Raw genomic sequence first — 62202 nt, 5'->3', positions numbered from 1 at the left:
GACGATACGGTATTTATTTGACATAATAAAACATTAAGTACAGCATATTATTGTATTGTAGCAAAAGTATGTCAAGAAAACAGAAATCGGGCAAAAAGAGTGCGTAATAACATTTAACGCGCAGTGCGCGCGCAAAAATATGCGCACTCATGGCAATTTTGTAAACGCTTAAAATTGCCTGAAACGTACTCTTATTTCATCGAAAATAAATTTAGAAAAGTTTAAGCGCTACGCACGTAATTGTATTGCCATATGGTGATTTATGCCCTGAAATTTATGAGTACCAAATTTTATTTAATTGTGATTCATGGTTGTGAAGATATGATTACAAACGTGAATTCGTTAAATCGTGCATAGACCGCGTAATTTTTTATTGCGCACCGTCAAAACATAACCACATCGATTCCTGGCCATAAGGAATATACTGTGAAAAATTGACTTAGCTAGATTAAACTGATATCAAGATAAGGTCATATACAAGTTAGTGTTTACCGACCGACCAACCGACCGACATAGTGAGCTGTAGAGTGGCGATTTAATTGTTCTTTTTGGTGTTTCTTTTTTGGTAACTTTTTTAACAGTTGTCTTTTTTGCAGGGCTCTTTGCTTTTTTCAATGAATTTGTGTCAGTTAAAGTTAATTTGTCAACCGATTTTTTTCTTGTACTTGATTTTCGTTTTTAGTCGCGTGGAAGCGACTCTATAGTTCACTATGTCGATCGGTCGGTCGGTCTGTCGGTCTGTCTGTCGGTCCGGTATCACTATGCGTTTTATCGCTTTCTGACCTTATCTTGATATCAGTTTAATCTAGCTAAGTCAATTTTTTCACAGTATATTCCTTATGGCCAGGAATCGATGTGGTTATGTTTTCACGGTGCGCAATAAAAAATTACGCGGTCTACGCACGATTTAACGAAATCACGTTTGTAATCATATCTTCACAACCATGAATCACAATTAAATACAATTTGGTACTCATAAATTTCAGGGCATAAATCATCATATGACAATACAATTACGTGCGTAGCGCATGTAACGCATGCGTACGCGCGTTTAACATTTTCAAAATTTATTTTCGATGAAATAAGAGTACGTTTCAGGCAATTTTAGGCGTTTACAAAATTGCCATGAGTGCCCAGATTTTTGCGCGCGCACTGCGCGTTAAGTGTTATTGCGCGCTCTTTTTGCCCGATTTCTGTTTTCTTGACTTACTTTTCAACTCGAAGTTACGTTATACGAGCACGTCAAAAGTGACAGGCTACGTACGCACGTGTAAATTAAAAAAATACAACTGTTTTTAAACATTTCAACATTTTTAAACATGTTCAGTAATTTCGGTCAGTTGGTAGGTTGGTCGGTCGGTCGGTAAACACTAAGCACGTGACTGCAGCCATCTATATGGCCTTGTTTCTTACCTTTTGACAAATCTGTATCAATTGCTTGCTCAGTATTTTGCTTAGTTTCTTTGACTTTAGCTTAATTTTTACTAATTTTTTACGTAGTTTTAGTTTTCTTATCCTTTTCTACCTTCCTAGAATTTCCTTTAATTTGTTTACTAGAAGAATTTTCAATATTTGTTGAAAATTTTTCTTTGATTTTTTAGATTTTTTATTTGATTTTACAGACTTCGCAGTCAACTTTGTATAACTACCTGAATCAGTTTGAAAGTTGGTGACGTTTCTGTCGACAATTTCTGACTTGATTTTTTTGGTTTTTTTATACGCCTATAATAAATGGGTAAGATCAACGAATTGGAAAATAATTTATTTAAAAGGATAAAACCGTCAACACTTAAATGGGGCATGAACCAATAATCTAGCTCCTGCTTTTTGATGGTTGCATTACAAAGTGTATAATAGTCGAGTCCACCGGTATGAATATTAAACACAATATTCTGTATTTCTGTACTCAGAATATTGACTCGAGTTTTACACTCCCGCTTTTGAGAATCCTCGATTACGTAAGGGATAACATGTTGATTACCATCATGGTAGAGTAGCAGGTTGTAGCTAGATATAACGAGTGAACATGCAGACAACAATCTAATACCTGACTGCATACCGCAAGAAAGTGTATCCGGTACATAAACAAATATTACATTCGCACATAATCAATGTCGTTATTTGTTTAATTTATAACAGAGTAAGTATTTATAATTATATAATGTGGATTGAACATGATGTTTGTAAAATTCACAAAAACGCCTCATGTTTATAACAAGGACTTGTTAAATAAAATGTTATTATAAATATTCATATTTTAGTAGGCCTACAAGATAACAGATACGATCTTTGATATTATAGCATGCATTTAATCATAATCTAAATATTTCAAATAGGCTGATTAAGATAACCTTACAAATGATTGTGCCACGAATTCGGTAGCAAAACGAATTTACAAAGGTTAACTGTTGCAAAGAAAAAAAGAAGGTTATAGGACAAATGTTCCATGTGAAAACAGGCCTTGTCCACAAACTCATTTCACACTGTGTTTTCAATAATCGCCGAAACGTCACGTAGATCTTTCGAGGGATCCGGAGAATACGGCCCAAATTTGTTGGTAACATAATGCGATGTATAGATGGCTATAAAGATCTTTTTAAACACGTATTTGTTTGAAATATTAAAACAATGAGTAAAGCATCTTATTTGTATCATTTTAGAACCGCCGGTCTTTGGTGACAAACGGCCCTCTATTAGAAATTGGCACGGTATAGTGTATGTATAGAGGGCACTATACTGATTTTGTAAATTATTTTGCATTTCAAACATCATTCACTGTAAATATCAAGGACATTATACATGGCTGCAGTCGGTGCTCAAATTTGAGTTAGTGTTTACCGACCGACAAACCGACCGACCAATCATCCGACCAACCGACCGACAGTGAGCTGTATAGAGTAGAGTAAAATACTACAGTAGATGCTGCAATTTGCATGCTTTAGAGGAGAAGGTGTTAGATGAAAAAGGAACTCTTACAGATTATCAGAAGAGGTGGCAAGAGGAGAAAACAAAGGGCTGAAAAGAGAAACCCTACATGGAGGAGATTCTTGCCGATATTATTAAAGAAAGGTTGTAAAACAGAAATCGGACAAAAAAGAGTGCATATTATTTTAAACGCTTAAAATTGCCTGAATCGTATACTCTAATTTCATCGAAAATAAATGTTGACAATTTTAAGCGCGCGTACGCATGTGTTATATGCGCTACGCACGTAATTGTATTGCCATTTGATGAAATATGACCTGACATTTATGAGTACCAAATTTATTTAATTGTGATTCCAGCTTGTGAAGATATTAAAAACGTGATTTGTTAAATCGTGCGTAGACCGCGTAATATTTGATTGCGCACCGTTAAAACATAACCACATCGATTCCTGGCCATGAGGAATATACTGTCAAAATCGACTAAGCTAGTTGAAACTGATATCAAGACAAGGCATATTATACAAGTGTTTACTGACCGACATAGTGAGCTGTGTTGCACGCGACTAAAAACCACTTTTTTTTATCATCAATCATCTGAATTCACCTTTAACAGTAAGCCTACCGTTTTAAATTAAAAAATTAAAGCTATTAGGCCTATCCGTTAATGTTTAAAAATGTATTGTCCCTTGAAAAACAAAAAATGAAGTTCAAAATATTCGAAATTGAAATTGGCCATATCAAAGTAATATTAAAGTTATTCATTTTAAGTCGAAAATTCGAGCCAAAAACAAGTTTACGTAATTAACAGGTAAATTAATTTGATTACATTTCGTCTGAAAAATCGTCGCGAGCGAAAGTAAACAAAGATTTCAAACCACGAGTATGCATTTTATATATTAATATCTGCAATTGTCAACAAATATGAAACATCTGCACCAGGGACCCCCCCCCCCCCCGATTACACTGGGTGATTTTAACAAATGCCTGCTCAACTGTGTTACCAAATTATGACCAAAAGTTATCGATGTTAAAACCAGCTCTCTTAAATTGGTCGACTGAATATTCAATCGATACGGTTGATTTTTCAACTTTTGGCCGACTGTGAGTAGGGACAAATCGGATTGATTGAAATAACGATTGAAGATTTTCAATCGATTCAAAGATTGAAAAATTTCAAACTAAGAAGATTGGAAAAATTATTTTTTCAACCAAAATCGATTGACTTTTTTGTTTAAATACGATGCTTAAAAAAGATACGTTTCTTATATATATTCCATTTTGATTTTATTGAAAACATAACAACAGTATATTACAATAGTCAAGACACTGCTGTAGTCTTTGTCTTTCAGTAGTATAATTATAAATTCAAAAACTATCTTATATGCCTTGGTGATATACCCTAATTCTTGGGAGGGCATCTACAAAGTCCACAAATATCATTCAGGAAAATATAGTGCAGCCTAAATAAAAGCCCAACCATGGCTTCTACAATGTGTCTGAATGAAAGTACATGTTGAGTTATGATGACCGTCCAATTGACAATCAATATGGCTGTGCAAATTTTTGTCCTGCATACTCTTTTCTAACATCTGTTGCATCCTGTAAGAATAACAAAAAGCATAACAAACTGTTATTTATCATAAAATATTTGATAAATGTACGCATCTTTAGTAGTAGTACTGTACTATCTTTATCATTGATAATTTTTTATTTTCAATATGGTCTTAAAAAGCAACGGTGAATAGTTTTGCTATTCAATATTATCAGAAAAGAGTATCATATAAAACTCTTTTCTCTAATTTAAGTAAATTTTGACATTCGTAATTTTTAAAATGAAAATAAAAACTGTACTATTAATTAATATGCTTACATGGATATGTTGAATGAACAAATTCACAGCTTCTGATTTGGTTCATGCTCTGTATAAGATTGAGACATATAGTATGCTTCATATAAATCAACATAACAAGACCATTAGGCCTAGTGCACAAAATAAATTATAAAACATTAATAACAGTAACACAAATAGTAAAAATAATAGGCTAGTTCAGATTCAGTCAAGCCACCAATAATTAGGCAATCTTTTTCTAGCATCAGGTCGGTATGTCGAGTAGTTTCTTCTAGGTTGGAAATATTTTTTAATCCAGTCCCTGTTTTAAAGCTTAAAAAACACGAATTTATACACAATTGACATGTATAAATACAGTGATTTAAATACAGATATACAACATATTATTATTACTTACTATCAAAAAATAAATATAAATCGTTCAAGATGATGTCCATGTTGTTATTGTGAATGATTGCAGCCCGAAACATCATTGACATTGTGTAGTCAAGCATTTTTCCTGTGCAATAGATAGAAATAATATGTTTCTACTAAATGTTATAGTTTAGTACTGTACAGTATACACAGTATAGCCTATCGTCATTATTTATTAATATTATAATTATTAATTATATCATAATTTATTCGTAGGACGCCTAGGCTAGGCCCTACTAGAGGCTCTAGCTATAGGCCTAGGCCCCTAGGGCCTAGTCTAGGAAATAGTATTAAAGTAGGGCCTAGCCTAGGCTTAGTAACTAGGCCTAGCCTAGCCTATTTATTAGACCTAGCTCTTCTCCAGCTAGACCTACTAGTTAGGCCTAGCCTACTAGGCTAGTACTAGCCTATGCTAGCTAGTAGTAGTAGGGTAGGCCTAGCTAGAGAACGTCATCAAGAATTACAAAGTAACGTTTTTTTAGTATTCATTAAAATTGTTTATACAATGGAAATGCCTATTCAACTAGGCTAGGCCTAGCCTAGATAGAATAATATTCAAGGCATAACACATTTGATTTAGTAAATTTAACCTAGGCTACTCACTAACTAGGTCTATAGCCTAACTCGGTAACCGGCAAAAATAAACTCGAGCCGTACCGTACACCACACTCGCTGCTGTCACGTCAACTAGCCTACTAACTAGATCTGTGCTGTGGCCAGAAAATGTGCGCGGTGGTGGTGGTGTGAATGTAGGCCTCAATGTAGCGTATGCCTTAGATTCAATTTAAAATAAATGATTACCAACCTTCTAAAATAGATATTGATTCAATTGGTATATGTTACGAATACGGTAGCTCGTAAATTGTCGGCAAAGAATCTAAAATGCGATCGAAGAGCATGAAGACACTGACTCTGAAGATCAGGCGGGCGGGAAGCGAGGAGAGGGAAGACAAACTTTTGTTGTCCGCGCGCTTTCACGTCACAATATATTAGGCGCTGATTGGATGTTGTAATCAAACTTTCTATCAGTTGAAACTTTATTTTCAACTGTAGCGTATTTCACGTTCATGAATACCATATTCAGTCTAAAAAGTTTGGTTTTAATCATCAAACGTAAATACGATCGAAATTTCCAATCGATGAATTTAAGAGAGAGGGAAGACGTAACACTAAATTCCCAAATACCGTCAACGAATCAAGCAATCCAAGCCAGTTATACAACAACATAAGCGATGGACAAGGGATGTGTCAAACTGCAAGATTGTTTTGATTCTACAGATTGGGACACTTTTAAATCAAATGATCTTGACATGGAAACACGGGTCACCTCTGATTATATTTCTTTTTGTGTGGACAGCATTGTACCAACAGTGACAAAATTCAGTATCCAAATGACAAACCTTATCAATCAAGTAATTTTCAAGACAATTATCAATTTGCTTATCAGTCTAATAGAAGTGTGGAGGATGCTATTTTAACACACCTAAATAACATCTGTAATCACTTAGATAAGTCAAGATCATATGTTAGATCTCTGTATGTAGACTTTTCAAGTGCCTTTAACACCATTATCGTCGGCAAGACATGGAGATAAACCACGATATCATCAGGTGGCTGTCCGATTTCCTGAAATGTAGACCTCAGTTTGTAATAGCTAATGGGCACATAACATAACATGTCTGACGGCAGGATAACAAATGTAGGAGTACCTCAAGGCTGTGTAATATCACCTGTGTTGTATTCCTTTTCACTTCTGACTTTAGGTCACCAAATGAGTCATGTTCTGTGATTAAATATGCAGACGATACTGTTATCACAGGATACATTTTAGGTGATAAGCATGATAATGAATATGACTACCGTAAATTGATATCAGATTTTGTAAATTGGAGCAAATTGAATAATTTAAAGTTAAATGTTGGTAAAACTAAGGAGATGGTCGTAGACTTTAGAGTAAAGAAATATCCTATTATTCCAGTTCTGATTGATGGTAACGAAGTAGATAGAGTAGAAGAATATAAATACTTAGGTTTTGTCATGGACCACAAACTGTCGTGGGAAACCAATACGAATAGAATAGTTAAAATAGCCAATCAAAGAATGTTTATACTTCGCAAAATGAAATCCCTTAGTATTGATAGCTCACTGTTAAAATTGTTTTATACCACCATGATCCAAAGTATTATGTCTTTCTGTTTGATATGCAATTATGAAAATATTAATAAAAAAGATAAAAAGAAATTGAATCGCATTACAAAGAAAGCTGAATATATTGTTAAACTTAAAGATCCGTTAGTGTAGTTAGATGAAATATACATAGATTGGATAGTGAAGGCAGCTCATAAAATAATTAAGGATGTTGATCATCCCCTTAGCAAATACTTTATTATCAAACGCAATGGTAGAATACATGTTCCAACAACTAAGACAAACAGATCGAGATATGCCTTTGTTGCAAATGCTATTCATATAATTAATTCACGTCACCATCGATAAAATGTTATGTAATACAAGACTATGTAAACAATTTTAAACCGTTTAAAACGTAAATTTGAAATTTTAGCAATTTATAAATTGTAAAGGTTTTAGGAACATTCTAATGGTTTGAATCCTTTTAAAGCTGTTTTTAATCCTTTTAAAGCTGTTTAAACTATTTTAATCTCCTGAATCCTATTCAATTTTAATACCTAGTCTTTTTACACCGTGTTTCATAACTTATTTTTTTTTTTGCAATTATGTGTGTGTACATAATATATTATATTGTATATTTATTTATTATTGTACTAATAATTGTCAATCTTCAAGAAGAATTTCTGTTGTTATTTTATGATGATGATGATGATGGAGTGGAGCTGTGGCTTGGTGGTAATGATGCTTGGCTACCAATTTAAGGGTCCTGGGTTCAAGTCCTTCTCATGACAATTTTCAACTCCACTCCCAAAGACTTAATAATAAGTCTTTGTTTATGTAGAGCATCTTGTGTATAATATGTTTGTCTTATATGTTCTAGTGCAGTATATGGAGAGCCATCTCGATAGTGCTTTTGCACTCATGGCAATCCTCAGGGTGCTGCACCGCTGTGTTGTCATGTATTGTTGTGCCTGGAAATTGAATAAAATAAAATTTAAAAAAATAAAGACAAATAAAGCATTTCAGTATTCAGTGTTCAGTATTATGCACGATGCTAATTAGGATTGCTTAGGCCTACAACTCGTCACGGTTGAGAAGGTGTTTTCACACAGATCGCGAGGAAGTTTTATGATTATGCATACAGAGTGCCAAACAAGCGCGTTGCATAATGAGATATGTTTTGATCGAAAACTTTGACTGGACGTCAAATTAATTTTTTGAACAAAAAAACGTCTGTATTTCAGTTAAATGATTTTTTTTTCGACAAATTTTTGGTGAAAGTTAATAACTATTATGATACTTCAAAATGACCCACTTTTTGTCAAAAATCTTTTTTTTTTTAAATTAGTCAAAGGAACAATACATCTTTAAATATTAACGGTCTAGACCTACGTGTTTACGGTAGTATCCTACCTTAATATTAAACTTAAATAATATTCACCTAAACTATTAGATGCAGCATCATCACTAGTGAAAACAAAATACATTTAGATAAAAATACAAAAACAAAACCTTCCGCACTTCAGCGGGATACCAGCGTGCAAACCATTGAGGCCTATTAACTCCGGGCATATTTTATTCAATCGTAAATAGACTACACAATAACAATGGCCGGTGAAGCATTTATGTACGTACTAGCTTTATGATTCGGAGAGCCTTAATAGTATGTAATATTCTCGTATACAGGGATAATATTATTACATATAACATCATCAGAGATATAATTATAAGTATTATTTTAAATTTGCTAACGATGCCCATGGCCTTCGCATCGAATCTTTAGACAGCTTTGCCAAACTGATTAGGTTTTCATTGTAACCTAGCTAAACAGTGTAGCATTCTGCTGAAACAGTTATCACACTGGTATCGCAACGAAAGTGTTTCCGGCATTTAATAGACAGCTTTGTAAGCTTTTTTATCCACAGTATATATTTCATTCTCACATCAACAGTGTCATAATTAATTTCATACATGTAGGCCTACAAGTTAATTAATTTTAATTGCACACGTAATAATGTCTCTAAAATCAACAACATTTTAAAGGATATAATTATAGTATACGTGGTAAAATGAACAGATTTTTAAATTTTGAAAAATGGATAGATATATATATAAATATTCATGTCTTATTTTGTACCTCTATTGCCTGCAGATCAATAGAGATATTGATTCACCATTTAAATCATCATGTGTTTGTTGTCACGTGACAGGTTTCTTTGTTACAACAATAATTATTGTATAATCGGACTTTCCCAAAACCGGACTTTCCCAACACCAGTGAGGTCCAAAGGTTCCAAGTTTAATTTTACCATTAAAAATACATTCCGAATCACATTTTCCAGAAAACCTGACATAGGCCACACCAAAAGTGTCCTATTATATCATGCCATAAATTAGTATTCTTTTTATTAAAGATGTTTTGTCCCTTGAAACACAAAGAAATGAAGGTCAAAATATACTAAATTTTAATTGTCTATATCAAAGTAATATTAAAGTTATTCACTTCAAGTCGAAAATAAAAATTTTACGTAATTAACAGCTAAATTAATTTAATTACATTTCATCTGGAAAATAGTCGCGAGCGCGGCGAAAGTAAACAAAGATTTCAAACCATGAGTATACATTATGCATGATGCTAATTAGGATTGTTTACGTCAGGGTTGAGAAGGTGTTTTCACACAGATCGCGAGGAATGTTTATGATTATGCATACAGAGTAGCCAAATAAGCGCATTGCATTATGAGATATGTTTTGATCGAAAACTTTGACTGGAAGCCAAAGTTATTTTTTGCACCAAAAACGTCTGTATTTCAGTAAAATTATTTTTTTTTCGAATAATTTTTGGTGAAAGTTAATAACTATTCGGATACTTCAAAATGACCCACTTTTCAAAGGGACAATAGGCCTACATCTTTAAAATAAATGTTATAAAGGAAAACATGATCTTTCATTGGCTAGTTCTTTAAGTTGTTTGACGTCTTTCTTGGTTTTCAATTGTCCGGGATACTTGATGTTTGTGTTCTGCTTATGGGTGAGTAGGTCGTTTCTGAGAGTTATTGGTAGGGTGGTTCTCGGTCTTCCTCGAAATTTTATATTGATAGTGTTGCTGAAATAATAGCTTATTGCTGTGTTGGCTGGTGTACATGGGTCTTGTCTAAGTATGTGACCCAGTAGTCTCCATCTTGCGTCGACTATTTCTAATGAAATTGGTTTTGTTCCTGTCCTTCTGTATAAATTTATGTTCGATATTCTGTCTGGGAACCTGATACCTATAATTTTGCGAAGTTGCTGTCTTTGAAATGTGTCAAGTTTATGTGCTTCTTCTTTTGTGAGTCCCCATGTTTCAGAGTTGTAGAGATATACTTTTAACTAGCGAGTTGTACAGCTTGATACGTATTTTTAATTTGATTTTATCTTTTCGAAGCCACATCGAGTTTAGTTTGGTCATTGCTACACGCGCTAGTTGTTTTCTTCTAATTATGTCTTCTCTGTCCCCAAGGAGGAGATAGGAAAATATGATGCATCCTCGTATTATTGTGTGCAGGTAATTTTTAAGAGGACATCCATTAGACAGTGTATACCCCGATCGGACAACACCCCTATTTGGGGCAAATCGTTGAACCTAAATTCGTTTTAATTCTCAATAACTAATTATCTAACTCAATTTAATTAGTAAACAGGGTTACATCTGGTGGTTAAAATCAGTACCGAGATTCTAACCAACTTTATATACCATCGAGTAAACATTCTAGAAATAACGCGCGATTTATCGAATTTTGCCCTTACGTAAATTTATATATAAGATTCCTCGTAGCGCAGACGCAAGGTAAACAGTGCACATAAGACCGAGCTTAATCTATATATCTCCTTGAGGGGTGCCGATGTTGGTTAGGAATATTGGCTGTTCTTTTGCCCCTTTTATTTTTAGATTTAATCCGGTTTCACTCAGCAGAAATCTAACGATCCTAAGTTCATCTTCGTCTATAATATGTTTGAGTATGTCGAGGATTTTGTTTCTATCCACGGTGTCGAACACGCTTGACATATCTATACCGGTTATGTAAATATTTATTGTTTCTTGTTGCGCTTTAGCTATAAGCCATCGATGTGTAAAAACAATATCACTTGTGCTTCTGCCTTTGCGAAACCCACTTTGGCTTTGTGGTAAGAATTCTGATAACGTGGGTACTTTTTCACATTAGTGTAAGAAAGGGCACTAAACCGATTTGTCAACTTCATTTTTTGGCCTAGAATTCACTAAAAAAACCATTATCATCAATTGATGCATTTATCTTAATTCACGTTTAATAGTAAAATTGCCAAAAAAGCTATTCACAATTTTTATTCAGTCATATTATTTATGTATGTACAAGGCTTATTCACAGTAAGACATAAAAAAAACATTCTCCTTTTAAAAGAGAATGTTGTTAAACTATTAAAATAGTTTAGTTATTATACAAAGCATTTAATTCAACAAATATACAGTCCAATTGATTTTACTTGAATCAGGAAAATAATGAATTTACCATCCTGACTTTTAATTGTATCAGTACTGAATAATACCTTCAATAAAATATTACAATTTTTCTTTTTTCTCTTTCAAATTATCCTTCTTTTTCTTCTTCTTCTTCCTTTTTTTGTCCTTTTTCTTAATTGGTATCAATCCTAGATCTGTCTCCATAGTTCCATCAGACAATAAATGCTGTACGTTGTCCATCTTGTCTTCCCAAGCTTCAAAGTCAAACAAATCAAAAAAACTCTCCTCATCCTCAACAATTTCATTTGCTGATTTAATCATTGTTTTTGGTGTTTCTTTTTTGGTAACTTTTTTAACAGTTGTCTTTTTTGCAGGGCTCTTTGCTTTTTTCAATGAATTTGTGTCAGTTAAAGTTAATTTGTCAACCGACTTTTTACTTGTACTTGATTTTCGTTTTTTCTTACCTTTTGACAAATCTGTATCAATTGCTTGCTCAGTATTTTGCTTAGTTTCTTTGAGTTTAGCTTCATTTTTACTTTTAGTAGTTTTAGTTTTCTTATCCTTTTCTACCTTCCCAGAATTTCCTACAATTTGTTTACTAGAAGAATTTCCGATACTCGTTGAAATTTTTTCTTTTGATTTTTTATTTGATTTTACAGACTTCGCTGTCAATTTTGTATCACTACCTGAATCAGTTAAACTCAATTTGAAAGTTGCCGACGTTTCTGTCGACAATTTCTGACTTGATGTTTTTTTACTACTTTTCTTTTTCTTTTTCTTGTGAGATTTCTTTTGTGATACCTCTTCCTCAGGTTGATGCAACATTAATGATTCAGAATGGTTTTTAGCATTGTTATCATTACCTGTAATTGCCTCTTCTTCATGCTTTTTGGATTTCTTTTTCTTTTTACTTTGTTGTACAGCCACACTTTCTTCATTGGGGGATACAGCATGTTTTTTAGGGCTTTTACTTACTGCATTATTAATGTTAACTTGTGGCACCTCAGCATTGGATAACTTTTCTTTTTTCTTTGGAGATACCTAAAGGGCAATTCAGACAAAAAAAGTTGATAATGGAGGTTTGTGATCTCCGCTTTAAGTTAATTGAAATAAAAATGTAACAAATTGATACTTTACCTTTTCTTCTGAAACTCTTTTCTGACCACCTTTCTTTTCTTCAACTGTTTTATCACCCTGTTTATTACTAAAGGTATTACTATCATTTTTTGGTGAATTTAACGCAAGTTTTTTACTAGGAGAGTCTGTAGAGGTGCTTTCACATTGGGTAACTGTGTCCTTGTTGGCCTTTTCTTTTTTCTTCTTTTTCTTATGAGATTTTACTTCTGGTGTTGTTTTATCACCCTGTTCATTTATAAAGGTATTTCTATTACTATCCTTTTTCGGTGAGGTTATTGTAAGTTTTTTACTAGGAGAGTCTGTAGACGTGCTTTCACATTGGGTAACTGTGTCCTTGTTGGCCTTTTCTTTTTTCTTCTTTTTCTTATGAGATTTTACTTCTGGTGTTGTTTTATCACCTTCTTCATTTATAAAGGTATTACTATCCTTTTTCGGTGAGGTTACTAAAAGTATTTTACTAGGAGAATCTGTAGATGTGCTTTCACATTGGGTATCAGAAAGCTGATTTGCGGTAACAGTGTTCTTGTTGGCCTTTTCTTTTGTCTTCTTTTTCTTATGAGATCTTACTTCTGGTGTTGTTTTATCACCCTGTTCATTTATAAAGATATTACTAACCTTTTTCGGTGAGGTTATTATAAGTTTTTTACTAGGAGAATCTGTAGATGTGCTTTCACATTGGTTATCAGAAGGCTGATTTGCGGTAACAGTGTTCTTGTTGGCCTTTTCTTTTGTCTTCTTTTTCTTATGAGATTTTACTTCTGGTGTTGTTTTATCACCCTGTCCATTTATAAAGATATTACTATCCTTTTTCGGTGAGGTTATTATAAGTTTTTTACTAGGAGAATCTGTAGATGTGCTTTCACATTGGGTATCAGAAGGCTGATTTGCGGTAACAGTGTTCTTGTTGGGCTTTTCTTTTGTCTTCTTTTTCTTATGAGATTTTACTTCTGGTGTTGTTTTATCACCCTGTCCATTTATAAAGGTATTAGGCCTACTATCTTTTTTCGGTAAAGTTATTGTAAGCATCTTACTAGGAGAAGCTGTAGACATGCTTTGGGTATCATTAGGCTGATTAATGTTGACAGTGTTCTTGGTTGATGTTTCCGTTACCTTCTGTTTCTTGGGAGATTTTACTTTTGCTGTTACATCTTTGTTTTTACCAACAAAATATTTTTCTAATAAATTTAATTTTGTGGCATCAACAGCAGCCAGTTCCTTTCTTGTCCAATCACAACTGGTTGAAGCTTTTCCTTGCGACGATGTCTTCTTTTGTCCAGATTTATTTATATTTAACTGACTTTGAGAAGATGTTTGTTTGCTTGCATCCTTTTTAGGCGACTTTATTTTTTTGTCTTTATGTTTCTTGCCGAGATTATTATTAGTAGTTAATGGTGACAATTTTGCCAAAGAGAAGTCCAGGTCAGAGGATGAGCTTTGAGAATTGAATAAAAATGAAACATTGGCTACTTTTCTTGTCGAAGTAGGAGTAGAATCTAAAAGAAGCAAAAAGCAATGTTAAAAAAAATGGGTACTGTATAAGCAAATTTATTTTGCTTATATAATATTAAATAAGCAAATTATTATTTTAGTATAAAACAGGCTTAAAGTTGTACTTGAAGTTGTTTTGTTTAGGACTTCTTAAACATACTGTACTGTAATAATTACTTACGTAAAGTGTTAAATTTTGGAATCGAAGACTCAGCATTAGATCTCACAGGTGACCCAATTTCCTCTGGTTTTCTGTGCTGGTCATTATGTTTATGTTTTTTTGAGTGGGGCCCACTGGATTCAGTTTCTGCATTGGAGCTGACAGATAACTTGCGTTTTCTTGACTCCTTAATGATATCAGTAATAGGAGATGAAACCATATTATTTGGAGTTAGTGTTTTTGGTACAACATCAAAGCCTAGTATGTTTAGAGCCTGTTTTAATTCTGCTAGACTGGTATTAAATACATCTCCTCCTTCTGAGGCTGCAACCTGTGCCTTATCTTTCTTCTTCTTTTTGCTTTTGCCCATTGTACAATTTATAAACTAGTCAATTTCTGAAAATAATTAGGGATTATTTAAGTTTTTCTTTTGTAATTTAATACTGACAATAATCTATTGTTTTGATTGTGAAAAAAATGAGAATGAGCACACATGTAAAAATAGAGTGCTAAATGAAATGAGAAAAAAAAATATTATTAATATTATTTTATGATACAGTATAAATAATGAGCCTCATGATTGTGGATTCTGGTTCAGTGGAAATAATATGTTATACTACTTACTAAGGCCTAACTAATATTATGGATTCCCCTAATAATCAGGCCTAATAATACTAATTTATTATTATAATATTTTATTTAGGCCCTCCCCTACTACGGAGTAGGGCCGGGTCTAGTAGTAGGCCTATTTAAAGTATGGCAGATATATATACAGTTAGTAGAAGTAGCCTACTACTGTACTACTACTCTAGCTAGGGCCTCCTTAGTAGGTCGATTATCTGTATTATCTCTGTATTCTGTAGTAGGTCCAGGCTAGTACTACTACTCTAGAATGTGGCATAGCGCCTACTAGCCTCTAGGCTTCTAGAGTCTTTCTGGCCTAGCTAATAAGCCTAGCTATCTAGGCCTAAGTAGTACATGGGAAGCCCTCAACTATATAGGCCTAGCCTAGGCTAGGCCTCTATCTATCTATCTATATAGATAGGCATAGCTATCTAAACAGGGTCACTACTACCTAGCCTAGCACTACAATTAGTAGTATAGGCCTAGAATAGCTTTGCACTACAATTAGTAGTATAGGCTTCCATTATACATAATAAAATGATTGAGTAACTTACTGTAATTTCTAAATTCTTAGCACATGATGCTCGCGCGCGTGTCAACCCGGCCCCCTGATGCCTCCTCGATCCTAGCCTTTCGACGAGCTATTTTCAGTTTTCGTGAGGGCGCTAGACCAAAACAAACAGGATTAGTTGACACAATATGAGGAGTAATCCATGGTTGAACAGCTTCTTTCTTAATTTAATAATAAGAAATAATTTTACAAATGAATGATCCACGGAATAACAATACAAATATACGCGAGACGAAAATATAAGAACCTTTATAAGTTAGACTTGTCTCGAGATGCATGTAATTATAAATTTGTTCCAATATATTTTGTGTACATATGATCGACATTTGTTATCCCATTTAAGGGATACATTATAACTTCAACAAATAATAAAACAAAAATAATAACACATTTTTTTTCCTGAATTATGTTTATTACTATGCTTGCAAAATAATGTAATTATTGATTGAAAATATTTGCGAAACAGGCATCTAATTCATACTTAATGTTTGTGCACTCAAACATAGTAATAAAGTCCACCATAAAGAAAACAAAAAATCCTATTAACATCTAGCATGCAAGGGAAATATCCAAATATCAAAGAATAAATATAAAAAAGGGATACATATATGCTACAGGCCAGAGCCATTTATAGACAAATCTGGACAACTCATTTTACATGGTGCATACTTGATTTTTAGCAGTGAATGTGACGGTAAACAGAAATACAATGAAACGTAGCTGAGAATGCAACATTTAAGAAATAAATAAAAACATTCATTCATTAATAAAGCTGTCTTGGAAAATTATTGTTAATATGTTATAAAATAACAACAACAATAACAGTTTTAACAAGCGAGCGCCGTGCAAAAAAGCTGACCCAACATTGTCTATATGGCTCTGCTACAAACTAACCTATGTGTTGGTGGTACCGGGGGGAAAATATACTTTATTAAGACTGACGAGCAGGCTCGTTAATTAATTAACACTCATATAACGATAACTTATATTACACTTTGCACAAACAGAAGCACTGTTGTACAAACATATTTTTTTTGCATGTTAAAATCACAAAACTGTACAAAACTTATAATTAAGTAATCTATATAGTAGAAGACAGAAATTAATCTAATCGGTTTCCGTAAATATATTTCTATTGTATTGCCATGCACAATAAAAAAAACTTTCAATTCAGTTTGAGAGTGGCACAGTTGGCCTATATAATTTCACAGGTCAAATACAGCATTGTTTACAACATCCATATTCTACAACATTGGGTTTTTTTGCTATTTATAACCAAGTTCATATTATGAAATTTTAGACGCATATACACAGGCAATAATGACAATTTAACCATGGACATTTTTATAAACTTGTACTGTTTTCATAAGGCTATATTTAATGTGATGGCTGAACTGACAATATTTGAATATTACATATGAAACAAATGAAAGTACAGTTTTCAAAGCAATAATTTACTAATTAATTAATTAATTAAAAAACGTATCAACTTTTAAAAGGAAGAACAGCACTTCAGTATTTTACAATATATGATAGGCCCAATAAAAACAAAATCATGGGATGGAAATAGTGACAAAGAACTAGGGAATAAAAGCATTTAATTGGAGGTAAGGTATTGCATTGGTTTTTACTGAAGGAGATAAAGCCTAAAACACTTAATGCAATAACGCACACATTATCCGTGACAAATTTATTACCAACGTTGATGTGAGGAAAGAAAGTATTTTTAAAAGACCCAATAAAAGAATGATTTTGAAGACACTTAAATTGTTATACCGCCACCTATTGGCAAGGCTTTTGACAAATACAACAAAATTATCATTAAGTTAACCAGGAGACGCACCAGCATACACGATGTGATTGGTTGTTATGATGCTAATTCCGTACAGTTTTTCTTAAACATTTACAAGACATCTGAGATGCGCTGACAGGTAACGTTGCTAATTTATGCAGGTAAAGAAAGTTTGTTGCCCTTCAGAACTGAAATGAAATAGTTATACACATTAATATTTTAAAAAACGTTTCCAAAGAGAAGAAGACTAGAGGGCATATCAGATATAGCTCTGTCTACACTATCAAACTTTATGTGACAAAAATATGTGATGTGCACATTATGGACACGAAAATCTATATTTTCAATTTTTGTTAATGGCGGATCTAAGATTTTAAAAGAGGGAGGGTAAAAGGGGCCTAACAGTGTAAACTTAAGTGCTGAACGTAACCTAATGTCCTATCTTTTGCATTGTAATTTTTATGTAAGGGTGCCTAGGACTTAATCACTGTACAACTAATAATGTATGGATCATAACAATCATTGAATAAGTACAATAGGCAAAGGTAGGTCCCATTGTTAGTGAGTGATGCTTTTGTGTTGGTCACGATTGAGGTACTCCAGCACAATCAAATCCACCTTGTGGTTTAGTACCATTGCTAAGTCCACGTGCACTTAATTTAATACCATATAAAGGCCTAGGCCAGAAATATCCTAGCAAGGATGTGCAACAGATTAAGTCATAGTTCATTTGTAACATATAATACACCAATTTATTTTTTACTACACAGGTTACTAACTATGTACTACTATCCAGTTACTAATACACTCATATTTTAATGCTTTTTATCATTGCAAACGTGCCTGAAAGTTCTGAACCAAAGATAGTATTCTTTAATAAATCATTTCCACAACATTATTTTTATAGATTCACACTGGTAAAGGTATGTATGGTTTGTCAACATAATGTAAATTGTAACTTGCTTGTCTATCAAACTTGTAACTAATTGATTACAAGATGTCTTTTGAGCAAGTATTATTATTGCACTACAGCCGGACTCGCAACAACATGAGAGGTGATGCTGCAAGCTCTTTACTAGTGCATTCAATATTGTACAATATCTCAAATTACTCCAAAATGTAGAGTAATTTACAATGGATTCTAAGAACATATGGTGTGATTAAAATATTTATTCAAATGAAAAGAAAACATTGCTTATTTGCCATAGTACAATTATTCTTATTTGTTTTATTATTATACATTATATAATGTGTATATGTGTTTATTTTGGGTAAATAAAAGAGTCACATCCACATTCATAAACCAATCTCTACCCTAGAGGTGGGTGAAACACTGGTTACGTATGCTAAGATTAAACACTTGTGTGATTTACAGAACTCTGTAGGAAATAATGCCCTGTATCTTGAATTAACAAAGATCATTTATAGCAGTGATTTCACATTTTGATTCCAACAGCTGGCCGCATTAGCGACTGGTGGTAGGTTGTTAATTATTAAACAATTAGGATTATTAACCCTCATATCACTAACTTATATTATTATTACATTTTGCAAGCTTTTATTGAAAGAAAGAATTAGCTCTAATAACAAATCAAAAGAATTTGTCTGAAACCACTCGTAGTCTGCATTCACACTGGTGAATGCGAAAACATCTGAGAATATGGTTTTTTTCTTTTCATTTTTTTCCCAAAGGGTAAAAAAAAAGTGTAACTACCCAAGCCTTCATTTACGATACTGTAATAAGTCATTATTAGGTCTGGATGTGTTCTACAAAAATTAATACCCACAGCTTACCTTTAGTAATGTACAAATAGAAGAAATCACAGTAGAGTATTGTTTGTACGCATCCAGCAACAATGGCGATAAGATCAAAGAATCCCTCAAAATAGTATCTGTAAACCCAGTTGACGATGTAGAACGCACGGTAAGCACCAAGAGCAAACAGGTAATGACTGGTGATGGTTTCAGCTTCTCCTGTCTTGCTGATCATAAACAGCTGCGGTAAAATGGCTACAGACTCCAAGTAGATCGAGAAAGTCCACAGAATCTAACAAAAAAATAAATACAAATGCCAGGTTCTGCAAATATTGTACAATGAATGCAGGAATGTAATTAAAGAAGAAAATTAAACAAAGCAATGATCATTATTCGATGGGTATTTAACTGAATTTCTTCTGTTAGTAAATGTCTTCTCTCCTTAGAGAGATAGGGCTATTGTTGGTTTATCCAGGTAAATGTTGGCACACAATAGACTATCCTCATTTAATAAAAATTCGTCGGAAATAATTATGTATGGTTTATTTTTATTCTGTATTTCTGTTACTGTATATTGTTTTTTAACAATTAAACATAGTAAATTTCTAACCTCAAGTGGCGAAAAATCATGGTTGACAAGTACAGCCAAACCTCCTACAGGAACAACCAAGAACTCCATCCTAAAAGAGTCGTGGTTGCCGTCGTACGTTGCCTTAAATTTAACGTACACAAGGTAAACTGTTGCATATGCAGCTGCAATGTAGAACACTTTCATTGTTGTATTGTACACAGAGATGAAATTTGTAACCAAATCTAAGTATCTAGTTGTGAATACAAGTGCAAACAGGATCTGACTTTTTCCAGATATACCTGAGAAAAGCAAAACATTAATAATGAATGGTTAATCAACAAATGTCTTTAATGAGGAATAGTTACTGCTAAAACAAATCTTCTACGGCCGGCCCTATACAATTATACTGGATATTTCTCTGAAGGTTTTTTAAATGCCAGAATTGAAATTTAATAAACGCTGTCGGTTAAGATACGGTACCGTATTCTAACTTCTGTTTACTAAAGGTACGGTAAAATTGCATTACGTCATAACCAGCCAATGGGGTGCTGGTACATGTGACGTCATCGTATAAGGACTTTGTGGATTTTGTTCATATCGCGAAAACAGTGATCAACCGCATTTTCTTTATGCTTTATTTATCGCTATTATCGCCGTTGTGTGTGACAAAAACTAAATGTAGCCTACATCTGTTATTATTATTGAAAAGCCAAAACATGTTGATTTTAATTCTAGAATACAGAAAACCGTTTCAAAAGAGGCCCAGGCCTACTTACTACGTACTATAACGTCATTATATGAGTTTGTTTGTGTAGGGAAAGCGATGCCAGGCTGGGGCCAGCTGCATGTGTGCGCTGATTTCTGTGACTCGTCAGCCCTGTGGCTACTGTCTAAATCATAGTATTTGAGGGCCCCTTTATTGTCTGCATTTGCTTGTTGTTTATGGTCACCATTGTGACCATAAGTTTAATAAAAAATATAGGCCTAAATAGGCCATTTGGAATAAAAATAAAACCCTCATCTGCAGCGCACACACATCCACGCAGCCTGGCGCCGCCGATAGGAATTCTCTACATATACAACAGACGCGATATGAAAAAAAATCCCAAGTCCTTATACGATGACATCACAAACGTACCAGCACCCCATTGGCTGATTATGACGTAATGCAATTTTACTGTACCTTTAGTAAACAGAAGTTAGAATACGGTACCGTATCTTTAGCCACGGCGTTTAATAAACTGGCATCTGAAAAACAATTTGATCTTTATAACAATGAGAATATTTTACCATTTCCTTCTTAGCAATTAGGGAAATTAGGATCAGCTGAAGGTCATTACAGTATACGTTTTACAGACAATTTAACAATACAATCATCCATTAAAAATCTTTGTTTCTAAATAATTCTTTTGCTAAAAAGACACACGACTTAATGAATATTTATTCAATTTACTCCGGACCATGATATATCATTATTATTTATAATATGATTGATGATCGAATTGTTGATCAAAATGTATCCATATTTAATAACACATTAGAAGAAAAGTATTCTCTCAGTCTAGGCCCTAAGCTTGTTTTAGAAATATTACAATAAGTAAATATAAACAGTGTCCAAATACGTCGCACGTAACAGTTAGGCTAGCCTATAATAATTTTGCATTAGGCCAAAAATCAGGGCCACGTTGGTGGCACTTCAACCCTTTATCGTGCGGTCCCTGCACAACAACAATCCACTGACTTTGTCACAACTCGCCGGTACACATAAAGTAGACGCTAAATTACTTGAATATTAAATATATTATACTTACCAGAACATGATCTCGTTTTCCATATTTTAATTAAAAGAATAATAATGGCCAAAAGATGGGACAAATCGCCTATTAATCGAAAAACATTCATTTTGTCTGCCTGGTCGTCTGTTTCTCTAGGCCACTCTAATCACACTTTCAGCATGGATACATATTGACGTGGCGGGCATGCGCGTTGGGTTGATGGGAAACAATGAATATTTATAAGGTTGAATAAGTAAGACGTGGCAATACTTTTTAAGACACTACTTTTGACAGACTAAACCAATGGACTGAATTAATCTAACTACTGGAATTTTTTAGTATCGGTATTATGATTTTCATTCATGTTTAACCGCAAAAGCATTTCCATGCAGTAGCGGATATAAGAACATTTTAACACTGGGACGTTTGAACATGGCGTTTCCGAATAGGCATCTTTTGAGAGGGGGGTTATTGCAAATTGTTAAATATTAAATATACATATTTTAATAGAGTCGGCAAACATAAAGTTAATAGTTAAATGCCTATTCTTTTTGTGCAGAAAATTTAAAATGTACTAGTATACACGGATCACGTGTAGCAGGCCTACGCCGCAAGAACAGTATTACGTGACGCACACTACATTTCTCTTTCTATGCATTCATATTTCGTTTTTTCCTTTTTATTTGTTTGTTGTAGCGCATAATTGGGTTTAAGCGCGCCCTAGAGACGAATAATCAGTGTACCTATACCACATTCCGTTATCGCAGTTGCTGGCTCCAGCTTCTGAAGCAAAGTGAGTTTATTATTAATATTATATAAGTAACGGATTAAGTTTAACGCCAACGATGGTGGTACAGAGTTATTAACTAATATTACTGTACTGGTGGTAAAGGTAAGACAAGAACGAGTGTCGTGTACACCCGAGGGAAGAGTGAACCAATAGATAGAAAAGGTTCTCACAAAAAGAATCAAGATATCTAAAACAAGAATATTACATTAAATATATATTAAATATTAAATGTTAATTAATTGTTAATTATTTGTCTTTCTTCAATAAATTATGCTTTAAAAAAAAATAATATACTATTGATAATTTAAGAAACAGCCAGCGGCGAGAACATTCTTTATTGAATAGGTCTACTGTCTGCATACATCTCATATCTTCTTCCAGACGTGCTTTGCGCATGCCCAGTCCGAGTTTACGAATTCCCATTGTTCTGCTTTTAGTAAACTATACAGTTTCTTAATGCTTCCGTCCTCTTGAATACAACTGCCTATAAAACGGCGCGAAAAAAAACTACAGTATAGCATATTACGATTAGCTGAGATTATTAGTAGTAATATTCAATAAGTCAGTTACTGAATTTTTAGACAGCTTTTATTGTTTTGTGTTCTACAAAAGTTTATTAACTCATGATCGGAATATAACTTCATATTGAAAAAGTAATTTAGAGTATTAAATCAAGAGAGAGGAACCACGGGGTGAATATACAATCAATGTAATGTAATCCCTCACGAAAAGAGATGTTTTGTTACGTTTTTTACAGAAAATCTAACGAACTGTTTAATGACATAATTTAATATTTTGAAACACTGAATTAATTATCGCCTATAAATTAAGCTACTAAATATTATAACTGAAAAAAGACCAATAAAAACAATATGTATTATACAACATGCGTTTTGGGTTTATTTGATTAAAGTGTTAACCTTTATAAAATAGTTTTCTAATATGATAAAATAAAAATTCGAACAATCTGTACATCATATTTCAGAAAGATTGTGAATATCAGGAACATTTCAGAACATAAACACACTTTTGAAACGTTTTTGACATTTTGAGTTGATTTGATTATATCAGGTACTCTCTGGTAAAACCTAAAAGACGGGACGAATGCGGTATTCATATTCAGTGAAGATTACCATTTGTAAGTCATGTTTATATAACTTGGTGAGCCTACATACTATGCTTGTAGCATCACCCGCATTAATTACCTCAATAAAACAAATTTCTTTCACAACCCGTCCCATTTTTTACGAGTAGACATGTGTATAGGGCCTACGATAAAAAAAAATACCTAGTAACATGCGATATTGGCAAACTACTATCAAGAATTAATTTCAATTTGAGTTTAATTTGCAATTTGAATAATTCTTAGTCAAATGACGTCACAACAGTGGAAAAACGTCATAGGATAAATTTGCATAAATCACGCGTAGTTTAAGCAGTGTTTGGTATGGAGTGTCGTTTCGTATATTTTGCAACCTCTAGCAATTTTGACAAAAATATATTACTTTCATTGGTACAAAATGACCTATGTTTTTTGCACTCTACATTTGTATAGTTGTTAGCGTTACCAAGAATCGAGTAAATCATGCTTGTTTTTTCTTTGCTGGATGGTTAAAAAAAAAGATTGAATCTTATTCTCTGATGCGAGTAAAAGTGAATCTTCCCTGGTAAAAAAAAACCAGAAGATTGAATTTTCTCTGAATTTCTATTACCAGGTTAAAAAAACAGAAGAGTGAATCTTACTCTTTCATACAAGAGTGAATCGCTCTTTCATGACTCTCATACATGCAAGAGTGAATCTTCTGTAAAAACAGAAGAATGAATTTTACACTCCCATACACATAAGAGTGATTCTCACTCTTCAATAGGCCCACAACTAAGAGTGAATCTTTCTTCTTTCTGTAAAAATAGAAGATTGAATTTTACTCCCCCATACAAGAGTGAATTTCACTCTTTCATACAACTAAGAGTGAATCTTTTATCACTAGTAAACACAGAAGAGTGAATTTTACTCCCCCCCCCCCCCCCCCATACAAGAGTGAATTTTACTCTTCCATACAACTAGGAGTGAATCTTTCTTCACTGGTAAACACAGAAGAGTAAATTTTACTCTTCCATACAACTAAGGGTGAATCTTTCTTCCCTGGTAAAAACCTGGAGACTAAACATGATTGAAACAATTGCCCCATTATGTTTCCATGGAAACTATAAACATGTTTACCAACTACAGTAGCATAATATACTGCCCTTTGCTATTCATCAAACAATTTTGATTTCCAAAACATTCTTTTAACTACAAAACTTACTATTTCTATGTAGTTTAATATACAGATAGCTGGTTTAAAAGACAATTTAGCATTTTCATGTGTACAAAAAGGCAACATTCAGAAGTGGGATGGGGTTAGGGTAGATGAGAGTGAAAACAAGAGATACAAAATACCACACCAACTATTATATACAGAGATTTGCTGTCATTCTGAACTTTACAAGTTCAAAGTAACACACAAAGCAAATGATTAGGTCATGAAAGGAGTTGTATAGTGATACTATAGCAGAGGTAGTTAATAATTGACACTAGGCTGATACTACACACAGAGACTTTAAGGGCCTACAATACATATTAATGTGTTAAATACACACTTCCCAACACCAAGAATGTACCATTTTCATACATTGTTTTTGTACAGCTCAACACACCTGTACGCTGTCAGCGTGTGATCATAATTCGTCACTGACATTTAAATTTGATTGTCTGGCAATTTCCAAAAAACGAATAATTTGTTTATAAAAGGTAATGTTTGAATCCTTTTTTCACTAAATTCATTCACAATCCATTAAGATTCCATCACAAGATAAAAAATACACTTTCTTGTCCAAGACAAAATGTGCTGTTTGCAGAGCTTAAGGTGCGAATGTTTTGGCCTGTTGTCTCACTCTCTTATCGTACTCATTCCTGTCTTGACTAAAATTAAAAAAAACAAATAAATATCTGTTATTCTTCTTTTCATTTATAAACACACAATAATAACATTTTCTCATTATGCAATGTGACAAATCTATGCATTTACCTAATGTAAGAAATATTAAGTAAATATACTTTGCTCAACGCAACAGAAAATTCACATTTAAAAAAAGCAAAAAAAAATTGGTATGCATTGTGGGGACACCTCATAAGAATACGAGGAGAAATATATATTTCAACACTCCCCCAAATCATGGGATGCCTCTGTTAAAGAGACACTTTGTTAAGTTCCTAAGGTGTCCCCTTAATAGAGGTTCTATTGTATACATATTACACCTAGAGTAGTTGAACTGAGTGGGCTAAACACAATGAACTCTTTACCTGTAAATTGTGTATGCTTCAGCCTGTGCAGGATCCTTAATGTTAGGATCATTTAAAAGATCTTGTATTCCTAACAATATCTTGAAAAGGGAATAGAAAAAAAGATTGGTAAACTTTCTGACTGACTATTTAAATGTTTATACATTTTCAGTCCTGTTCAATTTATTTCTTGTATTCTTTATACTGGAAAGCCTGTTCAGTAGTAAACTACTGTTCTCCCACAGTGCCTAGGTGTGAGTGGCAGTGGTTGTGTGTGTACTCTAGTAAACCGGGGTATCCCCTACTCATCTCGAAGGATGTGTGTTCTTTAAAGTGCACATGAGCTATATATGTACATTGGACCTATAGTCTTTATCCGAGAAGTAAGTTTACCTGCTTAATTGTTACAGCTGGTCTCCAATCTTTATCTTCATCAAGCAGAGACAGACATACTGTCCCTGATGGATAGACATTAGGGTGAAACAGAGGTGGATCGAACTTACCTAAATGAAATATTGACATGTTAAAAATACAGCATTAATTCTAAACTGTGGGTATATAAAAACCTGAGGCTATTTAGACCTTACAATTACATTTACAATATTTAACAAGGGTGGTTCATCCAGCCAAAGCTGATCATTAGATACCCTGTCAGGCTTACGCAATAAATTTAGCCTTTATATGTAACATTATACACTTTATTACAGTCTATATTGAAAAAAAAATAGTATTTTTGTTGCAGTGGAAAAAAAAGCAGTAATTTCAGTAGAATAATGTTGAGATGGTCCCTTAATTTACATACATTTGGGCGGTGTGGTGGGATAGTCATCTTTGAAAATAATCTTGAGTTGATAAAGACCACCTTCCCATGTCGTCTAAAAATCAAAAACATCACTTTGATAACAACAAAAATAGAATACATTTTACATAGTATTGAGTTGTAAAGGTAAACATTTTATTTGAAAAACATTACAATTACAATAAGAAGTGACAAATTTATTTTTAATTGGACTTAAAGGAATATGATTGCTTACCCCTTTCTTTCCTGGTATTGCTGTAGAAAAGAAATCATAAAACAACGTTACAACATTTTAAACATAGTTTGAATTTGACATTTCATGATTAAACATACAACTTATAAAATTTATATATTATATATTTTTAAATCCAAAGGCAAATTACTGAAAAATTAAAACGTTGTGGTATCAGTGTCTGGATTTCAATGGAGATACCAAACAAACAAAAAAACCAAAAAGATAAACCAAAACAACCAGAAATATTAGCAGAGATTTTGGGCAACACTAGCCCTTCATCAGTGTAAGTATATATTATTTATATATTATATAGTTATGTATAGAATATTCGTAAAATATTGATACTTAAAAATTAAGTAATAAAAAATCATTATAACATTTTTAGTTTTATTAATAGTTTTAATATAATTTGATTGTAAAGAAATTATGGTTACAAAATTGAAATAACTTACCACATTCCCATGTCATGAGGTTTAATGTTCCATCTGCATTTTTCATTGGTTTAGCAACAAATCCCTAAAAAATATCAGGTGTAAATTAATTCAATATTAGGTTATACGTACCTGCCAACTCTCACGCTTGAGGGCTGATTTTTTATGCCTCATTTATTTATCACGCATCCATAAAAATATTCCGAAAAAACATTATTTTGAAATTAACTTGCCTATTTTGAAAGAAAAATAGTCTAGGGCTGCACATTATTTAATTAATTTAATTAATGTGAGCATAATTAACCTTGGCTTATGTTTATTTGTATTTTATGGTTGATGTTAGTACAGGACAAGCCAACTCAATTCTTCGAAAAATTTAACATAGAGGGTGTATATTTCACAATTATTTTGAGTTAACCCTCTTATTACCAATAACATTGCTATATACAATTTTAATTTAATGTCTCACGCATTGGCAACTGAAAAAGATGGCAGGAATATTAGGTTAATATAAGCTGGTCGAGTAAGGTCACTCAAACCTTGATGTATACTTATAGTGTTGATAAACCAATTAACATCATAAAGAAAATACAGTACAGTATTGCACTTTTAAGTCTAAATTTATACCTCAATAAAACCAGTTTGACATTGATTTTGGAGACTTAATACTTACAAATGGGTGATCTTTCCTCCATGCTTTGCGTTCCTCTGATAGACGGGCTATTGCTATGCCCGACATTTTAATAAATATGGTTTATGATAGATGTCAGTACCTACAAGATTTTATTAAATAAAAAATGCATTAGTTGTGAAGATACAATAATTTTATTATGTAGGCTAGGCATACAGTATGTGTGTGCTTCTTCTGAATTTGTGTATCATACTAGGCAGGCCTACAGTGTATGTTAGAGAGCAGTAGGTACTCTAGTTATTAATTACTTAAAAAACAGAGACCGTCCTAAACTGATGTCAACAAAAGGACCAAACGTCCAAGATATCTCTTATGGTAATTGAGGAACGAGGCAGCCTACCACTGACAATAGGCTAGGCCCCCTCTCTATTCTGGTGCTCTGGAGAAGGAACACAAACTCAATCAATCATGTCTACAAAATCACTAGTTCAGAAGCTTAAAGAGACTAATTTAAAAAATTGAATAATTTAACAAAGTATTTATATTTCAAATATGTAATATTTACCTAATAAAACTGTTTTATAGCAAGTTGGAAAAGTCTAAGACACTTTTCAGCATGTCCCGTACGAAAAACCTTCTTTTGAAATTATTGTGACCTTTGGCCCTCTGTTGTTTGGCGTTGCCAGTAAATTCGCTTTTTGTTTTCAATTAATGTTTGTATGTTTTTTTTTAATTTGAAATAAAGGATGATTTTACTAATACAGTACTAGTTGTAGCGATTCTGATATTATACGAGTGGTATTTTGAAACAACGATTTATATTTAAACTAAATATTAGTTTAGAAAAACAATGGTTTCTATCACAAACAACCGGAAAGTGATGACAGATTTTGTGCAAATTGTTTCATGATCTAAAAGTCTTGTTTTAAATATTATGAAGCAAATCAAATTTAAAGATAAAGTACACAAAACATTATTTTCAATAAAAACTTTATTTATATTCTTCACAATACCCCCATAAAATATTCAAAGCTTCTTCAGCTTAGATAAATTAAAACATTTAAATTTACATTGTAGTTATTTGATAAAACATTAGTAAAAATTATAGCTTAAGCGCTTTATCATGGTCGGAGATTTCTAAAACCTTTTGAATCACATAATCTCATGGTTTAATGTGCTTGGCTTCAAATCTCGAGGTCCAGGGTTCAATCCTGACCAAGTGCCAGGGTTGTAATTCATTCCCTAAGCCTTTAATGAGTTTATATAAAATATAGTTTATCATTCCTGTAATTTTGGCAAGTTTCTTGTGCTTAGATGGGTATGAAACGGAAAATCCATGTTTTAAATGATATAATAAAAACAACAATATAATAAAAACAACAGAACAATTAAAACATTTGTTATCAAAATACTTATTTGCATACAATACATTACAAAAAAATTCATGCATGATTCAATAGTTTTTTTTTGTACTTATATCATATTATACGATTTTTGCACGTTTAAATAAGCAACTGCAGATTTTGTTTTTTATAAAAGAATTTTAGAGGATAACCAAATAAGGATTAAAACAAATGTGTATCTTTATAACCATCGACAAGTTAACATGAAAAGGACAGCAAAAGTTCAGCCTAGGAAACTTAAGTAGCATTTTACTTAACATGTGCATTGATGATGAGAGGGAGGACGAGTGGTAGGGTAGGTCCATGGATACCACATAGAAAAAAAAAATAAGGCTAGCAAACTTGTAGCAAAATTGACTACAATATCATCAATCAGTGCACAAATAAATTAGCTGTAAAGTCATTTTCTAAAATGGAAAAAAAGGGACAGAAGTGCTAATGCCTGCTTGGCCATCTTTAGATCTCCATCTGGTCTGAATTTTTGTTTTCAATTGTCATTTATTTATTTTATACACTGATGGTTTTGAATATATTAAAACCACTCAGAGCAGTACTGATAATAGTTCCAGAGATTTGCGGATGCCAATGCAGCTCTTTGATGTCCTTTTGACCCTGATGAATGAACAACAACTGTGGTGGAATAGCAGCAAGTTCTGCAGATGCTACAGATGCTGATGTCTCCTCTTGATTCCTCTCAACGGCAAGATCCCAGAGGGTCAGTTGATCATCTGCCCCTGATGCAGCAAACACGGTGGAGTCTGTCGGATGCCATTCAACAGATGTAATAGGCCCTGTGTGATGTTTGAATTTTGCTACAGGTGATGTTGCCTACAAAACAAGTTTTCATCAGTTAATCCATTAAGCACATCGGAATTGTGTGTGAAATCACATTAAATGTGTATGGTATATTGTAATGTATTATTTGTCTCAACTAATAGGTAAAAATATCAAAGAAATTCTAATACATAAAAGTTTATGATTTATTCATATTTATAAACCCACTAGCTGAAAAACATTTAAAGAATCGAAATAATAATCACCTTAAATTGTCGTAGATCCCAAACATTAATAACACCATCATCTCCCCCTGATAAAATAAATGGTTCTTTCTTATTCCAACTAATAACGTTCACATCACTGCTGTGGGCATCTTTACTTAACATACAGGCTTGATTCGGCACGGCTCGTATGTCCCATATTCGAATAGTGCTATCGACAGAACATGATGCAAATACCTTGAAAACAAGATTACAATTACAGTACATTTTAATATTGACACTTTTAGGAATCAAGGGGAAATATTATACGCTGTCTGATATTAAGAAGCTAGAGAGACAGGACACCAAGCAATATAAGAAGCTTTTCATTTGCGACAACTTATGACCTAGTCATGAAGTTAGGTCAATTCATTGTGCGCATATACAGGGTAGTTGTGATGTACATCATATCGCTATTCCTCGACACAGTGGTGGTATCTAGGCATAATGCGTATGTCGTAGATAATTTAAATTGTAGGCTCTCTCTAGGAAAGCACTCTAGGAAGAAGATTATTTTGTATTTGTATTTTTGTATTTTGTATTTATATTTGTCCTCAGTGAGGAAATTCGGATTAGGCCCTCCACGGACCCACGGCAGCCAGCAGTGCAGCGCCTACCAGATTAGGCAATGAGAGTAAAGCATCTTGCCTAAGGATGCAATTAGTATGGTACAGATAACCTCGAACCCATGCCTATCACATGCTAGTCCGATATTACCATTACACCATCACTCTCCAGTATATACAGCACCCGCCACGATTTCTAGACGGTCTCCCATCCAGAACGCAACCGGGCCCAGCGTTGCTTAACTTCGGTGATCTGACGAGAACCGGTGTTTCAACGCATTATTATTATTATATGCAACTGGTGAAATGTAGTTTCCCTAATATAAGTATGATTATCATATTCAACATAGTATGCCAGCAAAGGTGATTTATGTCATCACTTACATTTGATTCATTAGGGGACCATTGTATATCTTCTACTGAGTCTGTATGTCCCGTGAATGGTCTCTGATCTACATGCCAGCTACCACCATCTTGCAGTTTCCAAACGTGTATATTTTTCTTACAATCACCGGAGGCTAAACGACCTGCAAAACCAAAAATTTGATCAAGAAAAATAGGCTGACATGTTTCCTCTGGCTAAGTAATGACACTCCTACGTCCACAAAGTTTTACTGTATTGACTGAATTATACAAAAACGTAAGTTAACTTACCAGGCACTAAATTTGACCAATCTACAGCATAGCCTTCAATCTGATGACCTGTAAATGTATGCAAAGGCTTTGATATCAATGGTTTCTGTTGACCTGTGACCTCTAGGGATTGTAATGATGGGCTTATATCATACAGGTGTACTTTGCCCGTTTCACACCAGCATGCAACCACGTCTTTGTCTGCTATTTTACTGACCTATAAATAAAGAGAAAACATTTCATAGTTTGTTAAGCAGTTATGGATTATGTCAAGTCAAATTTATCATAATTTTGTTTATTCTTTAACCTGTATATGCAATTATTTAGCAAGACATTTTGGGGTAATCGCAAACACCGTTACACTGTTATATATTGTAATAAGTTAAATTGTATGTTGTATATGTACGGCCCCAGAGAACAACAACCTTGTTTTGACCTGGGCCTCTGTGGATAAATAAAGTTGAATTTGAACTTCTACATAGAAACCAACAAAAAAATAATAAAAAATAAATAAAAAACTAAGCAAAACGGCATTGGTATGTAGCTATACCATATGGAATGCCCGCTTTTAACCAATGTGAAAACATTGTTCCCTAATAATGTACAATTTTTAACTGTAATTTTTATAACAATCTTTTGCCCTGCATATGCTTGGCACTCCTAGCTGTGACATTCTTATTTGAAATAAAGGATTTTACATATTACATGTATGTAGTGTAGTTACTGCAGTAATTTCAGTAAAACATTTTTTAGATCAATCACTTTTATTTTTATTTTATTTTACTTCATACATTTCTATTTCTTACCCTTAATCTGTTTACCGATCCATTAATACTAATCATTTCATTTTTAAGTTCTGGCATTTCTTCATCTTCATCTTCACTCTCGCTGTCAGATGACGGATCCTTGCAATTACTAAACAAGTTACTCATCTTCATTACAATGATGCTGTTCAAGTGTGCCTTCTCAGCCTGTGTACCTAGACACACAAATAACAAGTTAATCAGATTAATAATAGTTTGAATTACAATCTGATTAATAAGGCATAATAACATGCACTCACATACAGTAAATGCAATTTGAAAAAGAAATGAGTTGTGACTTGGTGGTTATGATGCTTGCCTACCAATTCAAGGGTTCTGGGTTCAAATCCTGTTATGTCATGAATATTTTCTAATGACAAATTACAATTTACAACTCCACTCCCAAAGACTTGTAATAAGAGTTTGTTTACTGAATGTAGAGCATCGTGTGTATATGTTTGTCTTGTGAACAAGATTGCCGCCTTGGCAATTTGCCTAAATATACAAAACAAAACTACAATTCTACAATTAAAATTCTAAAATATTGTATATAGAGACACAGCTATGATATTTGATTATGCCAATAAGATATAACTTTTAATGTAATTCATTTTTGTGTTTAAATTACAAACATATTCAGGTAAGAAAACAAGGAACCCCTCATGAAGCTCAGAATTGTTAGATGACAAAGAGAGGGGACAAAACATAAAAAAGAAAAAAAAACACCTACAGTACAAAATGAAAGAAAAACAATGAGCCTGATAGTCTAGTCTTGAAGTTGAATTACAGGATTGAAATTGTGACATAGACATTAATGTCAAGTTTACCTTGATATACAATTTAATCAGTTCAGTCAGTGAAGACTGTTTTAAACCATCACCATTAATTAATAATAATTATAAAGTAAATAAGCAGCTTCTGTTTTTTAATCACTTTGATGCATTCAATATAATAATGAATGAATAATTCTTATTATCCTTTGATTAATAATAATTTTACAGAATATATTATTATAATAACAATGTCAAAATATCAATGGATATTTTATTAAAATAATTGTAATTGCAAGCTGTTGCTAAGTAACATAAGTATTATTATTCAATCGTATAAGCTTACAAGATAGCATTGTTTAATATTATACTGTATGTAATTGTAACACTACAGTAAGTTTATAGTCTGACTTAAATATATTTTGAAATGAATTAATTATTAAATTTAAAAGTTAAGTGCATATTACTGTTAATTCTTATTTTGACTTTAAAAAAATGAATTAATTAATTAATTACTAATCTAAAAGTTTTAAGTAATATTTTATTTCAATAATTATAAAATTTCAATGGTCTACACAAATAACCAGATACCTACCTGCGACAAGGTAGGCCGTGTGTGGGTAAGTTGATCGGTCATTCCCAAGCTGATCACGTATCACATCAAAACTTAAACAAGGATCCCCTAAGTAAAATAAAAAAGAAATTATAAATAAAATCAATTAAAGTAATGGTATATTTGCAAGAAAATAAAATTATAAATTTGTTTTCAAAGATATTATACTGTAAGTAGATGACTGCTGCAAACCACCAATTTAGCAAATGGTACGCAGTTTTATTTTAGTACCTAAACCTTACCCTCAGTAAGCAAGTATTAAGAATCTGCAACTATGATGATTCTCTCTATAAAGTCAAACAAATATTAAGCTCTGTCTACACTATCAAACTAGTTTTAGACAAAAAAAGTGTGATGTGCCCAAATAATATGGTAGTGATATGTGATCATGATCTGATATCCATACTATGGGGATATCAAGTTTGTAGACAGAGCTTTATGAATCATACCAAGAAGCCTTTCCTTTTATTTTTGAAATAGAGTTTGTCCAACTGTTACTGCAAGAACTATTTGTCATGTTTTGTGTTGCTGGTTTTCATGTTACAGGTACGTAAATTTGATTTAAATCTCAATTTCTTTTATTTCGGAAATTTCATGCAAAATCAACAAATGTACAAACAGAAAAAGAAAAATTGCAAACTCTAAGCTTAACTATATAGGATACAATATATTTTTTAGCTTAAAATTTAAGAGTTAATCTTACTTTTTTCAAAATGAAATACAGTAAAATGTACTGAACACACACTATTGTCCATTATCATTCTTAAATATAAAATGGAAACTTGAAGGAAAATTAATTAGTTTAATTTTGTATGCATTACAAATAATGCACCCACTCTACATTCTATTAAAAATGTATTATTTTTATTACATGCAATTCAATCAATACTCAATAAACATCATAAACTTTACAGGAAACTTGTAATGGGCTATAAAATTTCATTTTAATTGTACTTGCTTTTCTTTATTACTTATTGATTCAGGAAAATTGATCATAAAACATGTCTTGTAGTAATGAATTTATGCTATGGTAACTATTTAAACAAGCCTGGTATCAATATACACTTTTTGTAAAAATAGAGCTGTCCATTTGCATACTGTATGGTGTGTACGGTCTTCTGTTGAAAAAGGTGAATAAAGATATCATATGATACGATAATATCTTTAGTGTCAAATTCTTTTTACCTTTGAGATATTTGTGTTGTTTACTCAAAATGGTAATGGTAATACACCTAGGCCTAATTATATAACGCATACAAGTAAATCTTTAGCAGGATCGATTTTATAATGACAAGTTATAGTTGTTCAATTAAAAATTGTATTTTTTTGTATTTTTTTTTTTTGTATTTTTTTTGTATTATTATTTGTCCTCAGTGAGGAAATTCGGATTAGGCCCTCCACGGACCCACGGCAGCCAGCAGTGCAGCGCCTACCAGATTAGGCAATGAGAGTAAAGCATCTTGCCTAAGGATGCAATTAGTATGGTACAGATAACCTCGAACCCATGCCTATCACATGCTAGTCCGATATTACTATTACACCATCACTCTCCAGTATATACAGCACCCGCCACGATTTCTAGACGGTCTCCCATCCAGAACGCAACCGGGCCCAACGTTGCTTAACTTCGGTGACCTGACGAGAACAAATAAATAAGCCTCCTCTAAGAACTAGTTAGTAGTAGGCCTAGGCATTAGATTTCTTATTTAGCTAAGCCTGCTACCGTACTAGCTAGGCCTTACTAGCTAGGCCTAAAATACTTTAAATTAGCTAGGCCATAAATTAACTGAACCGAGTGAGCCTAGGCTAGGCATAATGATGGATGTACGTGCAAACCAACCTGTTTGTGCCTGGTGGTACATGTGGTATGCTGATTCGTCCCTAACCAGCTCTTCACCATCTGTCAGTTCTCCCCCTGGGATGTATGCCTTTATTTCCATGTTGCTGTCTCCCGCATCATTGTCACTATTATTACCTTCAAGTACTTCCATTTCGTCACTACTCTCTCCATCATGTTCATTCGACATTCTTGTAACAATTTTAGCATAAACACAAAACAACTCCTCTCTCTCGAGGTTTCTTCACAAAACACGTTTTTTAAAAACAGCTAGTTGTAAATGTGTACTCCAGTATTTTAGATTATAGATGGCGCTAAATTTTTTTATACTCAGAGCCATCATTATTATATAAAAGAGTTGTGACGTAGATGTAGTTGCGTCCTTTGTTTTAAAAATGTATAACATTCAAAAGGTTTTAACTATCGAATTTAATATCAAAACAATCAATTTGGACTTTGATGTAATTCGCAATATTTATTAGTGTTGTGGGAATATGTTAACACAACATCTTATGAATAACAAGTATAACGTAATAAAATATAATATTTAATAGTATAATATTATAATACCGTTAATATGCTTGTAGTAACGTTTAACCTAATAGTATTTTTGTCAAAATATAACAAATGACCAATAATTAAAATGGTACAAAAATATAAAATATGACCGGTTATGATACAATAAAGGTAAATTATTACAAGTGTCTAATTTGTTGTGGTGGGGTGAAGATGAAAAATAAAAAAAGGTTTAAAACTTTAATTCTTATCGTTTAAGCAGTGGGACAGCCAGTCGACAAATCGTGTCAAATTTCGACTCGGAGAGGGCGCCCTACTTTTCTAATTTAGTTGAAAATTGCTAAATTTTAGGGTGTTGGAAAAACACAATATTTGTAAATTTAGCTGATTATCGGAAAAATATTGTTAGTGAAATAAATTCATAAATGGTTTTAATATATTGTCATGTAAAATTAAATGTATTTGAACAAAACGATAATCTGTAATTTAACGGCAAAATCAACCAATGTCTTTTTTCCGAAATTGTACCCTAGAAAATCATTAAAATAAAATATTTAGAAAAATTGAACAGTCCTGAATTTAAAATCCCTGTTAGAAAAATTAATAATCTACAGAATACGATATTAAGATACAAAATTCGGTGGTTGGGATGCAGCTCCGACTATTCAAACTAAAGGTACCACTATTTGTTCCATCGAAAACTAGCGAAACCGCCATTTTGTAAACTCATCGTCATCGTGTTTATGAATTTATTTATAGCGAACGATATACGCGATGTTTATAATTGTCCGCGTATAAGAATTCATATAAATAAATACATTCCAATACAACGTATATTATTACTTGTTTATTTATCACAGTATACATTTTAGTTGAGGAATATTTATCATAACTATTATAATAGCTTTTATACGAGTCCGAGGCCTAGCCCTATTAGCCAGCGATTGTTCCAGGGGCGGAAAGTCACTTAGTGACGTTGTGATCGGGCGCGTCGGGCCTAGCTAATATTAATAATATGACCTGAAATAAGCGGCTAACAAGAACTGTTATATACTTGCTTACAATTGTTTTGCTATTGATGAACAAACAAGCAATTAGATTGAATAACAAATTATTTATTCATTTTTTTTGGGTAAAAACATGTACAAACTAGTACTGTATAATATAAATTAATACATTGTAGTATAAATATTAAACTAATACAGTATTAATAATAATAAAATATAAAATAGGCCTAACATACAATAAATATTCAATTTTTAAGGTCTACCACATGACAATAACATAATTTACAGAGTATAGTGTAGTAGGTTTGCATTCAACATAAATATTTGTATTGTAATATTCATCTAAATCCTCTGCAACATACATTTTTGTAATTCAACATTTTGTTTTAAATAATTAAATTATAGTTTGGGTATGACAATGTCGGTAGGTAACGGTGTCATCTTTTTATCCACTTCACTCTCAGTTTGAAGTCACAAAGAAAAAGAACTCTGCATCATCAACGATTCCTGAAAGTGTCAGAAAAAATAATAAATATTATTTTAAAAAATGTTAATGTCTGGTTGTATATATAATTATAATATTACATGACATAAAAGTAAGGCAAATGGAAGCTGTATTTTATTAATTAAATTACAGTATTTACTATTATTATTTATAATCTAGGCCTAGGCCTACTAGTAGCCTAGCTAGGCATCTATTGAGCCTAATAAATCAAATAATATATTAATACTGATTGAAAAAAAGTATTTTTTTGGGGGATCAGATCACCAGGCTAGGCCGGCCAGGACCAATGATACTCGTAATCAGTACAACTTAACGACTATCGGATCAGCATCAACACAGTACAACACACGTCTCGCTATCGCCTATACTGACACACGTGTCTCGCGTTGCCGAAACCACGCTCACAGCTAGAAAATGTACCTACCTTTCGAGGCCTGAGAATACACCAACAAATTTTGAACAGGATAGAAATATATCATACTCGATTAAACTAATATTATTCTTGATAAAACAATTGATTATAATTGTTTTAATTTGTTGGGATGTACCTCCGACTATTCAGAAAATGGACAACAAAACAGTAGTCAAATCGTACCACATTTATAAATTTCACGAGTCCCGACTTCAGTCGCCGAATGTATTGTATTAGCTTCGGTTTCTTTGAAAGAAACCGATTGGTTATTCAATTATACTTATTAGGAAATGCTTTTACCATAATAGGTAATGTTGGGCGGTTCTTAAATATTCATGAGAGCTTAAAATAAAACAGCACTTATTTGCTAGGCGACGAAAAATCGTGGTTTCAGTTTTCAACGATAGGTGGCGCTTCAAAATCGTCAATGCGGAAGTAAGTCGATTTTACACGATTTAACGGTCAAAACGCGAAGTGGCTTTCCCACTGTAAGTATTAAGACTCCGAAGGCCTCTGGCATCCACTCAATTTGTTATTTTGTGGGAAGGGTACAAATAAAAAGTCACTTTAATACCGGAAAGTTTCAGGTAAAGATTATTCAGGTACGTTTGTATTTAAAGATGAGGAACAATCCAATAAGCATTATTATGATAAACACAACAAGAAGACTAATTAAGAAACATGCACACGATCTTTGTTTTGTCGGCTTCTTCATTTCCATGCCCATTTTCTCTGAAAACAAAATACATTGGTTTCCGTTTTAAAGAAATAAGTAAAATAAATCTAAGAAACTACAGTTTAAAAACATAAATTATATTCAAATATACTAATTAGCCTATAAACAATATTACCCAAGGTACATCTGAGCAATAAAAAAAAACGCTCTGAATGTAATAAAAACGACACAATTATGAATAAAAGCATTACCATCGGTAGGCCTGTTGATCAGTGGCTGGGCTTCAATATCGATTTCCTAAAAATGAAGTTTATCATAAATCATTATAATTTCCATTTGTTAATTATTAGTAAAATTGAGATTATTTATTTAACAAAATAAAATTTAAAAAAACCCATGTACTTACGTCATTCAGAACATCTTCTGAACTTACTGATGAATTAGTTGCTAAAAAATGAACATCAAGTTTAGAAAATAATAGACCTGACGTACTTTTACAAAGAAAAAAAGAACTTAATGGTGGTAAACAATTTGAATGTTAACCATTTTCAAATGAATTACTGTACAAACATACTTATGATTATCAATGTAGGCCTACAGTTATAAGTCTATATTGATATTTAAATTCAGTGAATAAAGCATCACCTTTAACAATTGAGTTACTTTCAGATTCCAGATCATCATAGAAAACTTCAAACTTAAAAATGTTTAATGGTATACTAAACGACGACAAATAACGAAAATCACAATCATGAGGCCTAGAATTATTATAATATCGATTTGTATTAAATAAAGAATACCTTCATCACATGAGTTACTTTCAGAGTCTTCCCTAGTATACGATAACACCATTTTAAAATGTATTGAAAAATTCAGCATTTAGAGAAAATAAAAATTTATAACGAACGTGGACGGTAATTTCCATATTTTGCCGTAAGCCATAACTGTATTATAATTAGGCCCTTATTGTTATTTAATTCATTACCGTCATCATATGTGTTCATATTCAAATCTATCATACCTCTCCACTCCTGAAATATAGAACAGAGACGTTAACAGTATTCTAAAATCAAGATTCTATTTTCTTTCGTCAGAAAGATGCTACCCGGGGCCCATGGAATTCAGTCACTCATTTTAACGTTAATATTATAGGACAAAATAACAAATTCTTTAATATCATATTTAATTTAAATAAAATGTTGGGCGCAATACATAGGCCTTAGGTACGATATACATAAACAGAAAATAATCGTGCTTACCGGACCACCAGAACTTTCTGATTCTGATTGTTGCACTCTAAAAAATAAAATTATGAAAATGTGTTTCCTTTTTTAACAAATTGTAAAATGATTACAGTCAGTGAATGGGTTGGAAGGTATGATGAATGGGTATTGTGATTCAGTATTGATCAACTTGATTATTGATTTGGATATCAATGTTTGATTACAGATAGGTAACAAATATAAAATGGTGCCATGCTTGTAACAATGTTTAATAATTTCTATTCCTTTTCAATTAAGTAAAATAATTACAGTTAGTAAAGTGGTTGGCATGAATGATAGTAATGTGCTAGGCATGATCAACGTTAAATACATTGCAGTAGGTATCACACCAAAAATATTAATTCAACCATGCTTACCTACATAGCAAATCTTCAATAATCGCATTATTAAGCCACACTTTGGTATCTTTTATTGCCTTTTCATTTAATTCTGCAAATAGATCTATACCAGGTTCAAAGAAATTTTTCATGCTTTTACGATTTAAGAATTCGATAAGTATCAACAGCAGATCCCTAAAACGATTGTCGATGTATGCTTCATTCCATGGGCCAACATCCCTTTTATTTAGATATAACATGCATGTCTTAAGATGATATGAAGACAGACATTTAAGTTGTTTAGATGGATTCATACTTCTAATTGTTTTCAGGATTTTTAGACACTTCTTGCGACATTCGTTGAACCTATCCATAGTTTGAATGATATGTTTTTCTTTCTCAGAGAAACTCTCGCGCCACATGTTATGATACAAATCCTGTTTTTTGTCAGTTGCATTTGGATGACATTTTGTGACAAATAATCTACCGTTAAGGCTTATAGCTGGAACGATATCAATGCTCATTTTTAGATTGTCATCATAGCAAACATTAAGTGTTAGTGCAGGGCCAGAGGATGCTCGCAAAGTTATAGTATTTCTTTGTTGTATTCGATTGATTACTTTTTGTAAAATCGATTGGAATGTTTGTTTGATCTCTTTTGGATTTAAATAGATTCGTTTCTTTTTTATGAAGAAATATCCTGGTGTTTCGTATGGTCCGTAAGGTTTCGTTATTTCCCAGTCAGGCTCATTTAACTTTAGTGGTAACATGAGGTCAAACTCGTCTGGCTTGATCACTTTTAGCCCCTCGTAGCTACTACCCTGATGCAGTAGATTACCAAATGTGTATGGCAGTTCTTCCAGTTTTGTGTGTTCTAAAAAGTGTTTAATAAAGTTTTCAATTCTTTCAACAATCTGATTAGCTTTCACGTTTTCATGATCTGAGAATGTTGCATGTTCATTGTAGTACTCTTTCAGTTCAACCGATAATACCATCTTCTCCCCTAACCAAAAACGTAATTATATGCAATTAGGGCGAGTGGAAATGTGTACATTTAGACATGGAACTGGATAGGAAACTGCTTGGGCGGATGAGAATTAGAATATTATCACCTGAAGTTGCACCCTGAAGTTGCATATTAATTTGATGTAGCTTTTTGGATACGCTCTTAACCCAACCATTAACTGACAGGTCCGACTAGTGACGTTAGGTCGTATTAGGGAATTTACAATGAGTGGACATAAACTGCAAATAATACCTACGATATACTGTTTAATTGATTGACTTCACAATAATAAAAACAACACGTCAACACTACGTCGGATAATTAATACGTATAATTATTACGAAAATCAAACAAAAACACGTACGGCTTCTACTACATTTTTATATCAACTTTGTACGCTGATGAAATAACCTACGTGGCTTCATCATCCCATCGATTTCCAACAATAATATTAATAATAATTTTGAGAGGGGGCTATTGTCAAAAAGTGAGCCTATTTTGTTCATTTGATATACGTAATTAACGTTTTGGATGAGTTTATTTACATCCTTTATCAAACAATTGCAACAAAATCGAATATTTCTATTACCAGAGGGACATGGCTTAAACAAATGATCACGTACGTAGAATATTGTAGGACTATACGTACGTACTATACGGTTTTCACTACGGAGGTCACTATATTTCGAAAGCCCATTAGGACCAACCAAAATATTAATTTCAGAAATAACGAATTAATAATTCTAAATAACGAATTATTAATTTGAAATTTCGAATTAATAAAGTTCGAAATAAACCAAAAGTGAAAATAAACAATACAGGGATGGGAAGTAAGTATAATGTAAAACTAATTTAAAACGTTTAAAAGTTTATTTTACTGTATACTTGCATAGGATAAATGCGTTTTCCAAAACATGAAATATCATTTGATATGCCGTAGAAATTGTTATCATGAGATGTATGTAGACAGTAAACATGGTTTTGTTTTTTATTAAATAAAGAATTTAAAATCAATCCGTTTCATAATTCACCTCCACCTTATTATTTTTTATTTATACGTATAATGTTACTTTCTATAGACCAGAGATTCCGAAATAAATTGAATGAATGAATATGAATACTATATTCATTAAGACTGGACTCTGTATAGTATATAGCAAAAGTAAGGTGAAATATTATAAGGAATAACAAGTAGGCCTATAAAGTAGGAAATAAAATATTTTTAAATATTATTAATTAAATATTATAATTATTAAAGTATAATACAATACTATTAATATCATTTTGCTTAACGTTTAATTTATTATATAAAAGTAGTTTTGTTAGAATATAATAAATAACCAATAGCCTAATAAAAATGGTACAAAAATATAAAATATGGCTGGTTATGATACAATAAAGGTAAATTATTACAAGTTCCTATTTGGTTGAAAAATAAAAAAAGGTGTATTGAACTTTAATTCTTATCGCTTAAGTAGGACTACAACTTTTAAGTATTTTAATGATTATGCTCAGAGTCCTCTCTATGGCGTCCCACTCATTATTGTTATTTTGTGGGAATTGGCTTTAAATAAAAATCTTGAAGTCGCTTTAACACTGAACGTTTCAGGTAAAGATTATTCACGTCAGGTACTTTTGTATTTAAAGTATAGGAACAATCCAATAAGCATTATTATGATAAACACAACAAATTAACTAATTAAGCAACATGCACACGATCTTTGTTTTGTCGGCTTCTTCATTTCCACCACTTGCTCTGAAAAAAAACACCATTGACTTCATTTGAAAGAAATATAGTAAACTAAAATTAAAAGAAACTATTACAGTTTATATTATTAAAAAAGGTTCAAATAACGTTGGAATTTTATTAACTTTGCACCAAATCAATCGTACAAACAACAAAGCAAACGCTAGCTCACTGATCTACGCATGCGCACGGCTCACAATAATCTCGTAATTTCTCGTCACGTATATTACGAGATGAAAAATTTACTCAAAGGTACATCTGAGCAAAAAGAAACATTCTGATTGTAATAACAACGAGAAAATATGGATAAAAGCGTTACCGGTAGGTCTACCCTTGTGGATCAGTGGCCGCTGGGCTTCAATATCCACTTTCTAAAAATTAAGTTTATCATAAATCATTATAATTTTCATTGGTTAATTATTAGTAATATTGTTATTATTAACATAATCAAAATGTGATTATTATCTAATAAAATAAAATCAACAAAGGCTTACAGACCTACTTTTTTGTTTTTAAAATACAGGTACTTACCTCATTCGGAGCGTAATAAGCTGGATTGTAATCTTCTGAACATAGTGCTAAAGATGCCAAAAATGAACAGTTTTAGAAAATAAATGCTAGAACACTAATAGATCTGGCGTACTTTTACAGTGAAAAAGAACTTAACGGTGGTAAAAAAATTATTTTTATATACCTTTTCAAATGAATTACTTTCATACAAAAAAGAATACATGAAAAAAAAATTACAAACATTTATGATTGTCAATCATGTAGGCCTACAGTTATAAGTCTATATTGGTATTTAAATTCAGTGAATAAAGCATCACCTTCCACACTTGAGTTACTTTCAGATTCTAGATCATCATAGAAAACTTCTTAAAAGAAAAAAAAATGTTTATTGGTACTAAACGACGACAAATTACAGACACGAGGTTTAAGGCCCATTTACACTAGGACGATAACGATCGACGATAAATAGACACAAATATGCATGTTTAATACATAAAACAGAAGAAATATGAAAACTTTTCATTATAGAACTATAGAATAACACTGAGAATAACCATCTATTCTTCCTTTCACACGTCCACCAATCAAATGACGTCATGATTAGCAAGAGCAAAAATATCGTGACAATACAATGATTTTATTGTTTTTATTTAATTGGAGTTTAAAAATATCATTTTTATCAAAGACAGCATAAATGATTAGTTCTAGAACGAAAAACCTTCTAATTTCTTTTGTGTTATGTAAATAAAATGCATGCTTATCTATTTATCGTCGATCGTTATCGTCCTAGTGTAAATGGGCCTTTGGAATATAATATCAATTTGTATTAAATAAAGAATAGTACCTTCATCACATGAGTTACTTTCAGATTCTGCACTAGTACTAGTATACGAAGAAACTTCTGAAATTGTTATTATCAAATTAAATAATATAACGGATGTCGACGGTAATTTCCATTATTTTGCCGTAAGCCATAACTGTATTATAATTATTGCTATTTAAATTCATTGTAGTAACGAAGGCATTACCGTCATCATATGTGTTCATATTCAAATCTATCATACCTCTCCACTCCTGAAATATAGAACAGAGACGTTAACATTCTAAAATCAAGATTCTATTTTCTTTCGTCAGAAAGATGCTACCCGGGGGCGGTATTCAAATCCGCATAATGACGAGCCTTGATGATGAATAAAAAAGGGTCAGACAATCTTAATCTTCACAAGGCTTCACTCTCTAACTGCTATAATTTATTCACCCTCATTTTAGCGTTAATATTGAACAAATTTAATATGCCTAAAATGCTGGGCGGAATGCATAGACCTATTATTAGGTAGGCCTTATGCGATATACCTAGAAAATAATCGTGCTTACCGGACTACCAAGACTTTCTGATTCTGATTGTTTCACTCTAAAAAATAAAATAATTATGTGTTTTCTTTAAAAAAAAAAGTATCCGCAATAGCCCAGTATACAATGATATGATTACAGTCAGTGAAGTGGGTCGGATGGTATATGAATTGGACGTTGTGTCGTGATTCAGTTTATCAACTTTACCATTGATTGAGGTAGGCCTATCAATATTTGATTAGGTAACAAAATATAAATTGGCACCATGCTTACCTATGTAACAACTGTTCAATAATTTGATCATCTGAAGAAACAATTTTATTAAGCCATCCTCCGGTACTTTGTATACCATCTTCACTTAGGCCTGCAAACAGATCTATACCAGGATCAAAGAAACTTTCCATCACCCCACGTTCTAAGAATGTGTTAAGTACCAACAGCAGATCTCTAAAACGATCGCCGATGTATTCTTCATCCCACGGCTCAACACATTCATTATTTAAATGTAACATGCATGTCTTAAGATGATATGAACTCAGAAATCTAAGTTGTTCAGATGGATTCACAATTTGAATTGTTTTCAGGATTTTTAGACACTTCTTGCGACATTCCTTTTTCCTATCCATAGTTTTAATGATATATTTTTCTTGTTTAGAAAAACTCTCACGCCACATGTTATTGTACAAATCCAAGGGACTGTCAGTAGCATGTGGATGACGTTTTGAAACAAATAACCTATCATTAAGTCGTATTGCTGGGACGATGTCAATGCTCATTTCTTGGTAAAAATCATACCAAACCCGAAGTGGGAATGCTGGGCCGTGTACTTTCAGAGTGATACGTGTGGCTCCAGTGTCACAGCTGTCTGTCATATGATTCACAGCTCTGTGTACAACCGATTGCAAATTTCTTTTCACCAGATTACGACCTAAGTAGCCATTTTCTACAATTTTAATGGGGTATTCTGAGGTATCACCGATTTCCTTTATGAAGAAATATCCTGGAGCTTTGTATTTACCATAGGGTGTTCAATTCCCAATCATCCTCCTCCAATATTAGTGGTAACAAGAGGTCAAACTCGTCTGGCTTGATCACTTTCAGTGCCTTGTAGCTACTACCTTGATGCATTAGATTACCAAATGTGTACGGCTTGCTACATTCTTCTTGTTCTTTTTTGATGAATTGCAGAAAATGGTATTTGATTTTTTCAACAATTGCAGCCGCTTTCTTTCTTTCACGAGCTGGAAATGTTGCGTATCGTTCGTAGTACCGTCCCAGTTCAACAGATAAAGAATCATACCTTGATAGTTCAATATCTTCTTTTCCAACCATGTTTTCTCAAAGTTACACCAATATGCAATTTACTTTACTTTTTAATACTAACCTGATTCAAAGGATAAAAACAATTTGTTCAACTCTGAAGCATAGGGGCATTTCCGTGATCTAAATTTGTTGCGATCTCCTACGTCACTGAAGTTTAATATCTTTTCGTATGTTAATACACTGTGCTCAAGTGGACCCAATTTGGAGCCAGGAGAGCACACAGTGATATAAAATAGAAAAAAGTCACTGAATTTTAATATCTTTTCGTATGTTAATACACTGTGCTCAAGTGGACCCAATTTGGAGCCAGTGGAGATCAGTGATATAAAATAGAAAAAGTCACTGAATTTTAATATCTTTTCGTATGTTAATACACTATGCTCAAGTGGACCCAATTTGGAGCCAGTGGAGATCAGTGATATAAAATTGAAAAAAGTCACTGAATTTTAATATCTTTTCGTATGTTAATACACTGTGCTCAAGTGGACCCAATTTGGCGCCAGGAGAGCACAGTGATATGAAATAGAAAAAAGTCATTGAATGTTAATATATTTTCGTATGTTAATACACATGTTATATCACTGTGCTCCCCTGGCTCCAAATTGGGTCCACTTGAGCACAGTGTATTAACATACGAAAAGATACTAAACATCAGTGCAGACTTATTTCTATTTTATGTTAGGACGATAAAGATCGACGTTAAATGCATTTTTCATACATAAATCAAAAGAAATCTAAACATTTTTCAGCCTAGAACTATGGGATAACTTATACGCTTAAATAATATTTGCACACGTCCAATCAAATGGCGTCATGATACAACGAATTTAATGTTTCGATTAGAATTTAATCATTCGATTAGATTTTTTTCAAAAATATTAATTTATCAAAGACAGCATAAACAATTATTATTCTATAGCTCTAGAACGAAATGTTTTCTAATCTAAGTGATTTTTTTTACTATTTTCGAAAGCAGAAGTGACGTCACAATATCATAAATAGTAATTTGAAACTGAGAAGTACATTAACAAGGGTCAAATATGAGTGTAGGTCGAGTGTGTCTGTCAATTTCTAAGAGTTGCGAATGAATTGCCCATTTTCACCTGAAAACTGTATCAATACCTATTTATATAGATATAATTTAATTTCCTCAACAAATTGATGTAAATAAATATTAAGCTATAATAAGCATTAAACTTGTTTAATTATTTCAGCAGTAGGCCTATAGTATATATGAATGTAATATGAGATTGCAGCAGGTTCATGGAATTTCCCGATCGTCTATGCATATGTCATGTCACACTACTCTATGATAGTTGTAGTACAACTACTGTCATTGATACAACAATAGCCTACAAAACTGTTTCATGCTACTGTTTGGTCGATGTGACTACAGTATTATAAAACTGAGAAGACTGCAATGTCAACATTAAGTTTGGATAATGTTGTATCAATTACGAAAAACGACCAAAAACACTACCTAAAATTTGTATTGCTTACTTACAGATTATTAGCCGACGTGTACATGTCGATACAGATCACTCCGGCCGCGCCGCGCTTCACTCCGGCCGCGCCGGGCTTCAATCCGGCCGCGATTCATTCCGGAGCGCCCAATGAGTCTTTTACAACCGAGACCCGTTTTTGGTAGAGAATCAAAATAAACATTTGTAACATACAGTATATTTTTATGTCAACTCCACTTTTTCTAAAGACGTCACTATAGAAGCCTATGAAAGCCCATTAGCGCCCAACAAAACATATATTAATTAAAAAAAAAAAAATCGAAATATTAAGTTTATTTTACTGTACTTGTGTAACACACGAGAGAAATGAAACTCGTTTTCCAAAACATGAAATATCATTTGATATGCCGTAGAAATTGTTATCATGACATGTATATAGACAGTATTAAACATGGTTTTGTTTTTGATTTTTTATCATTTTCATAATTCACCTTAAAATATAATTTTGCTTGTAACTAACGTTTAATCTATTATATAAAAAGAATTTTTTTCAAAATATAATATAATAAATAACCAATAATTAAAATGGTACAAAAATATAAAATAGGGCCGGTTATTATACAATAAAGGTAAATTATTACAAGTGCTTTAATTGATTGTGGGGTGTAGAGGATTAAAAACAAAAACAAAATGTGGATTGAACTTTAATTCTTATCGTTTAAGTAGGAATACAAAGTTTAAGTATTTGAATGATATGCTTAGAGGCCTATCTATGCTATATCATTTATTATTGCTATATTGTGGGATCCAATCCAATAAGCATTATTATGATAAACACAACATATGGGCCTATTATTTGTTTTTTGTTAAATAAAGAATTTAAAATTAATTACTTTCATAATTCCATTCGCCAACTACACTGTAGTTAATCCTTCCAACCCCATTTATAAACCCACACCCTCCTACTACCCTCACTTCATTAGTAGAGAAATTATTAGTCAAACTTTGCTGTATATCAATAGTTAGCCATTTTATTTTATTTTATCATTTTGTTAGACATATGTAGGCATATATGCTTGTTTCATTTTTAAAACATTAAAATATGGGCCTATTATTTATTATGGTATGAAATTTATGTATAAATAACAATCAAGCTAAATATAGCAAGATCCATGCGTATTTTCAAGTCATTAACCTTCAAGTACTTACTAATCAAAGATGCTGTAGGTAGGCCTATATTATTACACTGTGTAAGACATTACGACAGTGCACAGCCTATTTCTTTGAATTTCTATGCCAAGAAAGACAGTAAAATTTAGTCTCTTATATTTTGTTGTTCTGTGATCATAACAGCAATATTTTGCAATGATTTCAAAGTATTTGACACGGGAAATAAATCTATAAAATTCTGTCCGTCTTCTAACGTTTTCGCCAGCATAGGATCAAGTGGAATACAACCTGAAAATAAAAGGTGAAAAGAAACATAAATCTTTAAAGAGCAAAATACAATAACTAGTATATATTGCTCATTTGTAACTAATGCAGTTATGTGAAAATCCGGGTTGTGAATAACTATATTGTACAGTGGGACAATTGTTATTATAGTAGTAACTATCAACACCCACTACAAAAGGTTAAATATATATTAGGGTTGTGACATTACTCATAATTCAAACAATGTTTGCTGAATCTCAACAGAATTTAAAACCTTTTGAGTGAATGGTAGAAGAGTTTGATTTGTAATTTTAAAGCACTAAAAAAAAACACACAAATTAATTAGTATAGTAATTAATTTGCTTAATGCTTACACTTGTTCATTATTCAGTATAAGCATAGTAGATTGACAAGTAATTAAGCCTACCACATTATTTAATTTATGTGTTTTTTTTGTTTACCTAAAAATGGAACATTGCACTGTTTTGCTAAAGCCTCACCACCTCCTTTGGAAAACACATTGCTACATTCCTGGAAAACAAAATGTCAACAAAAACTATACACTTGTCTATCAAAAAACATATACATCGACTGTTTAATACCTAGCGCACTTGCCACTTCACCCTATATTTCATATGTTTACCATCCTCTCATACTGTATTAAGCGTTTTTTCAGTCTTTAATTCAACTGTGAAAAGTTTTAGTAGATATGTTTTCTATCTGACAATAATAAATCAGGCAACAGAAACCCCAAACCCCTTTACTTACTGCACAATGAGGACAAACAAATCCGCTCATGTTTTCAACAATTCCTATAATTGGAATCTTTGTCTTGCGACAAAATGTGATTTCTCGTCTAACATCACCGATTGCAACCCCCTACAAAATAAAGAAAAATGTTTATTGAGTCTAAGATGGCATAAATCATACACAAATGATTTGCAAACTGAACATTAATAATTGCATAATATGCGGTGCATAATAGAATGGTGTTAATTTTAAATTGGATAATTTTGTCAACTTGAGGAGTATTTTTAAATTTGACATTGCAGAATTGTTACCAACCTGGGGAGTGTTTTTATGTTTGCCATTGCAGAATTGTTACCAACATGAGGAGTGTTTTTAAGTTTGCCATTGCAGAATTATTACCAACCTGGGGAGTTGTTACAAGCACAGCGCCCTCTGGTTTCAGGTCTTGTAAATTTTCAATGACTGTAATATGTTCATCAGAGGTTCCTATGATACAAAAACAAAAAAATTATTTTAAAAAAGGTTGTTTCTTTGATTCTAAAATTGACACAAGTGATAATTAATAAAATGTATGAAATCTGTGAAATCCGGAAAAAAAAATTTGAAGGTATAATTTAATCTTGAGTTTGACATACCTGGCGGTGTATCAATAATAAGATAATCTAGATGACCCCAGTACACATCAGTCAGAAATTGTTTAATCATTGCTATTATAAAAAAAAATAAAAAAAATATTTGATTATTTCAATTCCCATTTTATAGATGAAAAAAATAGTGGATAACAACATCATCTTTATTTATTAAAAAAATGATTAATAACATCCTACAGTAGGTTTGTTATTATTTATTTATACTGGGTGACCTCTTCAGTCAAAGACTGGTCTCTCAGAGGGCCCAGTTATGATCATTATGGATGTGATGTATTAGTACACCGGGGTTACCCCTACTCGTCTCAAAAGAGGTACTAGGTTCTTTAAAGTGCACTAGAACCATGGAGCGGGTGAGACTTGAACCCTTGCCGATGTTATGGCTACATCACTTCATTACGGATCCATTGTCTTAACCGCTCGTTCACTCACTCCTGAGCTTTTAACTGCGATATATACATACCATTTTTTTTGGGTCCTCTCCAGACAACAGCCTCATCATTGTTACCTAACAAAAAGCCAATTGACATAACGCTAAGTCGTTGTTCTGCATCTGCATACACAGGTACCCACCTGGAATATGTTAATTAGTAGACAATGTTACTATAGCATTTTCAGAAGAAATTATAGAAATAGTGCACTTCTATGTAAAGTCTTTTTTTACAGTTACAACCTTTTCTGTATCATACCTCATACAACCAACACCAAAATCTACAAGATTAAATAAGTGTATATTGCATTGAGTAATTTAATCTTACCCGGCAGAACACTGATGTACGTCTCTACCCTGAACATTTAGCATTCTTGGTATACTAGGCCCACATAGATCAACATCTAATATACCAACCTGTAAAACATAAGTGAGGAATGGTCATTCATAGAAGATTCGGTTCCATAATTAAGAAAAATTGTAACAGTATTTTATTAATTGCATTTGTAAAGTAATAACATTATAACCCAATCTGTGTAACTAATAGTTAAAAAATCATAGGTTTTTGTTACATATTATTACAAGGAATATATGACGAACCTTCTGGCCAGCATTGCGTAACGTCAATGCAAGCTGTGTTGCCACGGTACTTTTACCAACTCCGCCTTTGCCAGACAGCACCAAGATGACATGTTTGATGTTCTCAAGTCCACCCTTTGTTGATGTTTCATTTACCTCCATCTAGCCTATAAAAACATAACTAATATTCAAAAATCTGCCTATAATTTCAAAAAACTTATAGTGATAACCCTATCTGAAAATGGATTAATTAAAAAAACACATTCTATATTGCAAAATTCTACTCATCCCATGCATAATGTATTTGAGGTGTTACGTAGCGGTAGACGTTACCAGTCCATCATCTCTCGTACAAATAGGTTTCGTAACAGCTTTTATCCAGCAGCCATTCAGTATATTGTACGAAAGCAATGCGACACTTTGAAATCTGTTTTTCTATATCTGGGAGCAAACATAATTTCTATGTATATTTTATATGCAAATGACATAAATAGGCCTATTAAAATGGAATTTATAATTTTCCACTGATGAATCAATGGTCAAACATGTTCTAAAAAATTGACACTTGAGTAGGTAGGGTTGTACAAGTACTACTAACTAGTGAGGCCATCTAGATAGTCAATTATTTATTATATTATACAGCTACATACAGTATATTTGGAGTAGAATACTAGAAGCTACTATATTTTAATATAATAATTATTATTAATAAATATTAATGGCCACGGCCTCCTCCTACTAGTAGTGGATCCCGTAATGTATTACTACTTTTCTAGGCCTAATACTACTAGCTAGGCTTGTCTAAAACAGTAGACACGCTCACTAACTAGCTAGGCTAGTACAGTAGAGTAGCCTCCTAAACTAACATAGGGCTAGACAGGTTAGACTAGCTAGCTACTAGGCCTAGCTAGGCCTAGGGCTAGGCCTACTCCTAGCTAGGCCTAGGCTAGTAGGGATAACGATGCAAAATTAAAAGTTGTTATTTTTCAACCAATTTAAACACTATATGTTAGTATTTTGTTTAAATATTCCAATAAAGAAAGAATTACGAAAATCTGACTTGTAGTTTTCGAAATATAAGGTCTAAAACATCTCCGAAAATGATCGTTTTTGGCCACGAACGTTGTAAACAAATTGCGCCCTCAGTCGACAATTCCTAGACCTAGTCCAGGCCCTGATGATAGGTCTATTTTAGGCTAGTTATCCAGCCTTTCTTACTACAAATACATTTTGAGTAATTATATGTTTTTTTATTTCGTTGACAACAACAACTTTGTTTACGTTTTGGGTAACTTAAACTAGACTTAATAGCTACCAAAATTAAACAAATCGCACATGATACACCTCTGATACACAGATAAAAATTGTGTTTGTGTATTATTGTTAGAATGGAACTAAAGAGGGCAGTATATTAATTTATTTAATTAATGGCAAAGATAGTATCTTTGTTAATGGCAAAAAAAAAATGGTTGGTGCAACTTGTTAAACCAGGGAGTTGTTCTAATAACAACTCCCTGGTTAAACCATGGAGCCAATAAAACAAAAATGCCATAAAATTATTTTCATATTTATTCTCAATTATTTGACCAACAAAAAATATACAGACTGAGATAATTGGTCACGGACTGCTAAAGTAAATGAGATTACTATGGGCCCGTTCGGACGGGACTGAAACTACCGTGTACTTCCAACTGTGAGGTCGCGTGTGGCAATTAACTTATGCCTCTGGCTATAAAAAATTAGAAAACCATCTGGATGAAAAATCCACCAACTTTACTGGTTATTTCAATCCCATTCCAATTACACGCTGCCTCGGGGTATAATTAATCAAGCGTTAACGGGATCATGTCAAATCGCGACCTCAAATAAGCTTTCTGATTGTTTAACAATTATTGTTTAAAATGTTCTTTTTGCGAATGCGAATGTATATCTATTGTTTTGTAAAATTATATATAAATAATCAACTCGTTGGTTTTTTTCCGGTGACCTGAACTTGCGAATCGGTGGCTTATAATGTACATGTAACGGCAGGGAGTTCTGTATTGTGGTAGCCTGGTGTCTGTGAATTACCACATCAACCGTTCGGCTCGCACGATAAGAGGGGTACAGTGCGTGTTAAATGGAATTTTACAACAATAGTTCGGCTCGCACGATGAATACACGTGGTGATTTTTACAAGAGGGGTACAGTGCGTGTACATTAAATGGAATTTTCACAACAATAGTTCGGCTCGCACGATAAATACACGTGGTGATTTTTACAAGAGGGGTACAGTGCGTGTACATTAAATGGAATTTCCACAACAATAGTTCGGCTCGCACGATAAATACACGTGGTGATTTTTACAAGAGGGGTACAGTGCGTGTACATTAAATGGAATTTCCACAACAATAGTTCGGCTCGCACGATAAATACACGTGGTCAACAAACAACATACGTTAGCAGGATTTTCGATCATTATTTATTTAAAAAGTAAATTGTATTCGATGTATTATAAATATATAGGTCTGGTTGTCGATTGAAAAATAATAATTGAACGATTCGCGCGCGAAACGACATGCAATATCCAGTTGAATTTGTCAACACGCCATGTCAATTGATATGGGTCGACGCACAGAGGGCGCTTTTTGACCTAAGAATTCCGATCTTAATTGGTTTCGTGTCAGCTTACCGGTACTTTGTTTATTCGTACGAACGTCGTATGGGTTTTACCCCAAGGGTAAAAACCAAATAAACGTGTATTTCAATCGCCGTACGAACACGGTCTATAACTAACAGGAGTATAGTCGACGTTGTTTTGACCTTGAATTGTCAGACTTTCAACATTTTATCAACGTTGTCGACGATGGTAGATATCGACCTTGGATTTTCAGACATCAACCTCGATTTTAACGTTGAATAGTGACGTTGTACCGATAGATATCGACCACGAAGTATCACACACTTTAAACTGAATTCAACGTTAACGTTAAAATAATGACGTAGTGTATCGGGTTGTCCGACGTCGTGACCTAATTTCAACGTTGATAAAACTAAAATAAATTTATAATAAACAATTTAGAAGTAGGCCTACAGCAGATACCGCAAAAAAACAATTATTATAATCATTCAATCAATCGATCTTTTAATTACCTTACATTCGGTGTCACACACATCTGAGAGATAAGCTAATTTAGTCACATTGCCATTAGCCATGATTTTTGTGTGTCATACTGTACTTTGGTACATATGAAAACCCAATTTTTAGGTGATTCTGGCAAAAATTACTTTTTAGTTGATACAGTAGATCTGCCATAGTGATGCACTTTCGGGTCAGAGGTAAATGACCTATTTTTTTCACGCAATTTCACCAATATTTTATTGCCGCAGTATTTGATGAAATGCATCAATTCTTTTTGTGTGACTCTGCGTTCAGTAGTCAATGGAACGTAATAATGCTTTTCGGTTAAGTTGAATCTATTGTTTTCTACTTCAATACTAGAAATTATATCGGTTATGCTGGTCTGTCTGTCAATCTACGGTATGTCGGTCTGTGCATAGAGTATACCCCATGGTCTGTGCTATGTCGTACGTCTCTAAGTATGCGTATTCTTCAATATTTAGTGGTACAGTACTAAAAACACTAATGAAATACGGACACTTTCAAATACAATATATAATAATTTATTCCATGACGAGTGGCTTTAAATATATAAATAAGGCGGCAAGTAAAATGGGTTTAACTCGTATGAATATAATGGCAGGTTTCATTTTAGCTCGAAAAATTATCGATTAATTTCCTTCCGGGCAATATCCGAGACAAGTAGCTTGGAAATTCACATAAATGACATTAAATGAATGTAGCAGGCCGATTGGCTTAATGGTCAGTTATCAACACACAATTGCTTAGTAGGGGTGTGAAAAAAGCAAACCATTCGGTAAGAGAGTTCTGAGCAAACATGACAAACTTTTCTATTATAAGACATAAATTGATGTTATTTGATTAGATGTTATTAGTAGGCAGAAAAACAATGATGGCTATTGTTTTATTTGTTAATTTTCGTTCGAATCTAGTTGGTGTTTTAAAACTCTTTCTATTTCAGGTTTGGCAATAAATACATGCATTTTTTCCACTGTTTGTGCACAGTACGTTACGTTGATGTTAAGTACCAGTACCATAAGACAGAAAGGCAATCTCAGGTTGAACTCTGCAAGATTTTAACCCTATCATTGTACTATGTCAAATTTAAAGAGTACCATAGTGAATTCATAGCAAAAAGCAAACAGTCTGTGATTATATCGGATTGACACTGCGCATGCCTGCACAGGAGCTTAAATTAAGATACAGTGTGTTCAGTCAGTGTTTCTGCGATTGCATAATGTTACTATATTTAGTGAAAAGCAAAATTTCACCATTTGTAGTAAAGATCAATATTACTGAAATAAAAAAGATGTCCCAAAAGAGATGCTAATTTATTCAAATATTAGACCAATCAGAGGTTGCGTTAAATGTTAAGCATGTACCATAGGCATGCGTCTTTAACAGAGTGATACAATTCTCCGTGTTCGAGTTGCAACGACCTTTTCTTTTCAATGTATTAAGTCAGACAAATTCTATGAGATTCAAAATGAATGCACATCTAACCAACCACGAAACAGCAGATACAGACCCATACGCATTCGGAATACAATTGGGTTATAGAACACTCGCTCCTATGTATACACCCACTGATGGTAGCTCTTCCCAGTGCATTCATCCTCAATGGCAAATAACCTTTGTCGTCACAGACTGCCTACCGTTTGGCACTATGATCCATACAATGATGAGATTTCTTTTTGTTCAACTAACAAATAATATGTACTGATGTTGTATTGTACATTATAAAATAAAAATGTTTAACAAACAGATTGCCTTTGTACTAATGTATTATCTTTAGTTCACCTAGTAAAAACGTTTTAGCATGCCAAAACATGTAATATGTTACGCTTACGCTTAAAAAACCATATTAAAGACATCTGTTTTACTCTCTCCACTTAGATGTAATTTCCTTCATATAATTTGCAATGTTTCACATCCCTATTTCAGCAAAAGTAAGTTAATAAAAGCACCACCAAACCCAGCAGTCATACCCCAAAACAAATAACATAACCAACCCATGTGGTAAACCACCCAACAAGAAAACAAATATGTCAAAAGATGAAAAAAGCGTCATTGAATAGTTAAAAAATTCACCTACCCAAACACACTTATCTCCCCCACAAACCAACCGCCATTAAAAGTCACACAAAAACCATTCCTGCAACGAGAAAAATAAATACAACTTTTTAAAATAAGATAACATCAATACTGACCAATAAAAGTCATATCAATTAAAAAATGTTCACAATTTCAAGATGTCTCACCTTAACTAAAAACTTAGAACATTCCAGAGGTGGCAGCATCCACCCCTAGAATGAAGTTGCCCACCGTATCTCTTTGGTTTAAAAGTGTTGTAGGAGGTCCTAAGACTGCTCTATGGTGGGGCACTGATTCAGTATATTCATTAAATATCATCGAAGTCAGCCTAAGTAGAATAAGTAATAAAACACTTTAAATAAGCAATATTTGTTTTACCAATATTTCAGTTATCATTTTAAATCAATACGTTCTATATCAACAGCTTTATCGTATACTTACTATAAATTTGATGGTGTTGGTATTGTTGTCTTTAAATCCTAGTTTTCCTCTTAATGCATTGAAGAAATTAGGTTTTGGTAATACAATCTCCTTCACTTCCTCATTCCCTGCCCATGCATTACATGCTGCTCCTTCTCGGCCAGGTTGTGCAGTAGAAGATAATTGTCTATCCAACTCTTGTTTAGAATCTGAATAGCATTGATAATTAACTATTTCAGTCGAAGTTATGTAATTTCTATTAATATTGTTATTCACTATATAACTATAATTGATTTAAGAGATGAAAAATACTATCATCATACCTTTTCCCTCCTTTTTCTTCTCATTCTGCTTCTTCATTTCTTTCTTTTTATTCCTTTCCTCTATCTTCTTCTCCTTCTTCTGTTCTTTCTTTTTTTCTTTCTTTTCCTTCTTCTCCTAGTCTTTCTTTTCCTTCCTCTCTTTTTTCCCTTCTTTTTCTTTCCTCTCTTCTTTTTTGTTCTTTCCTTTTTTACCTTCTCTTCTCCTTCGAGTTCTTCCTCCTCAACAAATCTTTGAATTGGTGTTAAGGTTATGATATTGTCTGCCGATTCGGACTTTAATAGGTAAACAAAATGGTTATGTTCATCTGTTTTTAAATTACCATAAACAATAATATGAAAGCCACAGTAGTACTAATAACAAGGCCAACAGCCATTAAGTCGCGTGCTACAATGAATAATGATACCGGACCGACAGACAGACCGACAGACAGACCGACCGACATAGTGAACTATAGTCGCGTCCACGCGACTAAAAAGGCATAATTTTGACGAATTTTTTAACTTTTTCATCAAAAACGTGCGCAAATTATCCAATTCGACGTGCTCGTATGACGTAATTTTAAGTCGAAATTGTTTAAAAGATGGTAAAATTATTAGAAAAGGCTGCAAAAACATAAATCACGCGAAAAAAGTATGTATTTAACGCTACGTGAGCACCACGCGCGTAAAAATATGCGCGCGTATGGGAATTAAATGACATGCTCAAAATGACAAGAAACACGTAGAAAGTTGATTAAAAATGAATTTTGCGCATTTTAAAATTTTAAATGCGCGTGCGCGCGTTACTTTGTGGTTTTGTTACTCATGGCAATTTTGTAAACGCTTAAAATTGCCTGAAACGTACTCTTATTTCATCGAAACTAAATTTTGAAAATTTTAAGCGCGCGTACGCATGCGTTACATGCGCTACGCACGTAATTGTATTGCCATATGATGATTTATGCCGTGAAATTTATGAGTACCAAATTTTATTTAATTGTGATTCATGGTTGTGAATATGAATATTTTTTTTTTTTTTTTTTTTTTTTTTTTTTTAACTTTAGAAACTTTTTCGAAATTGCTTCCTTTTCTGTTGGTGTGTGTGTGTGTGTCTGTTGATCTTTATGTATATGTGTAGTTATATGTTTACATTTATATATATAAGTATATAATCTTCTTACATGGCTTCCCAACATACAAGTTTCAATTGGATTTTTGTTTCCAATTGATCGATACTTTCTTGGGTTTTTTTGCCTCTTTCATTTTGTATATAACTGAATTATCTTTTTATACATTATGATTTACTGTATTAAATCTGAAAAAAAAAAAAAAAATATTTATTTATAAAATATCAGAAATTATAATGTTTTTTACTCAAATATGAATGAAAGAAATAAATGTTTATTTGATTTGATTTGATTTGATGATTACAAACGTGATTTCGTTAAATCGTGCGTAGACCGCGTAATTTTTTATTGCGCACCGTGAAAACGTAACCATATCGATTCCTGGCCATAAGGAATATACTGTGAAAAATTGACTTAGCTAGATTAAACTGATATCAAGATAAGGTCAGAAAGCGATAAAACGCATAGTGATACCGGACCGACAGACAGACCGATTTCTGTTTTCTTGACTTACTTTTCAACTCGAAATTACGTTATACGAGCACGTCAAAAGTGACAGGCTACGCACGTGTAAATTTAAAAAAAATAACTGTTTTTAAACATTTCAACATTTTTAAACATGTTCAGTAATTTCGGTCAGTTGGTAGGTTGGTCGGTCGGTCAGTAAACACTAAGCACGCGACTGCAGCCATCTATATGGCCTTGTTTTCTTTCTTTTCGCTAATATCCTCATCTTTCTTTTCCTTCTTTTCTTTTTCCTTTTTCTTCTTTGCTTTCCTCTCCTCTTTTTTGTTCTTTTTCTCCTTCCCTTCCTCCTCATCGTCTTCCTCCTCATAAAATGTTTCGATTGGTATCACATTAATGATATGACCTGCCACTTTAGACTTTAGGTAAAACAAAATGGTCAAGTTATTTTCATCTGTAATTAAATTAATATAAATATTAATTACCGTGCTATTCTGCACTTTCTCCTCTTTCTTTTTTTCTTTCTTTTCCTTTTTCTACTCATCATTCTTTTCCTTCTTCTCTTTCTTGTTCTCATCTCCACCTCTTTCTTTTCCTTCTTCTCCACCTCTTTCTTTTCCTTCTTCTCCACCTCTTTCTTTTCGTCCTTTTCCTGCTTTTTCTTCTTTTTATTCTCCTTGTTATCTCCTTTCATTAGGTATGGATTATTCAGCGTACTCGTCGTATCAAGACGTGTGAGAGCACTTGACTATAATGCAAAGAAAACATAAAGTTATTTATAATACTTACATACCAGGCATAAGAACATAACAATTTAGACATGCATTTAAGGTTAAGGAAGTTAAATTAAGGCCTAATTATTATTTGCCATACCTTTTGACCATATATATCGTAGAACATGTTAAGCCTTTTTAGTCGCGTGGACGCGACTCTATAGTTCACTATGTCGGTCGGTCGGTCGGTCTGTCGGTCTGTCGGTCTGTCTGTCGGTCCGGTATCACTATGCGTTTTATCGCTTTCTGACCTTATCTTGATAACAGTTTAATCTAGCTAAGTCAATTTTTCACAGTATATTCCTTATGGCCAGGAATCGATGTGGTTATGTTTTCACGGTGCGCAATAAAAAATTACGCGGTCTACGCACGATTTAACGAAATCACGTTTGTAATCATATCTTCATAACCATGAATCACAATTAAATAAAATTTGATACTCATAAATTTCAGGGCATAAATCATCATATGGCAATACAATTACGTGCGTAGCGCATGTAATGCATGCGTACGCGCGCTTAAAATTTTCAAAATTTATTTTCGATGAAATAAGAGTACGTTTCAGGCAATTTTAAGCGTTTACAAAATTGCCATGAGTGCACAGATGTTTGCGCGCGCCCTACGCGTTAAATGTTATTGCGCACTCTTTTTGCCCGATTTCTGTTTTCTTGACTTACTTTTCAACTCGAAATTACGTTATAACGCGACTCTATAGTTCACTATATCGGTCTGTAGATCTGTCGGTCTGTCGGTCTGTCAGTTTGTCTGTCGGTCCGGTATCACTATGCGTTTTATCGCTTTTCTGTACTTTTTGAACTGTTTTGATGTACAAACAATTAGTCGCGTAAGTGGACGCGACTCTATAGTTCACTATGTCGGTCGGTCTGTCGGTCTGTATGTCGGTCCGGTATCACTATGCGTTTTATCGCTTTTCTGTATTTTTGAACTGTTTTGATGTACAGACAATTAGTCGCGTGGGTGGACGCGACTCTATAGTTCACTATGTCGGTCTCTCTGTCGGTATCACTATGCGTTTTTCGCTTTTCTGTACTTTTTGAACTGTTTTGATGTACAGACAATTAGTCGCGTGGGTGGACGCGACTCTATAGTTCACTATGTCGGTCGGTCTGTCGGTCTGTCTGTCGGTCCGGTATCACTATGCGTTTTATCGCTTTTCTGTACTTTTTGAACTGTTTTGATGTACAGACAATTAGTCACGTGGGTGGATGCGACTCTATAGTTCACTATGCCGGTCGGTCTGTCGGTCTGTCTGTCGGTCCGGTATCACTATGCGTTTTATCGCTTTTCTGTACTTTTTGAACTGTTTTGATGTACAGACAATTAGTCGCGTGGGTGGACGCGACTCTATAGTTCACTATGTCAGTCGGTTTGTCGGTCTGTCAGTCTGTCTGTCGGTCCGGTATCACTATGCGTTTTATCGCTTTTCTGTACTTTTTGAACTGTTTTGATGTACAGACAATTAGTCGCGTGGGTGGACGCGACTCAATAGTTCACTATGTCGGTCTGTCGGTCGGTCTGTCTGTCGGTCCGGTATCACTATGCGTTTTATCGCTTTTCTGTACTTTTTGAACTGTTTTGATGTACAGAAAAGTTTTAAAGTACATTACTTTTTGAAAGTTCATTTTTTTCTGAGAACACGCGACTTATGGCTGTTGGCCTTGTTATTTATGGGTACGGGTTGGTTTGGGTACGAGATGACCAGCATCCATTCATGAATGCGTCTACAGGCGCGCGTAAGACTCATCCTGATTTCAGCTCAGTGTTTACAGTCATGTCATGCCAAAACTCACTCCAAATAAATGTATTAACAATTAAAAAGATCCAAAAACAGTTACTCTAGTAGCTAGATCAACTTTCGTATGCACTTTGAGGTCCAGAGAATTTGACTTCAGAAATTGGTTTAGGATGGTCAAACAATCATTATTGGCTTGGTAACACATTTTGAAAATGTGACGAAAGGTCAAAAGGTCAGGGTGAAAGGTTATAAAACTAAACACCAATAGGTCCTTAAATCTCGATAACCACTGGTCACAGCGAGGTAATTTTGGTCTCAAATTGATCAGAATGTATACATTTATATTCAGTCTAATGGGACATTTTAGTCAAAAATGACCGGAAATGCCATTTCTGACCTTTGACCCACACCCCAGGGCATGTATGTATCTCCGTAACTACTGGTCGTAGACACTTGACTTTGGTCTTAAATTGTTCGAAATAAACATTTTGTTATTTGCATAACATTTTTGAATGTCACCGACAAAACTTATACATAATATGTATAAGTTTTGTCAGTGTATATTATACACGTCTGTTCCCAGTGTAGATAATAAAACAATATTTATTTCTGGAGATTTATTATCAATACCACTAGAAACGTTGACATG

General features: G+C 33.1%; 7 protein-coding genes and 3 long non-coding RNA genes across 14 annotated transcripts; all 10 read right to left on the bottom strand.

Annotated features, from left to right (window-relative positions):
- Nucleotides 1–3972: 3972 nt before the first annotated feature.
- On the bottom strand, nt 3973–6309 carry LOC140048428 (uncharacterized). Its single transcript, XR_011845074.1, has 4 exons — nt 5996–6309; nt 5174–5275; nt 4798–4846; nt 3973–4526 (listed from the first exon to the last, which is right to left on the bottom strand). It is a non-coding gene; the product is annotated as an uncharacterized lncRNA (long non-coding RNA).
- A 5123-nt stretch (nt 6310–11432) lies between these two features.
- On the bottom strand, nt 11433–15827 carry LOC140048412 (uncharacterized). Its single transcript, XM_072093212.1, has 4 exons — nt 15761–15827; nt 14604–14978; nt 12935–14427; nt 11433–12838 (listed from the first exon to the last, which is right to left on the bottom strand). The coding sequence occupies exons 2-4, from the start codon at nt 14950–14952 to the stop codon at nt 11897–11899; spliced, it is 2784 nt and encodes a 927-aa protein (XP_071949313.1). The 5' UTR covers nt 14953–14978; nt 15761–15827; the 3' UTR covers nt 11433–11896.
- A 662-nt stretch (nt 15828–16489) lies between these two features.
- LOC140063515 (ER lumen protein-retaining receptor 2) lies at nt 16490–21860 on the bottom strand. The gene is made up of 4 exons (XM_072109869.1): nt 21707–21860; nt 19935–20194; nt 19364–19616; nt 16490–17757 (listed from the first exon to the last, which is right to left on the bottom strand). Exons 1-4 carry the CDS (start codon nt 21795–21797, stop codon nt 17723–17725), a joined length of 639 nt encoding a protein of 212 aa, XP_071965970.1. The 5' UTR covers nt 21798–21860; the 3' UTR covers nt 16490–17722.
- A 2629-nt stretch (nt 21861–24489) lies between these two features.
- LOC140063514 (SUMO-conjugating enzyme UBC9-A) lies at nt 24490–28521 on the bottom strand. The gene is made up of 8 exons (XM_072109868.1): nt 28444–28521; nt 27921–28020; nt 27269–27332; nt 26817–26836; nt 26585–26657; nt 26176–26285; nt 25804–25883; nt 24490–25422 (listed from the first exon to the last, which is right to left on the bottom strand). Exons 2-8 carry the CDS (start codon nt 27984–27986, stop codon nt 25362–25364), a joined length of 474 nt encoding a protein of 157 aa, XP_071965969.1. The 5' UTR covers nt 27987–28020; nt 28444–28521; the 3' UTR covers nt 24490–25361.
- A 365-nt stretch (nt 28522–28886) lies between these two features.
- On the bottom strand, nt 28887–35783 carry LOC140063513 (glutamate-rich WD repeat-containing protein 1-like). The gene is made up of 7 exons (XM_072109867.1): nt 35544–35783; nt 33686–33772; nt 32324–32496; nt 31539–31734; nt 31269–31411; nt 30322–30516; nt 28887–30109 (listed from the first exon to the last, which is right to left on the bottom strand). The coding sequence occupies exons 1-7, from the start codon at nt 35728–35730 to the stop codon at nt 29789–29791; spliced, it is 1302 nt and encodes a 433-aa protein (XP_071965968.1). The 5' UTR covers nt 35731–35783; the 3' UTR covers nt 28887–29788.
- A 2692-nt stretch (nt 35784–38475) lies between these two features.
- On the bottom strand, nt 38476–39083 carry LOC140048401 (uncharacterized). Its single transcript, XR_011845073.1, has 3 exons — nt 39063–39083; nt 38908–38953; nt 38476–38712 (listed from the first exon to the last, which is right to left on the bottom strand). It is a non-coding gene; the product is annotated as an uncharacterized lncRNA (long non-coding RNA).
- Nucleotides 39084–40437: 1354 nt separating this feature from the next.
- Nucleotides 40438–41251, bottom strand: LOC140043308 (mitochondrial dynamics protein MID51-like). The gene is made up of 2 exons (XM_072087813.1): nt 40744–41251; nt 40438–40496 (listed from the first exon to the last, which is right to left on the bottom strand). Exons 1-2 carry the CDS (start codon nt 41249–41251, stop codon nt 40438–40440), a joined length of 567 nt encoding a protein of 188 aa, XP_071943914.1.
- Nucleotides 41252–42953: 1702 nt separating this feature from the next.
- LOC140043300 (mitochondrial dynamics protein MID51-like) lies at nt 42954–45889 on the bottom strand. Its single transcript, XM_072087801.1, has 7 exons — nt 45143–45889; nt 44894–44930; nt 44548–44593; nt 43837–43881; nt 43541–43587; nt 43329–43380; nt 42954–43018 (listed from the first exon to the last, which is right to left on the bottom strand). Exons 1-7 carry the CDS (start codon nt 45739–45741, stop codon nt 42954–42956), a joined length of 891 nt encoding a protein of 296 aa, XP_071943902.1. The 5' UTR covers nt 45742–45889.
- A 1943-nt stretch (nt 45890–47832) lies between these two features.
- On the bottom strand, nt 47833–52853 carry LOC140063512 (cytosolic Fe-S cluster assembly factor NUBP2 homolog). Of its 5 annotated transcripts, XM_072109863.1 has the most exons (10): nt 52545–52743; nt 51829–51936; nt 51517–51662; nt 51245–51333; nt 50950–51059; nt 50475–50546; nt 50243–50325; nt 49858–49968; nt 49551–49620; nt 47833–49113 (listed from the first exon to the last, which is right to left on the bottom strand). In XM_072109863.1, exons 3-10 carry the CDS (start codon nt 51655–51657, stop codon nt 48971–48973), a joined length of 819 nt encoding a protein of 272 aa, XP_071965964.1. In that variant the 5' UTR covers nt 51658–51662; nt 51829–51936; nt 52545–52743; the 3' UTR covers nt 47833–48970. The 5 variants fall into 5 exon arrangements, with proteins under 5 accessions (XP_071965964.1, XP_071965966.1, XP_071965963.1 ...); XM_072109865.1 differs by lacking the exons at nt 51829–51936; nt 52545–52743 and adding an exon at nt 52811–52853; XM_072109862.1 differs by lacking the exon at nt 51829–51936 and having other exon boundaries at nt 52545–52742.
- Nucleotides 52854–56456: 3603 nt separating this feature from the next.
- LOC140048390 (uncharacterized) lies at nt 56457–57254 on the bottom strand. The gene is made up of 3 exons (XR_011845072.1): nt 57152–57254; nt 56878–57038; nt 56457–56771 (listed from the first exon to the last, which is right to left on the bottom strand). It is a non-coding gene; the product is annotated as an uncharacterized lncRNA (long non-coding RNA).
- Between the last annotated feature and the right edge of the window lie 4948 nt (nt 57255–62202).

Source organism: Antedon mediterranea, chromosome 1, assembly GCF_964355755.1.
Source record: "Antedon mediterranea chromosome 1, ecAntMedi1.1, whole genome shotgun sequence".
Taxonomy (NCBI): Eukaryota; Metazoa; Echinodermata; class Crinoidea; order Comatulida; family Antedonidae; genus Antedon; species Antedon mediterranea.
This window is presented reverse-complemented; position numbering and strand designations above follow the sequence as displayed.

What these genes read in the sequence shown, in the direction of transcription:
- LOC140048412 (XM_072093212.1), bottom strand. Translation starts at nt 14,952, where the DNA reads ATGGGCAAAAGCAAAAAGAAGAAGAAAGATAAGGCACAGGTTGCAGCC. An exon ending in TCCAAAATTTAACACTTTAC is followed by an intron (nt 14,428 to 14,603) that starts GTAAGTAATTAT and finishes TGCTTCTTTTAG; the next exon opens with ATTCTACTCCTACTTCGACA. An exon ending in AAAGAGTTTCAGAAGAAAAG is followed by an intron (nt 12,839 to 12,934) that starts GTAAAGTATCAA and finishes ATTGCCCTTTAG; the next exon opens with GTATCTCCAAAGAAAAAAGA.
- LOC140063515 (XM_072109869.1), bottom strand. Translation starts at nt 21,797, where the DNA reads ATGAATGTTTTTCGATTAATAGGCGATTTGTCCCATCTTTTGGCCATT. An exon ending in GAAAACGAGATCATGTTCTG is followed by an intron (nt 20,195 to 21,706) that starts GTAAGTATAATA and finishes TGCTTTTCTCAG; the next exon opens with GTATATCTGGAAAAAGTCAG. An exon ending in ATGATTTTTCGCCACTTGAG is followed by an intron (nt 19,617 to 19,934) that starts GTTAGAAATTTA and finishes TTTTTTTGTTAG; the next exon opens with ATTCTGTGGACTTTCTCGAT.
- LOC140063514 (XM_072109868.1), bottom strand. Translation starts at nt 27,986, where the DNA reads ATGTCGGGCATAGCAATAGCCCGTCTATCAGAGGAACGCAAAGCATGG. An exon ending in CCTCATGACATGGGAATGTG is followed by an intron (nt 26,837 to 27,268) that starts GTAAGTTATTTC and finishes TCTTTTCTACAG; the next exon opens with CAATACCAGGAAAGAAAGGG. An exon ending in CAGCTGTAACAATTAAGCAG is followed by an intron (nt 25,884 to 26,175) that starts GTAAACTTACTT and finishes TCCCTTTTCAAG; the next exon opens with ATATTGTTAGGAATACAAGA.
- LOC140063513 (XM_072109867.1), bottom strand. Translation starts at nt 35,730, where the DNA reads ATGTCGAATGAACATGATGGAGAGAGTAGTGACGAAATGGAAGTACTT. An exon ending in GTACCACCAGGCACAAACAG is followed by an intron (nt 33,773 to 35,543) that starts GTTGGTTTGCAC and finishes TATTTTACTTAG; the next exon opens with GGGATCCTTGTTTAAGTTTT. An exon ending in GGGATCTACGACAATTTAAG is followed by an intron (nt 30,110 to 30,321) that starts GTGATTATTATT and finishes CTTGTTTTGTAG; the next exon opens with GCAACATCACCTGTAGCAAA.
- LOC140043308 (XM_072087813.1), bottom strand. Translation starts at nt 41,251, where the DNA reads ATGGTATTATCGGTTGAACTGAAAGAGTACTACAATGAACATGCAACA. An exon ending in TCCAGCTATAAGCCTTAACG is followed by an intron (nt 40,497 to 40,743) that starts GTAGATTATTTG and finishes TCTAAATAAAAG; the next exon opens with GGATGTTGGCCCATGGAATG.
- LOC140043300 (XM_072087801.1), bottom strand. Translation starts at nt 45,741, where the DNA reads ATGACAGACAGCTGTGACACTGGAGCCACACGTATCACTCTGAAAGTA. An exon ending in AAGTAACTCAAGTGTGGAAG is followed by an intron (nt 43,588 to 43,836) that starts GTGATGCTTTAT and finishes TGGCATCTTTAG; the next exon opens with CACTATGTTCAGAAGATTAC. An exon ending in CCACAAGGGTAGACCTACCG is followed by an intron (nt 43,019 to 43,328) that starts GTAACGCTTTTA and finishes GTTTTTTTTCAG; the next exon opens with AGCAAGTGGTGGAAATGAAG.
- LOC140063512 (XM_072109865.1), bottom strand. Translation starts at nt 51,657, where the DNA reads ATGGAGGTAAATGAAACATCAACAAAGGGTGGACTTGAGAACATCAAA. An exon ending in GTACATCAGTGTTCTGCCGG is followed by an intron (nt 51,060 to 51,244) that starts GTAAGATTAAAT and finishes AACATATTCCAG; the next exon opens with GTGGGTACCTGTGTATGCAG. An exon ending in GAGAGGACCCAAAAAAAATG is followed by an intron (nt 50,547 to 50,949) that starts GTATGTATATAT and finishes TTTTTATAATAG; the next exon opens with CAATGATTAAACAATTTCTG.